Below are 72,089 nucleotides of genomic sequence, written 5' to 3'. Positions count from 1 at the left end.
TTCCCGTAAATCCCGGACTTGGCCCGTATAGTCAAAAGTATACAAAGAAAGTACCCGGGGTGTAAACTCATTTCCCGAACGATTTTTTAAATTATTATTTCACCACTAAAGCCCATGAGACTTGTAGTATTTAAAAATATTTTCATTTTTGATGAGACGCTGAATAAAAGAAGTTTAATCGCCGGTAAACGAAAACCCGCGACTTCCCGTAAATCCCGGACTCGGCCCGTATAGTCAAAAGTATACAAAGAAAGTACCCAGGGAGTAAACTCATTTCCGAACGATTTTTTAAATTAATTTTTCACCACTAAAACGCATGAGACTTGTAGTTTTCAAAAATGTTTTCATTTTTGATGAGACGCTGAATAAAAGAAGTTTAATCGCCGGCAAACGAAAACCTGCGATTTCCCGCAAATCCCGGACTCGGCCCGTATAGTCAAAAGTATACAAAGAAAGCACCCAGGGAGTAAACTCATTTCCCAAACGATTATTTAAATTATTATTTCACCACTAAAACGCATGAGACTTGTAGTTTTCAAAAATGTTTTCATTTTTGATGAGACGCTGAATAAAAGAAGTTTAATCGCGGGCAAACGAAAACCTGCGATTTCCAGTAAATCCCGGACTCGGCCCGTATGGTCAAAAGTATACAAAGAAAGTACCCAGGATGTAAACTCATTTCCCGAACGATTTTTTAAATTATTATTTCACCACTAAAGCCCATGAGACTTGTAGTATTTAAAAATATATTCATTTTTGATGAGACGCTGAATAAAAGAAGTTTAATCGCCGGCAAACGAAAACCCGCGACTTCCCGTAAATCCCCGACTCGGCCCGTATAGTCAAAAGTATACAAAGAAAGTACCCAGGGAGTAAACTCATTTCCCGAACGATTTTATAAATTATTTTTTCACCACTAAAACGCATGAGACTTGTAGTTTTCAAAAATGTTTTCATTTTTGATGAGACGCTGAATAAAAGAAGTTTAATTGCCGGCAAACGAAAACCTGCGATTTCCCGTAAATCCCGGACTCGGCCCGTATAGTCAAAAGTATACAAGGAAAGTACCCAGTGAGTAAACTCTTTTCCCGAACGAATTTTTAAATTATTTTTTCACCACTAAAACGCATGAGACTTGTAGTTTTCAAAAATGTTTTCATTTTTGATGAGACGCTGACTAAAAGAAGTTTAATCGCGGGCAAACGAAAACCTGCGATTTCCAGTAAATCCCGGACTCGGCCCGTATAGTCAAAAGTATACAAAGAAAGTACCCAGGGTGTAAACTCATTTCCCGAACGATTTTTTAAATTATCATTTCACCACTAAAGCCCATGAGACTTGTAGTATTTAAAGATATTTTCATTTTTGATGAGAGGCTGAATAAAAGAAGTTTAATCGCCGGCAAACGAAAACCCGCAACTTCCCGTAAATCCCGGACTCGGCCCGTATAGTCAAAAGTATACAAAGAAAGTACCCAGGGAGTAAACTCATTTCCCGAACGATTTTACAAATTATTTTTTCACCACTAAAACGCATGAGACTTGTAGTTTTCAAAAATGTTTTCATTTTTGATGAGACGCTGAATAAAAGAAGTTTAATTGCCGGCAAACGAAAACCTGCGATTTCCCGTAAATCCCGGACTTGGCCCGTATAGTCAAAAGTATACAAAGAAAGTACCCGGGGTGTAAACTCATTTCCGAACGATTTTTTAAATTATTATTTCACCACTAAAGCCCATGAGACTTGTAGTATTTAAAAATATTTTCATTTTTGATGAGACGCTGAATAAAAGAAGTGTAATCGCCGGTAAACGAAAACCCGCGACTTCCCGTAAATCCCGGACTCGGCCCGTATAGTCAAAAGTATACAAAGAAAGTACCCAGGGAGTAAACTCATTTCCGAACGATTTTATAAATTAATTTTTCACCACTAAAACGCATGAGACTTGTAGTTTTCAAAAATGTTTTCATTTTTGATGAGACGCTGAATAAAAGAAGTTTAATCGCCGGCAAACGAAAACCTGCGATTTCCCGCAAATCCCGGACTCGGCCCGTATAGTCAAAAGTATACAAAGAAAGCACCCAGGGAGTAAACACATTTCCCAAACGATTATTTAAATTATTATTTCACCACTAAAGCCCATGAGACTTGTAGTTTTTAAAAATGTTTTCATTTTTGATGAGACGCTGAATAAAAGAAGTTTAATCGCCGGCAAACGAAAACCCGCGATTTCCCGTAAATCCCGGACTCGGCCCGTATAGTCAAAAGTATACAAGGAAAGTACCCAGTGAGTAAACTCTTTTCCCGAACGAATTTTTAAATTATTTTTTCACCACTAAAACGCATGAGACTTGTAGTTTTTAAAAATGTTTTCATTTTTGATGAGACGCTGAATAAAAGAAGTTTAATCGCCGGCAAACGAAAACCCGCGATTTCCCGTAAATCCCGGACTCGGCCCGTATAGTCAAAAGTATACAAGGAAAGTACCCAGTGAGTAAACTCTTTTCCCGAACGAATTTTTAAATTATTTTTTCACCACTAAAACGCATGAGACTTGTAGTTTTCAAAAATGTTTTCATTTTTGATGAGACGCTGAATAAAAGAAGTTTAATCGCCGGCAAACGAAAACCCGCCATTTCCCGTAAACCCCGGACTCGGCCCGCATAGTCAAAAGTTTACAAAGAAAGTACCCAGGGAGTAAACTCATTTCCGAACGATTTTTTAAATTATTTTTTCACCACTAAAACGCATGAGACTTGTAGTTTTCAAAAATGTTTTCATTTTTGATGAGACGCTGACTAAAAGAAGTTTAATCGCGGGCAAACGAAAACCTGCGATTTCCAGTAAATCCCGGACTCGGCCCGTATAGTCAAAAGTATACAAAGAAAGTACCCAGGGTGTAAACTCATTTCCCGAACGATTTTTTAAATTATCATTTCACCACTAAAGCCCATGAGACTTGTAGTATTTAAAAATATTTTCATTTTTGATGAGACGCTGAATAAAAAAAGTTTAATCGCCGGTAAACGAAAACCCGCGACTTCCCGTAAATCCCGGACTCGGCCCGTATAGTCAAAAGTATACAAAGAAAGTACCCAGGGAGTAAACTCATTTCCGAACGATTTTATAAATTAATTTTTCACCACTAAAACGCATGAGACTTGTAGTTTTCAAAAATGTTTTCATTTTTGATGAGACGCTGAATAAAAGAAGTTTAATCGCCGGCAAACGAAAACCTGCGATTTCCCGCAAATCCCGGACTCGGCCCGTATAGTCAAAAGTATACAAAGAAAGCACCCAGGGAGTAAACTCATTTCCCAAACGATTATTTAAATTATTATTTCACCACTAAAGCCCATGAGACTTGTAGTTTTTAAAAATGTTTTCATTTTTGATGAGACGCTGAATAAAAGAAGTTTAATCGCCGGCAAACGAAAACCCGCGATTTCCCGTAAATCCCGGACTCGGCCCGTATAGTCAAAAGTATACAAGGAAAGTACCCAGTGAGTAAACTCTTTTCCCGAACGAATTTTTAAATTATTTTTTCACTACTAAAACGCATGAGACTTGTAGTTTTTAAAAATGTTTTCATTTTTGATGAGACGCTTAATGAAAGTGGTTTAATTGCCGGCAAACGAAAACCTGCGATTTCCCGTAAATCCCGGACTCGGCCCGTATAGTCAAAAGTATACACAGAAAGTACCCGGGGTGTAAACTCATTTCCCGAACGATTTTTTAAATTATTATTTCACCACTAAATCCCATGAGACTTGTAGTTTTCAAAAATGTTTTCATTTTTGATAACACGCTTAATAAAAGAGGTTTCGTCGCCGGGAAACGAAATCCCGCGATTTCCCGTAAATCCCGGGCTTGGCCCGTATAGTCGAATGTATACAAAGAAAGTACCCAGGGAGTAAACTCATTTCCCGAACGATTTTTTAAATTTTTTTCTCACCACTAAAACGAATGAGACTTGTAGTTTTCAAAAATGTTTTCATTGTTGATGAGACGCTGAATGAAAGAGGTTTAATCGCCGGCAAACGAAAACCCGCGATTTCCCGTAAATCCCGGGCTTGGCCCGTATAGTCAAATGTATACAAAGAAAGTACCCTGTGTGTAAACTCATTTCCAGAACGATTTTTTAAATTATTTTTTCACCACTAAAACGCATAAGACTTGTAGTTTTCAAAAATGTTTTCATTTCTGATGAGACGCTGAATAAAAGAAGTTTAATCGCCGGCAAACGAAAACCCGAGATTTCCCGTAAATCCCGGGCTTGGCCCGTATAGTCAAAAGCATACAAAGATAGTACCCAGGGAGTAAACTCATTTCCCGAACGATTTTTTAATTTATATTTTCACCACTAAAACGCATGAGACTTGTAGTTTTCAAAAATGTTTTCATTTTTGATGAGACGCTGAATAAAAGAAGTTTAATCGCCGGCAAACGAAAACCTGCGATTTTCCGTAAATCCCAGATTCGGCCCGTATAGTCAAAAATATACAAAAAAAGTACCCAGGGAGTAAACTAATTTCCCAAACGATTTTTTTAATTATTATTTCACCACTAAATCCCATGAGACTTGTAGTTTTCAAAAATGTTTGCATTTTTGATGACACGCTTAATAAAAGTGGTTTAATCGCCGGCAAACGAAATCCCGCGATTTCCCGTAAATCCCGGGCTTGGCCCGTATAGTCGAATGTATACAAAGAAAGTACCCTGTGAGTAAACTCATTTCCAAAACGATTTTTTAAATTATCTTTTCACCACTAAAACGCTTGAGACTTGTAGTTTTCAAAAATGTTTTCATTTTTGATGAGACGCTGAATAAAAGAAGTTTAATCGCCGGCAAACGAAAACCCGCCATTTCCAACAAACCCCGGACTCGGCCCGCATAGTCAAAAGTATACAAAGAAAGTACCCAGGGAGTAAACTCATTTCCGAACGATTTTTTAAATTATTTTTTCACCACTAAAACGCATGAGACTTGTAGTTTTCAAAAATGTTTTCATTTTTGATGAGACGCTGAATAAAAAAAGTTTAATCGCGGGCAAACAAAAACCCGTGACTTCCCGTAAATCCCGGACTCGGCCCGTATAGTCAAAAGTATACAAAGAAAGTACCCAGGGAGTAAACTCATTTCCCGAACGATTTTACAAATTATTTTTTCACCACTAAAACGCATGAGACTTGTAGTTTTCAAAAATGTTTTTATTTTTGATGAGACGCTGAATAAAAGAAGTTTAATTGCCGGCAAACGAAAACTTGCGATTTCCCGTAAATCCCGGACTTGGTCCGTATAGTCAAAAGTATACAAAGAAAGTACCCGCGTTGTAAACTCGTTTCCCGAACGATTTTTTAAATTATTATTTCACCACTAAAGCCCATGAGACTTGTAGTATTTAAAAATATTTTCATTTTTGATGAGACGCTGAATAAAAGAAGTTTAATCGCCGGCAAACGAAAACCCGCGACTTCCCGTAAATCCCGGACTCGGCGCGTATAGTCAAAAGTATACAAAGAAAGTACCCAGGGAGTAAACTCATTTCCCGAACGATTTTATAAATTATTTTTTCACCACTAAAACGCATGAGACTTGTAGTTTTCAAAAATGTTTTCATTTTTGATGAGACGCTGAATAAAAGAAGTTTAATCGCCGGCAAACGAAAACCTGCGATTTCCCGTAAATCCCGGACTCGGCCCGTATAGTCAAAAGTATACAAAGAAAGCACCCAGTGAGTAAACTCATTTCCCGAACGAATTTTTAAATTATTTTTTCACCACTAAAACGCATGAGACTTGTAGTTTTAAGAAATGTTTTCATTTTTGATGAGACGCTTAATGAAAGTGGTTTAATCGCCAGCAAACGAAAACCCGCCATTTCCCGTAAACCCCGGACTCGGCCCGCCTAGTAAAAAGTATACAAAGAAAGTACCCAGGGAGTAAACTCATTTCCGAACGATTTTTTAAATTATTTTTTCACCACTAAAACGCATGAGACTTGTACTTTTCAAAAATGTTTTCATTTTTGATGAGACGCTGAATAAAAGAAGTTTAATCGCGGGCAAACGAAAACCTGCGATTTCCAGTAAATCCCGGACTCGGCCCGTATAGTCAAAAGTATACAAAGAAAGTACCCAGGATGTAAACTCATTTCCCGAACGATTTTTTAAATTATTATTTCACCACTAAAGCCCATGAGACTTGTAGTATTTAAAAATATTTTCTTTTTTGATGAGACGCTGAATAAAAGAAGTTTAATCGCCGGCAAACGAAAACCCGCGACTTCCCGTAAATCCCGGACTCGGCCCGTATAGTCAAAAGTATACAAAGAAAGTACCCAGGGAGTAAACTCATTTCCCGAACGATTTCATAAATTATTTTTTCACCACTAAAACGCATGAGACTTGTAGTTTTCAAAAATGTTTTCATTTTTGATGAGACGCTGAATAAAAGAATTTTAATTGCCGGCAAACGAAAACCTGCGATTTCCCGTAAATCCCGGACTCGGCCCGTATAGTCAAAAGTATACAAAGAAAGTACCCGGGGTGTAAACTCATTTCCCGAACGATTTTTTAAATTATTATTTCACCACTAAATCCCATGAGACTTGTAGTTTTCAAAAATGTTTTCATTTTTGATGACACGCTTAATAAAAGAGGTTTCATCGCCGGCAACTGAAATCCCGCGATTTCCCGTAAATCCCGGGCTTGGCCCGTATAGCCGAATGTATACAAAGAAAGCACCCAGGGAGTAAACTCATTTCCTGAACGATTTTTTAAATTTTTTTCTCACCACTAAAACGAAGGAGACTTGTAGTTTTCAAAAATGTTTTCATTTTTGATGAGACGCTTAATGAAAGAGGTTTAATCGCCGGCAAACGAAAACCCGCGATTTCCCGTAAATCCCGGGCTTGGCCCGTATAGTCGAATGTATACAAAGAAAGTACCCTGTGAGTAAACTCATTTCCAGAACGATTTTTTAAATTATTTTTTCACCACTAAAACGCATAAGACTTGTAGTTTTCAAAAATGTTTTCATTTCTGATGAGACGCTGAATAAAAGAAGTTTAATCGCCGGCAAACGAAAACCCGAGATTTCCCGTAAATCCCGGGCTTGGCCAGTATAGTCAAAAGCGCACAAAGATAGTACCCAGGGAGTAAACTCATTTCCCGAACGATATTTTAATTTATTTTTTCACCACTAAAACGCATGAGACTTGTAGTTTTCAAAAATGTTTTCATTTTTGATGAGACGCTGAATAAAAGAAGTTTAATCGCCGGCAAACGAAAACCTGCGATTTTCCGTAAATCCCGGATTCGGCCCGTATAGTCAAAAGTATACAAAGAAAGTACCCAGGGAGTAAACTGATTTCCCAAACGATTTTTTAAATTATTATTTCACCACTAAAGCCCATGAGACTTGTAGTTTTTAAAAATGTTTTCATTTTTGATGAGACGCTGAATAAAAGAAGTTTAATCGCCGGCAAACGAAAACCTGCGATTTCCCGTAAATCCCGGACTCGGCCCGTATAGTCAAAAGTATACAAAGAAAGTACCCAGGGAGTAAACTCATTTCCCAAACGATTATTTAAATTATTATTTCACCACTAAAGCCCATGAGACTTGTAGTTTTTAAAAATGTTTTCATTTTTGATGAGACGCTGAATAAAAGAAGTTTAATCGCCGGCAAACGAAAACCCGCGATTTCCCGTAAATCCCGGACTCGGCCCGTATAGTCAAAAGTATACAAGGAAAGTACCCAGGGAGTAAACTCATTTCCGAACGAATTTTTAAATTATTTTTTCACCACTAAAACGCATGAGACTTGTACTTTTCAAAAATATTTTCTTTTTTGATGAGACGCTGAATAAAAGAAGTTTAATCGCCGGCAAACGAAAACCCGCGACTTCCCGAAAATCCCGGACTCGGCCCGTATAGTCAAAAGTATACAAAGAAAGTACCCAGGGAGTGAAGTCATTTCCCGAACGATTTTATAAATTATTTTTTCACCACTAAAATGCATGAGACTTGTAGTTTTCAAAAATGTTTTCATTTTTGATGAGACGCTTAATAAAAGAAGTTTAATCGCCGGCAAACGAAAACCTGCGATTTCCCGTAAATCCCGGACTCGGCCCGTATAGTCAAAAGTATACAAATAAAGTACCCGGGGTGTAAACTCATTTCCCGAACGATTTTTTTAATTATTATTTCACCACTAAATCCCATGAGACTTGTAGTTTTCAAAAATGTTTTCATTTTTGATGAGACGCTTAATAAAAGAAGTTTCATCGCCGGCAAACGAAATCCCGCGATTTCCCGTAAATCCCGGGCTTGGCCCGTATAGTCGAATGTATACAAAGAAAGTACCCAGGGAGTAAACTCATTTCCTGAACGATTTTTTAAATTTTTTTCTCACCACTAAAACGAAGGAGACTTGTAGTTTTTAAAAATGTTTTCATTTTTGATGAGACGCTTAATGAAAGAGGTTTAATCGCCGGCAAACGAAAACCCGCGATTTCCCGTAAATCCCGGGCTTGGCCCGTATAGTTGAATGTATACAAAGAAAGTACCCTGTGAGTAAACTCATTTCCAGAACGATTTTTTAAATTATTTTTTCACCACTAAAACGCATAAGACTTGTAGTTTTAAAAAATGTTTTCATTTCTGATGAGACGCTGAATAAAAGAAGTTTAATCGCCGGCAAACGAAAACCCGAGATTTCCCGTAAATCCCGGGCTTGGCCAGTATAGTCAAAAGCATACAAAGATAGTACCCAGGGAGTAAACTCATTTCCCGAACGATTTTTTAATTTATTTTTTCACCACTAAAACGCATGAGACTTGTAGTTTTCAAAAATGTTTTCATTTTTGATGAGACGCTGAATAAAAGAAGTTTAATTGCCGGCAAACGAAAACCTGCGATTTCCCGTAAATCCCGGACTCGGCCCGTATAGTCAAAAGTATACAAAGAAAGTACCCGGGGTGTAAACTCATTTCCCGAACGATTTTTTAAATTATTATTTCACCACTAAATCCCATGAGACTTGTAGTTTTCAAAAATGTTTTCATTTTTGATGACACGCTTAATAAAAGAGGTTTCATCGCCGGCAAACGAAATCCCGCGATTTCCCGTAAATCCCGGGCTTGGCCCGTATAGTCAAAAGCATACAAATATAGTACCCGGGGAGTAAACTCATTTCCCGAACGATTTTTTAATTTATTTTTTCACCACTAAAACGCATGAGACTTGTAGTTTTCAAAAATGTTTTCATTTTTGATGAGACGCTGAATAAAAGAAGTTTAATCGCCGGCAAACGAAAACCTGCGATTTTCCGTAAATCCCGGATTCGGCCCGTATAGTCAAAAGTATACAAAGAAAGTACCCAGGGAGTAAACTGATTTCCCAAACGATTTTTTAAATTATTTTTTCACCACTAAAACGCATGAGACTTGTAGTTCTCAAAAATGTTTTCATTTTTGATGAGACGCTTAATAAAAGAAGTTTAAACGCCGGCAAACGAAAACCTGCGATTTCCCGTAAATCCCGGACTCGGCCCGTATAGTCAAAAGTATACAAAGAAAGTACCCGGGGTGTAAACTCATTTCCCGAACGATTTTTTTAATTATTATTTCACCACTAAATCCCATGAGACTTGTAGTTTTCAAAAATGTTTTCATTTTTAATGAGACGCTGAATAAAAGAAGTTTAATCGCCGGCAAACGAAAACCTGCGATTTCCCGTAAATCCCGGACTCGGCCCGTATAGTCAACAGTATACAAAGAAAGTACCCAGGGAGTAAACTCATTTCCCGAACGATTTTATAAATTATTTTTTCACCACTAAAACGCATGAGACTTGTAGTTTTCAAAAATGTTTTTATTTTTGATGAGACGCTGAATAAAAGAAGTTTAATTGCCGGCAAACGAAAACTTGCGATTTCCCGTAAATCCCGGACTTGGTCCGTATAGTCAAAAGTATACAAAGAAAGTACCCGGGTTGTAAACTCGTTTCCCGAACGATTTTTTAAATTATTATTTCACCACTAAAGCCCATGAGACTTGTAGTATTTAAAAATATTTTCATTTTTGATGAGACGCTGAATAAAAGAAGTTTAATCGCCGGCAAACGAAAACCCGCGAATTCCCGTAAATCCTGGACTCGGCGCGTATAGTCAAAAGTATACAAAGAAAGCACCCAGTGAGTAAACTCATTTCCCGAACGAATTTTTAAATTATTTTTTCACCACTAAAACGCATGAGACTTGTAGTTTTAAGAAATGTTTTCATTTTTGATGAGACGCTTAATGAAAGTGGTTTAATCGCCAGCAAACGAAAACCCGCCATTTCCCGTAAACCCCGGACTCGGCCCGCCTAGTCAAAAGTATACAAAGAAAGTACCCAGGGAGTAAACTCATTTCCGAACGATTTTTTAAATTATTTTTTCACCACTAAAACGCATGAGACTTGTACTTTTCAAAAATGTTTTCATTTTTGATGAGACGCTGAATAAAAGAAGTTTAATCGCGGGCAAACGAAAACCTGCGATTTCCAGTAAATCCCGGACTCGGCCCGTATAGTCAAAAGTATACAAAGAAAGTACCCAGGATGTAAACTCATTTCCCGAACGATTTTTTAAATTATTATTTCACCACTAAAGCCCATGAGACTTGTAGTATTTAAAAATATTTTCTTTTTTGATGAGACGCTGAATAAAAGAAGTTTAATCGCCGGCAAACGAAAACCCGCGACTTCCCGTAAATCCCGGACTCGGCCCGTATAGTCAAAAGTATACAAAGAAAGTACCCAGGGAGTAAACTCATTTCCCGAACGATTTTATAAATTATTTTTTCACCACTAAAACGCATGAGACTTGTAGTTTTCAAAAATGTTTTCATTTTTGATGAGACGCTGAATAAAAGAATTTTAATTGCCGGCAAACGAAAACCTGCGATTTCCCGTAAATCCCGGACTCGGCCCGTATAGTCAAAAGTATACAAAGAAAGTACCCGGGGTGTAAACTCATTTCCCGAACGATTTTTTAAATTATTATTTCACCACTAAATCCCATGAGACTTGTAGTTTTCAAAAATGTTTTCATTTTTGATGACACGCTTAATAAAAGAGTTTTCATCGCCGGCAAACGAAATCCCGCGATTTCCCGTAAATCCCGGGCTTGGCCCGTATAGCCGAATGTATACAAAGAAAGTACCCAGGGAGTAAACTCATTTCCTGAACGATTTTTTAAATTTTTTTCTCACCACTAAAACGAAGGAGACTTGTAGTTTTCAAAAATGTTTTCATTTTTGATGAGACGCTTAATGAAAGAGGTTTAATCGCCGGCAAACGAAAACCCGCGATTTCCCGTAAATCCCGGGCTTGGCCCGTATAGTCGAATGTATACAAAGAAAGTACCCTGTGAGTAAACTCATTTCCAGAACGATTTTTTAAATTATTTTTTCACCACTAAAACGCATAAGACTTGTAGTTTTCAAAAATGTTTTCATTTCTGATGAGACGCTGAATAAAAGAAGTTTAATCGCCGGCAAACGAAAACCCGAGATTTCCCGTAAATCCCGGGCTTGGCCAGTATAGTCAAAAGCGCACAAAGATAGTACCCAGGGAGTAAACTCATTTCCCGAACGATATTTTAATTTATTTTTTCACCACTAAAACGCATGAGACTTGTAGTTTTCAAAAATGTTTTCATTTTTGATGAGACGCTGAATAAAAGAAGTTTAATCGCCGGCAAACGAAAACCTGCGATTTTCCGTAAATCCCGGATTCGGCCCGTATAGTCAAAAGTATACAAAGAAAGTACCCAGGGAGTAAACTCATTTCCAGAACGATTTTTTAAATTATTTTTTCACCACTAAAACGCATAAGACTTGTAGTTTTCAAAAATGTTTTCATTTCTGATGAGACGCTGAATAAAAGAAGTTTAATCGCCGGCAAACGAAAACCCGAGATTTCCCGTAAATCCCGGGCTTGGCCAGTATAGTCAAAAGCGCACAAAGATAGTACCCAGGGAGTAAACTCATTTCCCGAACGATATTTTAATTTATTTTTTCACCACTAAAACGCATGAGACTTGTAGTTTTCAAAAATGTTTTCATTTTTGATGAGACGCTGAATAAAAGAAGTTTAATCGCCGGCAAACGAAAACCTGCGATTTTCCGTAAATCCCGGATTCGGCCCGTATAGTCAAAAGTATACAAAGAAAGTACCCAGGGAGTAAACTGATTTCCCAAACGATTTTATAAATTATTATTTCACCACTAAAGCCCATGAGACTTGTAGTTTTTAAAAATGTTTTCATTTTTGATGAGACGCTGAATAAAAGAAGTTTAATCGCCGGCAAACGAAAACCTGCGATTTCCCGTAAATCCCGGACTCGGCCCGTATAGTCAAAAGTATACAAAGAAAGTACCCAGGGAGTAAACTGATTTCCCAAACGATTTTTTAAATTATTTTTTCACCACTAAAACGCATGAGACTTGTAGTTCTCAAAAATGTTTTCATTTTTGATGAGACGCTTAATAAAAGAAGTTTAAACGCCGGCAAACGAAAACCTGCGATTTCCCGTAAATCCCGGACTCGGCCCGTATAGTCAAAAGTATACAAAGAAAGTACCCGGGGTGTAAACTCATTTCCCGAACGATTTTTTTAATTATTATTTCACCACTAAATCCCATGAGACTTGTAGTTTTCAAAAATGTTTTCATTTTTAATGAGACGCTGCATAAAAGAAGTTTAATCGCCGGCAAACGAAAACCTGCGATTTCCCGTAAATCCCAGACTCGGCCCGTATAGTCAACAGTATACAAAGAAAGTACCCAGGGAGTAAACTCATTTCCCGAACGATTTTATAAATTATTTTTTCACCACTAAAACGCATGAGACTTGTAGTTTTCAAAAATGTTTTTATTTTTGATGAGACGCTGAATAAAAGAAGTTTAATTGCCGGCAAACGAAAACTTGCGATTTCCCGTAAATCCCGGACTTGGTCCGTATAGTCAAAAGTATACAAAGAAAGTACCCGGGTTGTAAACTCGTTTCCCGAACGATTTTTTAAATTATTATTTCACCACTAAAGCCCATGAGACTTGTAGTATTTAAAAATATTTTCATTTTTGATGAGACGCTGAATAAAAGAAGTTTAATCGCCGGCAAACGAAAACCCGCGACTTCCCGTAAATCCCGGACTCGGCGCGTATAGTCAAAAGTATACAAAGAAAGTACCCAGGGAGTAAACTCATTTCCCGAACGATTTTATAAATTATTTTTTCACCACTAAAACGCATGAGACTTGTAGTTTTCAAAAATGTTTTCATTTTTGATGAGACGCTGAATAAAAGAAGTTTAATCGCCGGCAAACGAAAACCTGCGATTTCCCGTAAATCCCGGACTCGGCCCGTATAGTCAAAAGTATACAAAGAAAGCACCCAGTGAGTAAACTCATTTCCCGAACGAATTTTTAAATTATTTTTTCACCACTAAAACGCATGAGACTTGTAGTTTTAAGAAATGTTTTCATTTTTGATGAGACGCTTAATGAAAGTGGTTTAATCGCCAGCAAACGAAAACCCGCCATTTCCCGTAAACCCCGGACTCGGCCCGCCTAGTCAAAAGTATACAAAGAAAGTACCCAGGGAGTAAACTCATTTCCGAGTGATTTTTTAAATTATTTTTTCACCACTAAAACGCATGAGACTTGTACTTTTCAAAAATGTTTTCATTTTTCATGAGACGCTGAATAAAAGAAGTTTAATCGCGGGCAAACGAAAACCTGCGATTTCCAGTAAATCCCGGACTCGGCCCGTATAGTCAAAAGTATACAGAGAAAGTACCCAGGATGTAAACTCATTTCCCGAACGATTTTTTAAATTATTATTTCACCACTAAAGCCCATGAGACTTGTAGTATTTAAAAATATTTTCTTTTTTGATGAGACGCTGAATAAAAGAAGTTTAATCGCCCGCAAACGAAAACCCGCGACTTCCCGTAAATCCCGGACTCGGCCCGTATAGTCAAAAGTATACAAAGAAAGTACCCAGGGAGTAAACTCATTTCCCGAACGATTTTATAAATTATTTTTTCACCACTAAAACGCATGAGACTTGTAGTTTTCAAAAATGTTTTCATTTTTGATGAGACGCTGAATAAAAGAATTTTAATTGCCGGCAAACGAAAACCTGCGATTTCCCGTAAATCCCGGACTCGGCCCGTATAGTCAAAAGTATACAAAGAAAGTACCCGGGGTGTAAACTCATTTCCCGAACGATTTTTTAAATTATTATTTCACCACTAAATCCCATGAGACTTGTAGTTTTCAAAAATGTTTTCATTTTTGATGACACGCTTAATAAAAGAGGTTTCATCGCCGGCAAACGAAATCCCGCGATTTCCCGTAAATCCCGGGCTTGGCCCGTATAGCCGAATGTATACAAAGAAAGTACCCAGGGAGTAAACTCATTTCCTGAACGATTTTTTAAATTTTCTTCTCACCACTAAAACGCATGAGACTTGTAGTTTTAAGAAATGTTTTCATTTTTGATGAGACGCTTAATGAAAGTGGTTTAATCGCCAGCAAACGAAAACCCGCCATTTCCCGTAAATCCCGGGCTTGGCCCGTATAGTCAAAAGTATACAAAGAAAGCACCCAGTGAGTAAACTCATTTCCCGAACGAATTTTTAAATTATTTTTTCACCACTAAAACGCATGAGACTTGTAGTTTTAAGAAATGTTTTCATTTTTGATGAGACGCTTAATGAAAGTGGTTTAATCGCCAGCAAACGAAAACCCGCCATTTCCCGTAAACCCCGGACTCGGCCCGCCTAGTCAAGAGTATACAAAGAAAGTACCCAGGGAGTAAACTCATTTCCGAACGATTTTTTAAATTATTTTTTCACCACTAAAACGCATGAGACTTGTACTTTTCAAAAATGTTTTCATTTTTGATGAGACGCTGAATAAAAGAAGTTTAATCGCGGGCAAACGAAAACCTGCGATTTCCAGTAAATCCCGGACTCGGCCCGTATAGTCAAAAGTATACAAAGAAAGTACCCAGGATGTAAACTCATTTCCCGAACGATTTTTTAAATTATTATTTCACCACTAAAGCCCATGAGACTTGTAGTATTTAAAAATATTTTCTTTTTTGATGAGACGCTGAATAAAAGAAGTTTAATCGCCGGCAAACGAAAACCCGCGACTTCCCGTAAATCCCGGACTCGGCCCGTATAGTCAAAAGTATACAAAGAAAGTACCCAGGGAGTAAACTCATTTCCCGAACGATTTTATAAATTATTTTTTCACCACTAAAACGCATGAGACTTGTAGTTTTCAAAAATGTTTTCATTTTTGATGAGACGCTGAATAAAAGAATTTTAATTGCCGGCAAACGAAAACCTGCGATTTCCCGTAAATCCCGGACTCGGCCCGTATAGTCAAAAGTATACAAAGAAAGTACCCGGGGTGTAAACTCATTTCCCGAACGATTTTTTAAATTATTATTTCACCACTAAATCCCATGAGACTTGTAGTTTTCAAAAATGTTTTCATTTTTGATGACACGCTTAATAAAAGAGGTTTCATCGCCGGCAAACGAAATCCCGCGATTTCCCGTAAATCCCGGGCTTGGCCCGTATAGCCGAATGTATACAAAGAAAGTACCCAGGGAGTAAACTCATTTCCTGAACGATTTTTTAAATTTTTTTCTCACCACTAAAACGAAGGAGACTTGTAGTTTTCAAAAATGTTTTCATTTTTGATGAGACGCTTAATGAAAGAGGTTTAATCGCCGGCAAACGAAAACCCGCGATTTCCCGTAAATCCCGGGCTTGGCCCGTATAGTCGAATGTATACAAAGAAAGTACCCTGTGAGTAAACTCATTTCCAGAACGATTTTTTAAATTATTTTTTCACCACTAAAACGCATAAGACTTGTAGTTTTCAAAAATGTTTTCATTTCTGATGAGACGCTGAATAAAAGAAGTTTAATCGCCGGCAAACGAAAACCCGAGATTTCCCGTAAATCCCGGGCTTGGCCAGTATAGTCAAAAGCGCACAAAGATAGTACCCAGGGAGTAAACTCATTTCCCGAACGATATTTTAATTTATTTTTTCACCACTAAAACGCATGAGACTTGTAGTTTTCAAAAATGTTTTCATTTTTGATGAGACGCTGAATAAAAGAAGTTTAATCGCCGGCAAACGAAAACCTGCGATTTTCCGTAAATCCCGGATTCGGCCCGTATAGTCAAAAGTATACAAAGAAAGTACCCAGGGAGTAAACTGATTTCCCAAACGATTTTTTAAATTATTATTTCACCACTAAAGCCCATGAGACTTGTAGTTTTTAAAAATGTTTTCATTTTTGATGAGACGCTGAATAAAAGAAGTTTAATCGCCGGCAAACGAAAACCTGTGATTTCCCGTAAATCCCGGACTCGGCCCGTATAGTCAAAAGTATACAAAGAAAGTACCCAGGGAGTAAACTCATTTCCGAACGAATTTTTAAATTATTTTTTCACCACTAAAACGCATGAGACTTGTACTTTTCAAAAATGTTTTCATTTTTGATGAGACGCTGAATAAAAGAAGTTTAATCGCGGGCAAACGAAAACCTGCGATTTCCAGTAAATCCCGTACTCGGCCCGTATAGTCAAAAGTATACAAAGAAAGTACCCAGGATGTAAACTCATTTCCCGAACGATTTTTTAAATTATTATTTCACCACTAAAGCCCATGAGACTTGTAGTATTTAAAAATATTTTCTTTTTTGATGAGACGCTGAATAAAAGAAGTTTAATCGCCGGCAAACGAAAACCCGCGACTTCCCGAAAATCCCGGACTCGGCCCGTATAGTCAAAAGTATACAAAGAAAGTACCCAGGGAGTAAACTCATTTCCCGAACGATTTTATAAATTATTTTTTCACCACTAAAATGCATGAGACTTGTAGTTTTCAAAAATGTTTTCATTTTTGATGAGACGCTTAATAAAAGAAGTTTAATCGTCGGCAAACGAAAACCTGCGATTTCCCGTAAATCCCGGACTCGGCCCGTATAGTCAAAAGTATACAAATAAAGTACCCGGGGTGTAAACTCATTTCCCGAACGATTTTTTTAATTATTATTTCACCACTAAATCCCATGAGACTTGTAGTTTTTAAAAATGTTTTCATTTTTGATGAGACGCTGAATAAAAGAAGTTTAATCGCCGGCAAACGAAAACCTGTGATTTCCCGTAAATCCCGGACTCGGCCCGTATAGTCAAAAGTATACAAAGAAAGTACCCAGGGAGTAAACTCATTTCCGAACGAATTTTTAAATTATTTTTTCACCACTAAAACGCATGAGACTTGTACTTTTCAAAAATGTTTTCATTTTTGATGAGACGCTGAATAAAAGAAGTTTAATCGCGGGCAAACGAAAACCTGCGATTTCCAGTAAATCCCGGACTCGGCCCGTATAGTCAAAAGTATACAAAGAAAGTACCCAGGATGTAAACTCATTTCCCGAACGATTTTTTAAATTATTATTTCACCACTAAAGCCCATGAGACTTGTAGTATTTAAAAATATTTTCTTTTTTGATGAGACGCTGAATAAAAGAAGTTTAATCGCCGGCAAACGAAAACCCGCGACTTCCCGAAAATCCCGGACTCGGCCCGTATAGTCAAAAGTATACAAAGAAAGTACCCAGGGAGTAAACTCATTTCCCGAACGATTTTATAAATTATTTTTTCACCACTAAAATGCATGAGACTTGTAGTTTTCAAAAATGTTTTCATTTTTGATGAGACGCTTAATAAAAGAAGTTTAATCGCCGGCAAACGAAAACCTGCGATTTCCCGTAAATCCCGGACTCGGCCCGTATAGTCAAAAGTATACAAATAAAGTACCCGGGGTGTAAACTCATTTCCCGAACGATTTTTTTAATTATTATTTCACCACTAAATCCCATGAGACTTGTAGTTTTCAAAAATGTTTGCATTTTTGATGACACGCTTAATAAAAGAGGTTTAATCGCCGGCAAACGAAATCCCGCGATTTCCCGTAAATCCCGGGCTTGGCCCGTACGGTCAAAAGTATACAAAGAAAGTACCCAGGGAGTAAACTCATTTCCCGAACGATTTTATAAATTATTTTTTCACCACTAAAACGCATGAGACTTGTAGTTTTCAAAAATGTTTTCATTTTTGATGAGACGCTGAATAAAAGAATTTTAATTGCCGGCAAACGAAAACCTGCGATTTCCCGTAAATCCCGGACTCGGCCCGTATAGTCAAAAGTATACAAAGAAAGTACCCGGGGTGTAAACTCATTTCCCGAACGATTTTTTAAATTATTATTTCACCACTAAATCCCATGAGACTTGTAGTTTTCAAAAATGTTTTCATTTTTGATGACACGCTTAATAAAAGAGGTTTCATCGCCGGCAAACGAAATCCCGCGATTTCCCGTAAATCCCGGGCTTGGCCCGTATAGTCGAATGTATACAAAGAAAGTACCCAGGGAGTAAACTCATTTCCTGAACGATTTTTTAAATTTTTTTCTCACCACTAAAACGAAGGAGACTTGTAGTTTTTAAAAATGTTTTCATTTTTGATGAGACGCTTAATGAAAAAGGTTTAATCGCCGGCAAACGAAAACCCGCGATTTTCCGTAAATCCAGGGCTTGGCCGGTATAGTTGAATGTATACAAAGAAAGTACCCTGTGAGTAAACTCATTTCCAGAACGATTTTTTAAATTATTTTTTCACCACTAAAACGCATAAGACTTGTAGTTTTAAAAAATGTTTTCATTTCTGATGAGACGCTGAATAAAAGAAGTTTAATCGCCGGCAAACGAAAACCCGAGATTTCCCGTAAATCCCGGGCTTGGCCAGTATAGTCAAAAGCATACAAAGATAGTACCCAGGGAGTAAACTCATTTCCCGAACGATTTTTTAATTTATTTTTTCACCACTAAAACGCATGAGACTTGTAGTTTTCAAAAATGTTTTCATTTTTGATGAGACGCTGAATAAAAGAAGTTTAATCGCCGGCAAACGAAAACTTGTGATTTTCCGTAAATCCCGGATTCGGCCCGTATAGTCAAAAGTATACAAAGGAAGTACCCAGGGAGTAAACTGATTTCCCAAACGATTTTTTAAATTATTATTTCACCACTAAAGCCCATGAGACTTGTAGTATTTAAAAATATTTTCTTTTTTGATGAGACGCTGAATAAAAGAAGTTTAATCGCCGGCAAACGAAAACCCGCGACTTCCCGAAAATCCCGGACTCGGCCCGTATAGTCAAAAGTATACAAAGAAAGTACCCAGGGAGTAAAGTCATTTCCCGAACGATTTTATAAATTATTTTTTCACCACTAAAACGCATGAGACTTGTAGTTTTCAAAAATGTTTTCATTTTTGATGAGACGCTGAATAAAAGAAGTTTAATTGCCGGCAAACGAAAACCTGCGATTTCCGGTAAATCCCGGACTCGGCCCGTATAGTCAAAAGTATAGAAAGAAAGTACCCGGGGTGTAAACTCATTTCCCGAACGATTTTTTAAATTATTATTTCACCACTAAATCCCATGAGACTTGTAGTTTTCAAAAATGTTTTCATTTTTGATGACACGCTTAATAAAAGAGGTTTCATCGCCGGCAAACGAAATCCCGCGATTTCCCGTAAATCCCGGGCTTGGCCCGTATAGTCAAAAGCATACAAATATAGTACCCAGGGAGTAAACTCATTTCCCGAACGATTTTTTAATTTATTTTTTCACCACTAAAACGCATGAGACTTGTAGTTTTCAAAAATGTTTTCATTTTTGATGAGACGCTGAATAAAAGAAGTTTAATCGCCGGCAAACGAAAACCTGCGATTTTCCGTAAATCCCGGATTCGGCCCGTATAGTCAAAAGTATACAAAGAAAGTACCCAGGGAGTAAACTGATTTCCCAAACGATTTTTTAAATTATTTTTTCACCACTAAATCGCATGAGACTTGTAGTTCTCAAAAATGTTTTCATTTTTGATGAGACGCTTAATAAAAGAAGTTTAAACGCCGGCAAACGAAAACCTGCGATTTCCCGTAAATCCCGGACTCGGCCCGTATAGTCAAAAGTATACAAAGAAAGTACCCGGGGTGTAAACTCATTTCCCGAACGATTTTTTTAATTATTATTTCACCACTAAATCCCATGAGACTTGTAGTTTTCAAAAATGTTTTCATTTTTAATGAGACGCTGAATAAAAGAAGTTTAATCGCCGGCAAACGAAAACCTGCGATTTCCCGTAAATCCCGGACTCGGCCCGTATAGTCAAAAGTATACAAAGAAAGTACCCAGGGAGTAAACTCATTTCCCGAACGATTTTATAAATTATTTTTTCACCACTAAAACGCATGAGACTTGTAGTTTTCAAAAATGTTTTCATTTTTGATGAGACGCTTAATAAAAGAAGTTTAATCGCCGGAAACGAAAACCCGAGATTTCCCGTAAATCCCGGGCTTGGCCCATATAGTCAAAAGCATACAAAGATAGTACCCAGGGAGTAAACTCATTTCCCGAACGATTTTTTAATTTATTTTTTCACCACTAAAACGCATGAGACTTGTAGTTTTCAAAAATGTTTTCATTTTTGATGAGACGCTAAATAAAAGAAGTTTAATCGCCGGCAAACGAAAACCTGCGATTTTCCGTAAATCCCGGATTCGGCCCGTATAGTCAAAAGTATACAAAGAAAGTACCCAGGGAGTAAACTTATTTCCCAAACGATTTTTTAAATTATTTTTTCACCACTAAAACGCATGAGACTTGTAGTTTTCAAAAATGTTTTCATTTTTGATGAGACGCTTAATAAAAGAAGTTTAATCGCCGGCAAACGAAAACCTGCGATTTCCCGTAAATCCCGGACTCGGCCCGTATAGTCAAAAGTATACAAAGAAAGTACCCGGGGTGTAAACTCATTTCCCGAACGATTTTTTTAATTATTATTTCACCACTAAATCCCATGAGACTTGTAGTTTTCAAAAATGTTTTCATTTTTAATGAGACGCTGAATAAAAGAAGTTTAATCGCCGGCAAACGAAAACCTGCGATTTCCCGTAAATCCCGGACTCGGCCCGTATAGTCAAAAGTATACAAAGAAAGTACCCAGGGAGTAAACTCATTTCCCGAACGATTTTATAAATTAGTTTTTCACCACTAAAACGCATGAGACTTGTAGTTTTCAAAAATGTTTTCATTTTTGATGAGACGCTTAATAAAAGAAGTTTAATCGCCGGCAAACGAAAACCTGCGATTTCCCGTAAATCCCGGACTCGGCCCGTATAGTCAAAAGTATACAAAGAAAGTACCCGGGGTGTAAACTCATTTCCCGAACGATTTTTTTAATTATTATTTCACCACTAAATCCCATGAGACTTGTAGTTTTCAAAAATGTTTTCATTTTTGATGACACGCTTAATAAAAGAAGTTTAATCGCCGGCAAACGAAATTCCGCAATTTCCCGTAAATCCCGGGCTTGGCCCGTATAGTCGAATGTATACAAAGAAAGTACCCTGTGAGTAAACTCATTTCCAAAACGATTTTTTAAATTATCTTTTCACCACTAAAACGCTTGAGACTTGTAGTTTTCAAAAATGTTTTAATTTTTGATGAGACGCTGAATAAAAGAAGTTTAATCCCCGGCAAACGAAAACCTGCCATTTCCCGTAAACCCCGGACTCGGCACGCATAGTCAAAAGTATACAAAGAAAGTACCCAGGGAGTAAACTCATTTCCGAACGATTTTTTAAATTATTTTTTCACCACTAAAACGCATGAGACTTGTAGTTTTCAAAAATGTTTTCATTTTTGATGAGACGCTGAATAAAAGAAGTTTAATCGCGGGCAAACGAAAACCTGCGATTTCCAGTAAATCCCGGACTCGGCCCGTATAGTCAAAAGTATACAAAGAAAGTACCCAAGGTGTAAACTCATTTCCCGAGCGATTTTTTAAATTATCATTTCACCACTAAAGCCCATGAGACTTGTAGTATTTAAAAATATTTTCATTTTTGATGAGACGCTGAATAAAAGAAGTTTAATCGCCGGCAAACGAAAACCCGCGACTTCCCGTAAATCCCGGACTCGGCCCGTATAGTCAAAAGTATACAAAGAAAGTACCCAGGGAGTAAACTCATTTCCCAAACGATTATTTAAATTATCGTTGTTACAGACTTTTTAATGACGAACATTTTAAACATGACCTTGAGTCACTTATTGCATCAAACAATGACTTAAATTACAACGACTTTGACGAACAATTCAGTCAGTTGGTCAGCAAACACGCCCCTATAAAATACAAAGTTGTTAGAAATAATAACTCTCCATTTATAACAAAAGCAGTACGAAAGGAGATAATGATTCGATCGAGATTTAAAAATATCTACAATAAGCACCCTTCTATTAAAAACTGGGAAAATTTTAAAAGGCAAAGAAACAAATGTGTCACTGTTTGTAGAGACGCGAAAAGAATTTATTACACATCACTAAATATGAAAAACATTTTTGATAACAAAAAGTTCTGGAAAACTGTAAAGCCGATATTTTCCAACAAATGTGTAAAAGATACAGTCCAAGTAATAGTTGAAAATGATCAAATAATTCGTGAAAAAGAACATATAGCAAATATAATAAATGATCATTTTGTTAATGTCACGAATTCTTTGAATATTGATGGAATTCCGCACGAAAACTATAACGATAATAAAAACGATATTGAAAACGTCATCAAGAATTACGAACAGCATCCAAGTATAATATGGATAAAGAAACATGTTACCACTACCAACAAAATCAGCTTCAAATCAATTGAAATTGACATCATGAAAAAGTATATTGGTAACCTAAAAGAAAACAAATCTGGTCCCAAAGGAGCAATTCCACCATGTTTCCTCAAATATTACGTCGATGTATACGGAGAACATATCAACAAGCTGTTTGAGAAATCTATTGTCGATGAAGTTTTCCCTGGAGCAATGAAATTGGCTGATATTTGTCCACTATTTAAAAACGGAGATCGTTCATCAAAATTGAATTATCGTCCTGTTAGTAAACTGAGCAGTGCGTCAAAAATTTTTGAACGTATTATGTTTGATCAGATTTATGAATTTATTAATAGTAAATTATCACCTCTTTTGTCAGGTTTTCGAAAGGGTTTTAGCAGCCAGCATGTTTTGCTTCACATGACAGTGCAAACTGCTCATTCTGGGAAAATCAAAAAACGAAAACTTTGTTACTTTAAATTTGAAAAATAATATATTACAAGAGTCTCCATACGTAAATTTGTTGGGTATAATTCTGGACAATCAGCTTTCTTTCCGGCAACATGTTCTTCCATTATGTAAGAAGGCAAATGCCAAGATCAATGCCCTAAAACGTATATCACCATATATGTCTAATTATAAGCGAAATGTTATTGCTAATTCATTTATTTCTAGCATATTTAATTACTGCCCTCTTATATGGGGATTTTCACGTAGTGATCTACTACATAAAGTTAATAGCATTCATAGTAGAGCAAATAGACTTTTATGCGACAGAATTGAAAATGAATGCAGAATCAGTATTCATGAAAAGTTCTGCCGAAAATTGTTAAAGGAGGTTTTTAAAACAAAAATGAAACAGAATCCATCCTACATGAATGATGTTTTTGTATTCAAAAACACAGCATATAGTTTCCGTGCATCAAGTTCTCTTGAAAGGTGCAGAACTCGCACCACAAAGCATGGTCTATTAAGCGTATCTTATATTGCTTCTAAATTATGGGAGAAGCTTCCAAACTCTGTCCGAAATGCCCCTTCGTTGTCTTTATTCCATCACGGGCTAAACACCATTCCGTTTATTCAGTGCAGTTGTCGTCTCTGTGCCACATATATTTGTAACGTAGGATATAAGAATTAGCTTCTTATTATTATAATATAAATCTCCTATTTTTTTAAAAACTTTATTTTAGGACAGTCGATTTTAATTAGCCCAAGGCTAACAAATTTTTTTTTTTTTTTTTTTTTTTTTAATTAATGTATCTAGCATGTTTTATTGTATATTGTGTATCGACTTTAAAGAAAGAATAAATAAATAAAATAAAAAAAATAAAAAGAGGTTTCATCGCCGGCAAACGAAATCCCGCGATTTCCCGTAAATCCCGGGCTTGGCCCGTATAGTCAAAAGTATACAAAGAAAGTACCCGGGGTGTAAACTCATTTCCCGAACGATTTTTTAAATTATTATTTCACCACTAAATCCCATGAGACTTGTAGTTTTCAAAAATGTTTTCATTTTTAATGAGACGCTGAATAAAAGAAGTTTAATCGCCGGCAAACGAAAACCTGCGATTTTCCGTAAATCCCGGATTCGGCCCGTATAGTCAAAAGTATACAAAGAAAGTACCCAGGGAGTAAACTCATTCCCCGAACGATTTTATAAATTATTTTTTCACCACTAAAACGCATGAGACTTGTAGTTTTCAAAAATGTTTTCATTTTTGATGAGACGCTTAATAAAAGAAGTTTAATCGCCGGCAAACGAAAACCCGAGATTTCCCGTAAATCCCGGGCTTGGCCCATATAGTCAAAAGCATACAAAGATAGTACCCAGGGAGTAAACTCATTTCCCGAACGATTTTTTAATTTATTTTTTCACCACTAAAACGCATGAGACTTGTAGTTTTCAAAAATGTTTTCATTTTTGATGAGACGCTGAATAAAAGAAGTTTAATCGCCGGCAAACGAAATCCTGCGATTTTCCGTAAATCCCGGATTCGGCCCGTATAGTCAAAAGTATACAAAGAAAGTACCCAGGGAGTAAACTTATTTCCCAAACGATTTTTTAAATTATTTTTTCACCACTAAAACGCATGAGACTTGTAGTTTTCAAAAATGTTTTCATTTTTGATGAGACGCTTAATAAAAGAAGTTTAATCGCCGGCAAACGAAAACCTGCGATTTCCCGTAAATCCCGGACTCGGCCCGTATAGTCAAAAGTATACAAAGAAAGTACCCGGGGTGTAAACTCATTTCCCGAACGATTTTTTTAATTATTATTTCACCACTAAATCCCATGAGACTTGTAGTTTTCAAAAATGTTTTCATTTTTAATGAGACGCTGAATAAAATAAGTTTAATCGCCGGCAAACGAAAACCTGCGATTTCCCGTAAATCCCGGACTCGGCCCGTATAGTCAAAAGTATACAAAGAAAGTACCCAGGGAGTAAACTCATTTCCCGAACGATTTTATAAATTATTTTTTCACCACTAAAACGCATGAGACTTGTAGTTTTCAAAAATGTTTTCATTTTTGATGAGACGCTTAATAAAAGAAGTTTAATCGCCGGCAAACGAAAACCTGCGATTTCCCGTAAATCCCGGACTCGGCCCGTATAGTCAAAAGTATACAAAGAAAGTACCCGGGGTGTAAACTCATTTCCCGAACGATTTTTTTAATTATTATTTCACCACTAAATCCCATGAGACTTGTAGTTTTCAAAAATGTTTTCATTTTTGATGACACGCTTAATAAAAGAAGTTTAATCGCCGGCAAACGAAATTCCGCAATTTCCCGTAAATCCCGGGCTTGGCCCGTATAGTCGAATGTATACAAAGAAAGTACCCTGTGAGTAAACTCATTTCCAAAACGATTTTTTAAATTATCTTTTCACCACTAAAACGCTTGAGACTTGTAGTTTTCAAAAATGTTTTCATTTTTGATGAGACGCTGAATAAAAGAAGTTTAATCCCCGGCAAACGAAAACCTGCCATTTCCCGTAAACCCCGGACTCGGCACGCATAGTCAAAAGTATACAAAGAAAGTACCCAGGGAGTAAACTCATTTCCGAACGATTTTTTAAATTATTTTTTCACCACTAAAACGCATGAGACTTGTAGTTTTCAAAAATGTTTTCATTTTTGATGAGACGCTGAATAAAAGAAGTTTAATCGCGGGCAAACGAAAACCAGCGATTTCCAGTAAATCCCGGACTCGGCCCGTATAGTCAAAAGTATACAAAGAAAGTACCCAAGGTGTAAACTCATTTCCCGAGCGATTTTTTAAATTATCATTTCACCACTAAAGCCCATGAGACTTGTAGTATTTAAAAATATTTTCATTTTTGATGAGACGCTGAATAAAAGAAGTTTAATCGCCGGCAAACGAAAACCCGCGACTTCCCGTAAATCCCGGACTCGGCCCGTATAGTCAAAAGTATACAAAGAAAGTACCCAGGGAGTAAACTCATTTCCCGAACGATTTTACAAATTATTTTTTCACCACTAAAACGCATGAGACTTGTAGTTTTCAAAAATGTTTTCATTTTTGATGACACGCTGAATAAAAGAAGTTTAATCGCCGGCAAACGAAAACCTGCGATTTCCCGTAAATCCCGGACTCGGCCCGTATAGTCAAAAGTATACAAAGAAAGCACCCAGGGAGTAAACTCATCTCCCAAACGATTATTTAAATTATCGTCGTTACAGACTTTTTAATGACGAACATTTTAAACATGACCTTGAGTCACTTATTGCATCAAACAATGACTTAAATTACAACGACTTTGACGAACAATTCAGTCAGTTGGTCAGCAAACACGCCCCTATAAAATACAAAGTTGTTAGAAATAATAACTCTCCATTTATAACAAAAGCAGTACGAAAGTAGATAATGATTCGATCGAGATTTAAAAATATCTACAATAAGCACCCTTCTATTAAAAACTGGGAAAATTTTAAAAGGCAAAAAAACAAATGTGTCACTGTTTGTAGAGACGCGAAAAGAATTTATTATACATCACTAAATATGAAAAACATTTTTGATAACAAAAAGTTCTGGAAAACTGTAAAGCCGATATTTTCCAACAAATGTGTAAAAGATACAGTCCAAGTAATAGTTGAAAATGATCAAATAATTCGTGAAAAAGAACATATAGCAAATATAATAAATGATCATTTTGTTAATGTCACGAATTCTTTGAATATTGATGGAATTCCGCACGAAAACTATAACGATAATAAAAACGATATTGAAAACGTCATCAAGAATTACGAACAGCATCCAAGTATAATATGGATAAAGAAACATGTTACCACTACCAACAAAATGAGCTTCAAATCAATTGAAATTGACATCATGAAAAAGTATATTGGTAACCTAAAAGAAAACAAATCTGGTCCCAAAGGAGCAATTCCACCATGTTTCCTCAAATATTACGTCGATGTATACGGAGAACATATCAACAAGCTGTTTGAGAAATCTATTGTCGATGAAGTTTTCCCTGGAGCAATGAAATTGGCTGATATTTGTCCACTATTTAAAAACGGAGATCGTTCATCAAAATTGAATTATCGTCCTGTTAGTAAACTGAGCAGTGCGTCAAAAATTTTTGAACGTATTATGTTTGATCAGATTTATGAATTTATTGATAGTAAATTATCACCTCTTTTGTCAGGTTTTCGAAAGGGTTTTAGCAGCCAGCATGTTTTGCTTCACATGACAGTGCAAACTGCTCATTCTGGGAAAATCAAAAAACGAAAACTTTGTTACTTTAAATTTGAAAAATACTATATTACAAGAGTCTCCATACGTAAATTTGTTGGGTATAATTCTGGACAATCAGCTTTCTTTCCGGCAACATGTTCTTCCATTATGTAAGAAGGCAAATGCCAAGATCAATGCCCTAAAACGTATATCACCATATATGTCTAATTATAAGCGAAATGTTATTGCTAATTCATTTATTTCTAGCATATTTAATTACTGCCCTCTTATATGGGGATTTTCAAGTAGAGATCTACTACATAAAGTTAATAGCATTCATAGTAGAGCAAATAGACTTTTATGCGACAGAATTGAAAATGAATGCAGAATCAGTATTCATGAAAAGTTCTGCCGAAAATTGTTAAAGGATGTTTTTAAAACAAAAATGAAACAGAATCCATCCTACATGAATGATGTTTTTGTATTCAAAAACACAGCATATAGTTTCCGTGCATCAAGTTCTCTTGAAAGGTGCAGAACTCGCACCACAAAGCATGGTCTATTAAGCGTATCTTATATTGCTTCTAAATTATGGGAGAAGCTTCCAAACTCTGTCCGAAATGCCCCTTCGTTGTCTTTATTCCATCACGGGCTAAACACCATTCCGTTTATTCAGTGCAGTTGTCGTCTCTGTGCCACATATATTTGTAACGTAGGATATAAGAATTAGCTTCTTATTATTATAATATAAATCTCCTATTTTTTTAAAAACTTTATTTTAGGACAGTCGATTTTAATTAGCCCAAGGCTAACAAATTTTTTTTTTTTTTTTTTTTTTTTTTTTTTTTTTTAATTAATGTATCTAGCATGTTTTATTGTATATTGTATATCGACTTTAAAGAAAGAATTAATAAATAAAATAAAAAAAATAAAAAGAGGTTTCATCGCCGGCAAACGAAATCCCGCGATTTCCCGTAAATCCCGGGCTTGGCCCGTATAGTCAAAAGCATACAAAGATAGTACCCAGGGAGTAAACTCATTTCCCGAACGATTTTTTAATTTATTTTTTCACCACTAAAACGCATGAGACTTGTAGTTTTCAAAAATGTTTTCATTTTTGATGAGACGCTGAATAAAAGAAGTTTAATCGCCGGCAAACGAAAACCTGCGATTTTCCGTAAATCCCGGATTCGGCCCGTATAGTCAAAAGTATACAAAGAAAGTACCCAGGGAGTAAACTGATTTCCCAAACGATTTTTTAAATTATTTTTTCACCACTAAAACGCATGAGACTTGTAGTTCTCAAAAATGTTTTCATTTTTGATGAGACGCTTAATAAAAGAAGTTTAAACGCCGGCAAACGAAAACCTGCGATTTCCCGTAAATCCCGGACTCGGCCCGTATAGTCAAAAGTATACAAAGAAAGTACCCGGGGTGTAAACTCATTTCCCGAACGATTTTTTTAATTATTATTTCACCACTAAATCCCATGAGACTTGTAGTTTTCAAAAATGTTTTCATTTTTAATGAGACGCTGAATAAAAGAAGTTTAATCGCCGGCAAACGAAAACCTGCGATTTCCCGTAAATCCCGGACTCGGCCCGTATAGTCAAAAGTATACAAAGAAAGTACCCAGGGAGTAAACTCATTTCCCGAACGATTTTATAAATTATTTTTTCACCACTAAAACGCATGAGACTTGTAGTTTTCAAAAATGTTTTCATTTTTGATGAGACGCTTAATAAAAGAAGTTTAATCGCCGGCAAACGAAAACCTGCGATTTCCCGTAAATCCCGGACTCGGCCCGTATAGTCAAAAGTATACAAAGAAAGTACCCGGGGTGTAAACTCATTTCCCGAACGATTTTTTTAATTATTATTTCACCACTAAATCCCATGAGACTTGTAGTTTTCAAAAATGTTTTCATTTTTGATGACACGCTTAATAAAAGAAGTTTAATCGCCGGCAAACGAAATTCCGCAATTTCCCGTAAATCCCGGGCTTGGCCCGTATAGTCGAATGTATACAAAGAAAGTACCCTGTGAGTAAACTCATTTCCAAAACGATTTTTTAAATTATCTTTTCACCACTAAAACGCTTGAGACTTGTAGTTTTCAAAAATGTTTTCATTTTTGATGAGACGCTGAATAAAAGAAGTTTAATCCCCGGCAAACGAAAACCTGCCATTTCCCGTAAACCCCGGACTCGGCACGCATAGTCAAAAGTATACAAAGAAAGTACCCAGGGAGTAAACTCATTTCCGAACGATTTTTTAAATTATTTTTTCACCACTAAAACGCATGAGACTTGTAGTTTTCAAAAATGTTTTCATTTTTGATGAGACGCTGAATAAAAGAAGTTTAATCGCGGGCAAACGAAAACCAGCGATTTCCAGTAAATCCCGGACTCGGCCCGTATAGTCAAAAGTATACAAAGAAAGTACCCAAGGTGTAAACTCATTTCCCGAGCGATTTTTTAAATTATCATTTCACCACTAAAGCCCATGAGACTTGTAGTATTTAAAAATATTTTCATTTTTGATGAGACGCTGAATAAAAGAAGTTTAATCGCCGGCAAACGAAAACCCGCGACTTCCCGTAAATCCCGGACTCGGCCCGTATAGTCAAAAGTATACAAAGAAAGTACCCAGGGAGTAAACTCATTTCCCGAACGATTTTACAAATTATTTTTTCACCACTAAAACGCATGAGACTTGTAGTTTTCAAAAATGTTTTCATTTTTGATGACACGCTGAATAAAAGAAGTTTAATCGCCGGCAAACGAAAACCTGCGATTTCCCGTAAATCCCGGACTCGGCCCGTATAGTCAAAAGTATACAAAGAAAGCACCCAGGGAGTAAACTCATCTCCCAAACGATTATTTAAATTATCGTCGTTACAGACTTTTTAATGACGAACATTTTAAACATGACCTTGAGTCACTTATTGCATCAAACAATGACTTAAATTACAACGACTTTGACGAACAATTCAGTCAGTTGGTCAGCAAACACGCCCCTATAAAATACAAAGTTGTTAGAAATAATAACTCTCCATTTATAACAAAAGCAGTACGAAAGTAGATAATGATTCGATCGAGATTTAAAAATATCTACAATAAGCACCCTTCTATTAAAAACTGGGAAAATTTTAAAAGGCAAAAAAACAAATGTGTCACTGTTTGTAGAGACGCGAAAAGAATTTATTATACATCACTAAATATGAAAAACATTTTTGATAACAAAAAGTTCTGGAAAACTGTAAAGCCGATATTTTCCAACAAATGTGTAAAAGATACAGTCCAAGTAATAGTTGAAAATGATCAAATAATTCGTGAAAAAGAACATATAGCAAATATAATAAATGATCATTTTGTTAATGTCACGAATTCTTTGAATATTGATGGAATTCCGCACGAAAACTATAACGATAATAAAAACGATATTGAAAACGTCATCAAGAATTACGAACAGCATCCAAGTATAATATGGATAAAGAAACATGTTACCACTACCAACAAAATGAGCTTCAAATCAATTGAAATTGACATCATGAAAAAGTATATTGGTAACCTAAAAGAAAACAAATCTGGTCCCAAAGGAGCAATTCCACCATGTTTCCTCAAATATTACGTCGATGTATACGGAGAACATATCAACAAGCTGTTTGAGAAATCTATTGTCGATGAAGTTTTCCCTGGAGCAATGAAATTGGCTGATATTTGTCCACTATTTAAAAACGGAGATCGTTCATCAAAATTGAATTATCGTCCTGTTAGTAAACTGAGCAGTGCGTCAAAAATTTTTGAACGTATTATGTTTGATCAGATTTATGAATTTATTGATAGTAAATTATCACCTCTTTTGTCAGGTTTTCGAAAGGGTTTTAGCAGCCAGCATGTTTTGCTTCACATGACAGTGCAAACTGCTCATTCTGGGAAAATCAAAAAACGAAAACTTTGTTACTTTAAATTTGAAAAATACTATATTACAAGAGTCTCCATACGTAAATTTGTTGGGTATAATTCTGGACAATCAGCTTTCTTTCCGGCAACATGTTCTTCCATTATGTAAGAAGGCAAATGCCAAGATCAATGCCCTAAAACGTATATCACCATATATGTCTAATTATAAGCGAAATGTTATTGCTAATTCATTTATTTCTAGCATATTTAATTACTGCCCTCTTATATGGGGATTTTCAAGTAGAGATCTACTACATAAAGTTAATAGCATTCATAGTAGAGCAAATAGACTTTTATGCGACAGAATTGAAAATGAATGCAGAATCAGTATTCATGAAAAGTTCTGCCGAAAATTGTTAAAGGATGTTTTTAAAACAAAAATGAAACAGAATCCATCCTACATGAATGATGTTTTTGTATTCAAAAACACAGCATATAGTTTCCGTGCATCAAGTTCTCTTGAAAGGTGCAGAACTCGCACCACAAAGCATGGTCTATTAAGCGTATCTTATATTGCTTCTAAATTATGGGAGAAGCTTCCAAACTCTGTCCGAAATGCCCCTTCGTTGTCTTTATTCCATCACGGGCTAAACACCATTCCGTTTATTCAGTGCAGTTGTCGTCTCTGTGCCACATATATTTGTAACGTAGGATATAAGAATTAGCTTCTTATTATTATAATATAAATCTCCTATTTTTTTAAAAACTTTATTTTAGGACAGTCGATTTTAATTAGCCCAAGGCTAACAAATTTTTTTTTTTTTTTTTTTTTTTTTTTTTTTTTTTAATTAATGTATCTAGCATGTTTTATTGTATATTGTATATCGACTTTAAAGAAAGAATTAATAAATAAAATAAAAAAAATAAAAAGAGGTTTCATCGCCGGCAAACGAAATCCCGCGATTTCCCGTAAATCCCGGGCTTGGCCCGTATAGTCAAAAGCATACAAAGATAGTACCCAGGGAGTAAACTCATTTCCCGAACGATTTTTTAATTTATTTTTTCACCACTAAAACGCATGAGACTTGTAGTTTTCAAAAATGTTTTCATTTTTGATGAGACGCTGAATAAAAGAAGTTTAATCGCCGGCAAACGAAAACCTGCGATTTTCCGTAAATCCCGGATTCGGCCCGTATAGTCAAAAGTATACAAAGAAAGTACCCAGGGAGTAAACTGATTTCCCAAACGATTTTTTAAATTATTTTTTCACCACTAAAACGCATGAGACTTGTAGTTCTCAAAAATGTTTTCATTTTTGATGAGACGCTTAATAAAAGAAGTTTAAACGCCGGCAAACGAAAACCTGCGATTTCCCGTAAATCCCGGACTCGGCCCGTATAGTCAAAAGTATACAAAGAAAGTACCCGGGGTGTAAACTCATTTCCCGAACGATTTTTTTAATTATTATTTCACCACTAAATCCCATGAGACTTGTAGTTTTCAAAAATGTTTTCATTTTTAATGAGACGCTGAATAAAAGAAGTTTAATCGCCGGCAAACGAAAACCTGCGATTTCCCGTAAATCCCGGACTCGGCCCGTATAGTCAAAAGTATACAAAGAAAGTACCCAGGGAGTAAACTCATTTCCCGAACGATTTTATAAATTATTTTTTCACCACTAAAACGCATGAGACTTGTAGTTTTCAAAAATGTTTTCATTTTTGATGAGACGCTTAATAAAAGAAGTTTAATCGCCGGCAAACGAAAACCCGAGATTTCCCGTAAATCCCGGGCTTGGCCCATATAGTCAAAAGCATACAAAGATAGTACCCAGGAAGTAAACTCATTTCCCAAACGATTTTTTAATTTATTTTTTCACCACTAAAACGCATGAGACTTGTAGTTTTCAAAAATGTTTTCATTTTTGATGAGACGCTGAATAAAAGAAGTTTAATCGCCGGCAAACGAAAACCTGCGATTTTCCGTAAATCCCGGATTCGGCCCGTATTGTCAAAAGTATACAAAGAAAGTACCCAGGGAGTAAACTGATTTCCCAAACGATTTTTTAAATTATTTTTTCACCACTAAAACGCATGAGACTTGTAGTTTTCAAAAATGTTTTCATTTTTGATGAGACGCTTAATAAAAGAAGTTTAATCGCCGGCAAACGAAAACCTGCGATTTCCCGTAAATCCCGGACTCGCCCGTATAGTCAAAAGTATACAAAGAAAGTACCCGGGGTGTAAACTCATTTCCCGAACGATTTTTTTAATTATTATTTCACCACTAAATCCCATGAGACTTGTAGTTTTCAAAAATGTTTTCATTTTTGATGACACGCTTAATAAAAGAAGTTTAATCGCCGGCAAACAAAATTCCGCAATTTCCCGTAAATCCCGGGCTTGGCCCGTATAGTCGAATGTATACAAAGAAAGTACCCTGTGAGTAAACTCATTTCCAAAACGATTTTTTAAATTATCTTTTCACCACTAAAACGCTTGAGACTTGTAGTTTTCAAAAATGTTTTCATTTTTGATGAGACGCTGAATAAAAGAAGTTTAATCCCCGGCAAACGAAAACCTGCCATTTCCCGTAAACCCCGGACTCGGCACGCATAGTCAAAAGTATACAAAGAAAGTACCCAGGGAGTAAACTCATTTCCGAACGATTTTTTAAATTATTTTTTCACCACTAAAACGCATGAGACTTGTAGTTTTCAAAAATGTTTTCATTTTTGATGAGACGCTGAATAAAAGAAGTTTAATCGCGGGCAAACGAAAACCTGCGATTTCCAGTAAATCCCGGACTCGGCCCGTATAGTCAAAAGTATACAAAGAAAGTACCCAAGGTGTAAACTCATTTCCCGAGCGATTTTTTAAATTATCATTTCACCACTAAAACCCATGAGACTTGTAGTATTTAAAAATATTTTCATTTTTGATGAGACGCTGAATAAAAGAAGTTTAATCGCCGGCAAACGAAAACCCGCGACTTCCCGTAAATCCCGGACTCGGCCCGTATAGTCAAAAGTATACAAAGAAAGTACCCAGGGAGTAAACTCATTTCCCGAACGATTTTACAAATTATTTTTTCACCACTAAAACGCATGAGACTTGTAGTTTTCAAAAATTTTTTCATTTTTAATGACACGCTGAATAAAAGAAGTTTAATCGCCGGCAAATGAAAACTTGCGATTTCCCGTAAATCCCGGACTCGGCCCGTATAGTCAAAAGTATACAAAGAAAGCACCCAGGGAGTAAACTCATTTCCCAAACGATTATTTAAATTATTATTTCACCACTAAAGCCCATGAGACTTGTAGTTTTTAAGAATGTTTTCATTTTTGATGAGACGCTGAATAAAAGAAGTTTAATCGCCGGCAAACGAAAACCTGCGATTTCCCGTAAATCCCGGACTCGGCCCGTATAGTCAAAAGTATACAAGGAAAGTACCCAGTAAGTAAACTCATTTCCCGAACGAATTTTTAAATTATTTTTTCACCACTAAAACGCATCAGACTTGTAGTTTTCAAAAATGTTTTCATTTTTGATGAGACGCTGAATAAAAGAAGTTTAATTGCCGGCAAACGAAAACCTGCGATTTCCCGTAAATCCCGGACTCGCCCGTATAGTCAAAAGTATACAAAGAAAGTACCCAGGGTTTAAACCCATTTCCCGAACGATTTTTTAAATTATTATTTCACCACTAAAGCCCATGAGACTTGTAGTTTTTAAAAATTTTTGATGAGACGCTTAATGAAAGTGGTTTACTCGCCGGCAAACGAAAACCCGCGATTTCCCGTAAATCACGGGCTTGGCCCGTATAGTCGAATGTATACAAAGAAAGTACCCAGGGAGTAAACTCATTTCCCGAACGATTTTACAAATTATTTTTTCACCACTAAAACGCATGAGACTTGTAGTTTTCAAAAATGTTTTCATTTTTGATGAGACGCTGAATAAAAGAAGTTTAATTGCCGGCAAACGAAAACCTGCGATTTCCCGTAAATCCCGGACTTGGCCCGTATAGTCAAAAGTATACAAAGAAAGTACCCGGGGTGTAAACTCATTTCCCGAACGATTTTTTAAATTATTATTTCACCACTAAAGCCCATGAGACTTGTAGTATTTAAAAATATTTTCATTTTTGATGAGACGCTGAATAAAAGAAGTTTAATCGCCGGTAAACGAAAACCCGCGACTTCCCGTAAATCCCGGAGTCGGCCCGTATAGTCAAAAGTATACAAAGAAAGTACCAAGGGAGTAAAACTCATTTCCGAACGATTTTATAAATTAATTTTTCACCACTAAAACGCATGAGACTTGTAGTTTTCAAAAATGTTTTCATTTTTGATGAGACGCTGAATAAAAGAAGTTTAATCGCCGGCAAACGAAAACCTGCGATTTCCCGCAAATCCCGGACTCGGCCCGTATAGTCAAAAGTATACAAAGAAAGCACCCAGGGAGTAAACTCATTTCCCAAACGATTATTTAAATTATTATTTCACCACTAAAGCCCATGAGACTTGTAGTTTTTAAAAATGTTTTCATTTTTGATGAGACGCTGAATAAAAGAAGTTTAATCGCCGGCAAACGAAAACCCGCGATTTCCCGTAAATCCCGGACTCGGCCCGTATAGTCAAAAGTATACAAGGAAAGTACCCAGTGAGTAAACTCATTTCCCGAACGAATTTTTAAACTATTTTTTCACCACTAAAACGCATGAGACTTGTAGTTTTTAAAAATGTTTTCATTTTTGATGAGACGCTTAATGAAAGTGGTTTAATCGCCGGCAAACGAAAACCCGCGATTTCCCGTAAATCCCGGGCTTGGCCCGTATAGTCGAATGTATACAAAGAAAGTACCCTGTGAGTAAACTCATTTCCAAAACGATTTTTTAAATTATCTTTTCACCACTAAAACGCTTCAGACTTGTAGTTTTCAAAAATGTTTTCATTTTTGATGAGACGCTGAATAAAAGAAGTTTAATCGCCGGCAAACGAAAACCCGCCATTTCCCGTAAACCCCGGACTCGGCCCGCATAGTCAAAAGTATACAAAGAAAGTACCCAGGGAGTAAACTCATTTCCGAACGATTTTTTAAATTATTTTTTCACCACTAAAACGCATGAGACTTGTAGTTTTCAAAAATGTTTTCATTGTTGATGAGACGCTTAATGAAAGAGGTTTAATCGCCGGCAAACGAAAACCCGCGATTTCCCGTAAATCCCGGGCTTGGCCCGTATAGTCGAATGTATACAAAGAAAGTACCCTGTGAGTAAACTCATTTCCAGAACGATTTTTTAAATAATTTTTTCACCACTAAAACGCATAAGACTTGTAGTTTTCAAAAATGTTTTCATTTCTGATGAGACGCTGAATAAAAGAAGTTTAATCGCCGGCAAACGAAAACCCGAGATTTCCCGTAAATCCCGGGCTTGGCCCGTATAGTCAAAAGCATACAAAGATAGTACCCAGGGAGTAAACTCATTTCCCGAACGATTTTTTAATTTATATTTTCACCACTAAAACGCATGAGACTTGTAGTTTTCAAAAATGTTTTCATTTTTGATGAGACGCTGAATAAAAGAAGTTTAATCGCCGGCAAACGAAAGCCTGCGATTTTCCGTAAATCCCAGATTCGGCCCGTATAGTCAAAAATATACAAAAAAAGTACCCAGGGAGTAAATTGATTTCCCAAACGATTTTTTAAATTATTATTTCACCACTAAAGCCCATGAGACTTGTAGTTTTTAAAAATATTTTCATTTTTGATGAGACGCTGAATAAAAGAAGTTTAATCGCCGGCAAACGAAAATCTGCGATTTACCGTAAATCCCGGACTCGGCCCGTATAGTCAAAAGTATACAAAGAAAGTACCCAGGGAGTAAACTCATTTTCCGAACGATTTTATAAATTATTTTTTCACCACTAAAATGCATGAGTCTTGTAGATTTCAAAAATGTTTTCATTTTTGATGAGACGCTTAATAAAAGAAGTTTAATCGCCGACAAACGAAAACCTGCGATTTCCCGTAAATCCCGGACTCGGCCCGTATAGTCAAAAGTATACAAAGAAAGTACCCGGGGTGTAAACTCATTTCCCGAACGATTTTTTTAATTATTATTTCACCACTAAATCCCATGAGACTTGTAGTTTTCAAAAATGTTTGCATTTTTGATGACACGCTGAATAAAAGAAGTTTAATCGCCGGCAAACGAAAACCCGCCATTTCCCACAAACCCCGGACTCGGCCCGCATAGTCAAAAGTATACAAAGAAAGTACCCAGGGAGTAAACTCATTTCCGAACGATTTTTTAAATTATTTTTTCACCACTAAAACGCATGAGACTTGTAGTTTTCAAAAATGTTTTCATTTTTGATGAGACGCTGAATAAAAAAAGTTTAATCGCGGGCAAACGAAAACCTGCGATTTCCAGTAAATCCCGGACTCGGCCCGTATAGTCAAAAGTATACAAAGAAAGTACCCAAGGTGTAAACTCATTTCCCGAACGATTTTTTAAATTATCATTTCACCACTAAAGCCCATGAGACTTGTAGTATTTAAAAATATTTTCATTTTTGATGAGACGCTGAATAAAAGACGTTTAATCGCCGGCAAACAAAAACCCGCAGCTTCCCGTGAATTCCGGACTCGACCCGTATAGTCAAAAGTATACAAAGAAAGTACCCAGGGAGTAAACTCATTTCCCGAACGATTTTACAAATTATTTTTTCACCACTAAAACGCATGAGACTTGTAGTTTTTAAAAATGTTTTCATTTTTGATGAGACGCTTAATGAAAGTGGTTTAATCGCCGGCAAACGAAAACCCGCGATTTCCCGTAAATCCCGGGCTTGGCCCGTATAGTCGAATGTATACAAAGAAAGTACCCTGTGAGTAAACTCATTTCCAAAACGATTTTTTAAATTATCTTTTCACCACTAAAACGCTTCAGACTTGTAGTTTTCAAAAATGTTTTCATTTTTGATGAGACGCTGAATAAAAGAAGTTTAATCGCCGGCAAACGAAAACCCGCCATTTCCCGTAAACCCCGGACTCGGCCCGCATAGTCAAAAGTATACAAAGAAAGTACCCAGGGAGTAAACTCATTTCCGAACGATTTTTTAAATTATTTTTTCACCACTAAAACGCATGAGACTTGTAGTTTTCAAAAATGTTTTCATTGTTGATGAGACGCTTAATGAAAGAGGTTTAATCGCCGGCAAACGAAAACCCGCGATTTCCCGTAAATCCCGGGCTTGGCCCGTATAGTCGAATGTATACAAAGAAAGTACCCTGTGAGTAAACTCATTTCCAGAACGATTTTTTAAATAATTTTTTCACCACTAAAACGCATAAGACTTGTAGTTTTCAAAAATGTTTTCATTTCTGATGAGACGCTGAATAAAAGAAGTTTAATCGCCGGCAAACGAAAACCCGAGATTTCCCGTAAATCCCGGGCTTGGCCCGTATAGTCAAAAGCATACAAAGATAGTACCCAGGGAGTAAACTCATTTCCCGAACGATTTTTTAATTTATATTTTCACCACTAAAACGCATGAGACTTGTAGTTTTCAAAAATGTTTTCATTTTTGATGAGACGCTGAATAAAAGAAGTTTAATCGCCGGCAAACGAAAGCCTGCGATTTTCCGTAAATCCCAGATTCGGCCCGTATAGTCAAAAATATACAAAAAAAGTACCCAGGGAGTAAATTGATTTCCCAAACGATTTTTTAAATTATTATTTCACCACTAAAGCCCATGAGACTTGTAGTTTTTAAAAATATTTTCATTTTTGATGAGACGCTGAATAAAAGAAGTTTAATCGCCGGCAAACGAAAATCTGCGATTTACCGTAAATCCCGGACTCGGCCCGTATAGTCAAAAGTATACAAAGAAAGTACCCAGGGAGTAAACTCATTTTCCGAACGATTTTATAAATTATTTTTTCACCACTAAAATGCATGAGTCTTGTAGATTTCAAAAATGTTTTCATTTTTGATGAGACGCTTAATAAAAGAAGTTTAATCGCCGACAAACGAAAACCTGCGATTTCCCGTAAATCCCGGACTCGGCCCGTATAGTCAAAAGTATACAAAGAAAGTACCCGGGGTGTAAACTCATTTCCCGAACGATTTTTTTAATTATTATTTCACCACTAAATCCCATGAGACTTGTAGTTTTCAAAAATGTTTGCATTTTTGATGACACGCTGAATAAAAGAAGTTTAATCGCCGGCAAACGAAAACCCGCCATTTCCCACAAACCCCGGACTCGGCCCGCATAGTCAAAAGTATACAAAGAAAGTACCCAGGGAGTAAACTCATTTCCGAACGATTTTTTAAATTATTTTTTCACCACTAAAACGCATGAGACTTGTAGTTTTCAAAAATGTTTTCATTTTTGATGAGACGCTGAATAAAAAAAGTTTAATCGCGGGCAAACGAAAACCTGCGATTTCCAGTAAATCCCGGACTCGGCCCGTATAGTCAAAAGTATACAAAGAAAGTACCCAAGGTGTAAACTCATTTCCCGAACGATTTTTTAAATTATCATTTCACCACTAAAGCCCATGAGACTTGTAGTATTTAAAAATATTTTCATTTTTGATGAGACGCTGAATAAAAGACGTTTAATCGCCGGCAAACAAAAACCCGCAGCTTCCCGTGAATTCCGGACTCGACCCGTATAGTCAAAAGTATACAAAGAAAGTACCCAGGGAGTAAACTCATTTCCCGAACGATTTTACAAATTATTTTTTCACCACTAAAACGCATGAGACTTGTAGTTTTTAAAAATGTTTTTATTTTTGATGAGACGCTGAATAAAAGAAGTTTAATTGCCGGCAAACGAAAACTTGCGATTTCCCGTAAATCCCGGACTTGGTCCGTATAGTCAAAAGTATACAAAGAAAGTACCCGGGTTGTAAACTCATTTCCCGAACGATTTTTTAAATTATTATTTCACCACTAAAGCCCATGAGACTTGTAGTATTTAAAAATATTTTCATTTTTGATGAGACGCTGAATAAAAGAAGTTTAATCGCCGGCAAACGAAAACCCGCGACTTCCCGTAAATCCCGGACTCGGCCCGTATAGTCAAAAGTATACAAAGAAAGTACCCAGGGAGTAAACTCATTTCCCGAACGATTTTATAAATTATTTTTTCACCACTAAAACGCATGAGACTTGTAGTTTTCAAAAATGTTTTCATTTTTGATGAGACGCTGAATAAAAGAAGTTTAATCGCCGGCAAACGAAAACCTGCGATTTCCCGTAAATCCCGGACTCGGCCCGTATAGTCAAAAGTATACAAAGAAAGCACCCAGTGAGTAAACTCATTTCCCGAACGAATTTTTAAATTATTTTTTCACCACTAAAACGCATGAGACTTGTAGTTTTAAGAAATGTTTTCATTCTTGATGAGACGCTTAATGAAAGTGGTTTAATCGCCGGCAAACGAAAACCCGCCATTTCCCGTAAACCCCGGACTCGGCCCGCATAGTCAAAAGTATACAAAGAAAGTACCCAGGGAGTAAACTCATTTCCGAACGATTTTTTAAATTATTTTTTCACCACTAAAACGCATGAGACTTGTACTTTTCAAAAATGTTTTCATTTTTGATGAGACGCTGAATAAAAGAAGTTTAATCGCGGGCAAACGAAAACCTGCGATTTCCAGTAAATCCCGGACTCGGCCCGTATAGTCAAAAGTATACAAAGAAAGTACCCAGGATGTAAACTCATTTCCCGAACGATTTTTTAAATTATTATTTCACCACTAAAACGCATGAGACTTGTAGTTTTCAAAAATGTTTTCATTTTTGATGAGACGCTGAATAAAAAAAGTTTAATCGCGGGAAAACGAAAACCTGCGATTTCCAGTAAATCCCGGACTCGGCCCGTATAGTCAAAAGTATACAAAAAAAGTACCCAAGGTGTAAACTCATTTCCCGAACGATTTTTTAAATTATCATTTCACCACTAAAGCCCATGAGACTTGTAGTATTTAAAAATATTTTCATTTTTGATGAGACGCTGAATAAAAGACGTTTAATCGCCGGCAAATAAAAACCCGCGACTTCCCGTAAATTCCGGACTCGGCCCGTATAGTCAAGAGTATACAAAGAAAGTACCCAGGGAGTAAACTCATTTCCCGAACGATTTTATAAATTATTTTTTCACCACTAAAACGCATGAGACTTGTAGTTTTCAAAAATGTTTTCATTTTTGATGAGACGCCGAATAAAAGAAGTTTAATTGCCGGCAAACGAAAACCTGCGATTTCCCGTAAATCCCGGACTCGGCCCGTATAGTCAAAAGTATACAAAGAAAGTACCCGGGGTGTAAACTCATTTCCCGAACGATTTTTTAAATTATTATTTCACCACTAAATCCCATGAGACTTGTAGTTTTCAAAAATGTTTTCATTTTTGATGACACGCTTAATAAAAGAGGTTTCATCGCCGGCAAACGAAATCCCGCGATTTCCCGTAAATCCCGGATTCGGCCCGTATAGTCAAAAGTATACAAAGAAAGTACCCAGGGAGTAAACTGATTTCCCAAACGATTTTTTAAATTATTATTTCACCACTAAAGTGCATGAGACTTGTAGTTTTTAAAAATGTTTTCATTTTTGATGAGACGCTGAATAAAAGAAGTTTAATCGCCGGCAAACGAAAACCTGCGATTTCCCGTAAATCCCAGACTCGGCCCATATAGTCAAAAGTATACAAAGAAAGTACCCAGGGAGTAAACTCATTTCCCAAACGATTATTTAAATTATTATTTCACCACTAAAGCCCATGAGACTTGTAGTTTTTAAAAATGTTTTCATTTTTGATGAGACGCTGAATAAAAGAAGTTTAATCGCCGGCAAACGAAAACCCGCGATTTCCCGTAAATCCCGGACTCGGCCCGTATAGTCAAAAGTATACAAGGAAAGTACCCAGGGAGTAAACTCATTTCCGAACAAATTTTTAAATTATTTTTTCACCACTAAAACGCATGAGACTTGTACTTTTCAAAAATGTTTTCATTTTTGATGAGACGCTGAATAAAAGAAGTTTAATCGCGGGCAAACGAAAACCTGCGATTTCCAGTAAATCCCGGACTCGGCCCGTATAGTCAAAAGTATACAAAGAAAGTACCCAGGATGTAAACTCATTTCCCGAACGATTTTTTAAATTATTATTTCACCACTAAAGCCCATGAGACTTGTAGTATTTAAAAATATTTTCTTTTTTGATGAGACGCTGAATAAAAGAAGTTTAATCGCCGGCAAACGAAAACCCGCGACTTCCCGAAAATCTCGGACTCGGCCCGTATAGTCAAAAGTATACAAAGAAAGTACCCAGGGAGTAAAGTCATTTCCCGAACGATTTTATAAATTATTTTTTCACCACTAAAACGCATGAGACTTGTAGTTTTCAAAAATGTTTTCATTTTTGATGAGACGCTGAATAAAAGAAGTTTAATTGCCGGCAAACGAAAACCTGCGATTTCCCGTAAATCCCGGACTCGGCCCGTATAGTCAAAAGTATACAAAGAAAGTACCCGGGGTGTAAACTCATTTCCCGAACGATTTTTTAAATTATTATTTCACCACTAAATTCCATGAGACTTGTAGTTTTCAAAAATGTTTTCATTTTTGATGACACGCTTAATAAAAGAGGTTTCATCGCCGGCAAACAAAATCCCGCGATTTCCCGTAAATCCCGGGCTTGGCCCGTATATTCGAATGTATACAAAGAAAGTACCCAGGGAGTAAACTCATTTCCTGAACGATTTCTTAAATTTTTTTCTCACCACTAAAACGAATGAGACTTGTAGTTTTCAAAAATGTTTTCATTTTTGATGAGACGCTTAATGAAAGAGGTTTAATTGCCGGCAAACGAAAACCTGCGATTTCCCGTAAATCCCGGACTCGGCCCGTATAGTCAAAAGTATACAAAGAAAGTACCCGGGGTGTAAACTCATTTCCCAAACGATTATTTAAATTATTATTTCACCACTAAAGCCCATGAGACTTGTAGTTTTTAAAAATGTTTTCATTTTTGATGAGACGCTGAATAAAAGAAGTTTAATCGCCGGCAAACGAAAACCCGCGATTTCCCGTAAATCCCGGACTCGGCCCGTATAGTCAAAAGTATACAAGGAAAGTACCCAGGGAGTAAACTCATTTCCGAACAAATTTTTAAATTATTTTTTCACCACTAAAACGCATGAGACTTGTACTTTTCAAAAATGTTTTCATTTTTGATGAGACGCTGAATAAAAGAAGTTTAATCGCGGGCAAACGAAAACCTGCGATTTCCAGTAAATCCCGGACTCGGCCCGTATAGTCAAAAGTATACAAAGAAAGTACCCAGGATGTAAACTCATTTCCCGAACGATTTTTTAAATTATTATTTCACCACTAAAGCCCATGAGACTTGTAGTATTTAAAAATATTTTCTTTTTTGATGAGACGCTGAATAAAAGAAGTTTAATCGCCGGCAAACGAAAACCCGCGACTTCCCGAAAATCTCGGACTCGGCCCGTATAGTCAAAAGTATACAAAGAAAGTACCCAGGGAGTAAAGTCATTTCCCGAACGATTTTATAAATTATTTTTTCACCACTAAAACGCATGAGACTTGTAGTTTTCAAAAATGTTTTCATTTTTGATGAGACGCTGAATAAAAGAAGTTTAATTGCCGGCAAACGAAAACCTGCGATTTCCCGTAAATCCCGGACTCGGCCCGTATAGTCAAAAGTATACAAAGAAAGTACCCGGGGTGTAAACTCATTTCCCGAACGATTTTTTAAATTATTATTTCACCACTAAATTCCATGAGACTTGTAGTTTTCAAAAATGTTTTCATTTTTGATGACACGCTTAATAAAAGAGGTTTCATCGCCGGCAAACAAAATCCCGCGATTTCCCGTAAATCCCGGGCTTGGCCCGTATATTCGAATGTATACAAAGAAAGTACCCAGGGAGTAAACTCATTTCCTGAACGATTTCTTAAATTTTTTTCTCACCACTAAAACGAATGAGACTTGTAGTTTTCAAAAATGTTTTCATTTTTGATGAGACGCTTAATGAAAGAGGTTTAATTGCCGGCAAACGAAAACCTGCGATTTCCCGTAAATCCCGGACTCGGCCCGTATAGTCAAAAGTATACAAAGAAAGTACCCGTGGTGTAAACTCATTTCCCGAACGATTTTTTTAATTATTATTTCACCACTAAATTCCATGAGACTTGTAGTTTTCAAAAATGTTTTCATTTTTGATGACACGCTTAATAAAAGAGGTTTCATCGCCGGCAAACGAAATCCCGCGATTTCCCGTAAATCCCGGGCTTGGCCCGTATATTCGAATGTATACAAAGAAAGTACCCAGGGAGTAAACTCATTTCCTGAACGATTTCTTAATTTTTTTTCTCACCACTAAAACGAATGAGACTTGTAGTTTTCAAAAATGTTTTCATTTTTGATGAGACGCTTAATGAAAGAGGTTTAATCGCCGGCAAACGAAAACCCGCGATTTCCCGTAAATCCCGGGCTTGGCCCGTATAGTCGAATGTATACATGGAAAGTACCCTGTGAGTAAACTCATTTCCAGAACGATTTTTTAAATTATTTTTTCACCACTAAAACGCATAAGACTTGTAGTTTTCAAAAATGTTTCATTTCTGATGAGACGCTGAATAAAAGAAGTTTAATCGCCGGCAAACGAAAACCCGAGATTTCCCGTAAATCCCGGGCTTGGCCCGTATAGTCAAAAGCATACAAAGATAGTACCCAGGGAGTAAACTCATTTCCCGAACGATTTTTTAATTTATTTTTTCACCACTAAAACGCATGAGACTTGTAGTTTTCAAAAATGTTTTCATTTTTGATGAGACGCTGAATAAAAGAAGTTTAATCGCCGGCAAACGAAAACCTGCGATTTTCCGTAAATCCCGGATTCGGCCCGTATAGTCAAAAGTATACAAAGAAAGTGCCCAGGGAGTAAACTGATTTCCCAAGCGATTTTTTAAATTATTTTTTCACCACTAAAACGCATGAGACTTGTAGTTTTCAAAAATGTTTTCATTTTTGATGAGACGCTTAATAAAAGAAGTTTAATCGCCGGCAAACGAAAACCTGCGATTTCCCGTAAATCCCGGACTCGGCCCGTATAGTCAAAAGTATACAAAGAAAGTACCCGGGGTGTAAACTCATTTCTCGAACGATTTTTTTATTTATTATTTCACCACTAAATCCCATGAGACTTGTAGTTTTCAAAAATGTTTTCATTTTTAATGAGACGCTGAATAAAAGAAGTTTAATCGCCGGCAAACGAAAACCTGCGATTTCCCGTAAATCCCGGACTCGGCCCGTATAGTCAAAAGTATACAAAGAAAGTACCCTGTGAGTAAACTCATTTCCAAAACGATTTTTTAAATTTTCTTTTCACCACTAAAACGCTTGAGACTTGTAGTTTTCAAAAATGTTTTCATTTTTGATGAGACGCTGAATAAAAGAAGTTTAATCCCCGGCAAACGAAAACCTGCCATTTCCCGTAAACCCCGGACTCGGCCCGCATAGTCAAAAGTATACAAAGAAAGTACCCAGGGAGTAAACTCATTTCCGAACGATTTTTTAAATTATTTTTTCACCACTAAAACGCATGAGACTTGTAGTTTTCAAAAATGTTTTCATTTTTGATGAGACGCTGAATAAAAGAAGTTTAATCCCGGGCAAACGAAAACCTGCGATTTCCAGTAAATCCCGGACTCGGCCCGTATAGTCAAAAGTATACAAAGAAAGTACCCAAGGTGTAAACTCATTTCCCGAACGATTTTTTAAATTATCATTTCACCACTAAAGCCCATGAGACTTGTAGTATTTAAAAATATTTTCATTTTTGATGAGACGCTGAATAAAAGAAGTTTAATCGCCGGCAAACGAAAACCTGCGACTTCCCGTAAATCCCGGACTCGGCCCGTATAGTCAAAAGTATACAAAGAAAGTACCCAGGGAGTAAACTCATTTTCCGAAAGATTTTACAAATTATTTTTTCACCACTAAAACGCATGAGACTTGTAGTATTTAAAAATATTTTCATTTTTGATGAGACGCTGAATAAAAGAAATTTAATCGCCGGCAAACGAAAACCTGCGATTTCCCGTAAATCCCGGACTCGGCCCGTATAGTCAAAAGTATACAAAGAAAGCACCCAGGGAGTAAACTCATTTCCCAAACGATTATTTAAATTATTATTTCACCACTAAAGCCCATGAGACTTGTAGTTTTTAAGAATGTTTTCATTTTTGATGAGACGCTGAATAAAAGAAGTTTAATTGCCGGCAAACGAAAACCTGCGATTTCCCGTAAATCCCGGACTCGGCCCGTATAGTCAAAAGTATACAAGGAAAGTACCCAGTGAGTAAACTCATTTCCCGAACGAATTTTTAAATTATTTTTTCACCACTAAAACGCATCAGACTTGTAGTTTTCAGAAATGTTTTCATTTTTGATGAGACGCTTAATGAAAGTGGTTTAATCGCCGGCAAACAAAAAACCGCGATTTCCCGTAAATCCCGGGCTTGGCCCGTATAGTCGAATGTATACAAAGAAAGTACCCAGGGAGTAAACTCATTTCCTGAACGATTTTATAAATTATTTTTTCACCACTAAAACGCATGAGACTTGTAGTTTTCAAAAATGTTTTCATTTTTGATGACACGCTGAATAAAAGAAGTTTAATCGCCGGCAAACGAAAACCTGTGATTTCCCGTAAATCCCGGACTCGGCCCGTATAGTCAAAAGTATACAAAGAAAGCACCCAGGGAGTAAACTCATTTCCCAAACGATTATTTAAATTATTATTTCACCACTAAAGCCCATGAGACTTGTAGTTTTTAAGAATGTTTTCATTTTTATGAGACGCTGAATAAAAGAAGTTTAATCGCCGGCAAACGAAAACCTGCGATTTCCCGTAAATCCCGGACTCGGCCCGTATAGTCAAAAGTATACAAGGAAAGTACCCAGTGAGTAAACTCATTTCCCGAACGAATTTTTAAATTATTTTTTCACCACTAAAACGCATCAGACTTGTAGTTTTCAGAAATGTTTTCATTTTTGATGAGACGCTTAATGAAAGTGGTTTAATTGCCGGCAAACAAAAACCCGCGATTTCCCGTAAATCCCGGGCTTGGCCCGTATAGTCGAATGTATACAAAGAAAGTACCCTGTGAGTAAACTCATTTCCAAAACGATTTTTTAAATTATCTTTTCACCACTAAAACGCTTGAGACTTGTAGTTTTCAAAAATGTTTTCATTTTTGATGAGACGCTGAATAAAAGAAGTTTAATCGCCGGCAAACGAAAACCCGCCATTTCCCGTAAACCCCGGACTCGGCCCGCATAGTCAAAAGAATACAAAGAAAGTACCCGGGGAGTAAACTCATTTCCGAACGATTTTTTAAATTATTTTTTCACCACTAAAACGCATGAGACTTGTAGTTTTCTGAAATGTTTTCATTTTTGATGAGACGCTGAATAAAAGAAGTTTAATCGCGGGCAAACGAAAACCTGCGATTTCCCGTAAATCCCGGACTCGGCCCGTATAGTCAAAAGTATACAAGGAAAGTACCCAGTGAGTAAACTCATTTCCCGAACGAATTTTTAAATTATTTTTTCACCACTAAAACGCATCAGACTTGTAGTTTTCAGAAATGTTTTCATTTTTGATGAGACGCTTAATGAAAGTGGTTTAATTGCCGGCAAACAAAAACCCGCGATTTCCCGTAAATCCCGGGCTTGGCCCGTATAGTCGAATGTATACAAAGAAAGTACCCTGTGAGTAAACTCATTTCCAAAACGATTTTTTAAATTATCTTTTCACCACTAAAACGCTTGAGACTTGTAGTTTTCAAAAATGTTTTCATTTTTGATGAGACGCTGAATAAAAGAAGTTTAATCGCCGGCAAACGAAAACCCGCCATTTCCCGTAAACCCCGGACTCGGCCCGCATAGTCAAAAGAATACAAAGAAAGTACCCGGGGAGTAAACTCATTTCCGAACGATTTTTTAAATTATTTTTTCACCACTAAAACGCATGAGACTTGTACTTTTCAAAAATGTTTTCATTTTTGATGAGACGCTTAATAAAAGAAGTTTAATCGCGGGCAAACGAAAACCTGCGATTTCCAGTAAATCCTGGACTCGGCCCGTATAGTCAAAAGTATACAAAGAAAGTACCCAGGATGTAAACTAATTTCTCGAACGATTTTTTAAATTATTATTTCACCACTAAAGCCCATGAGACTTGTAGTATTTAAAAATATTTTCATTTTTGATGAGACGCTGAATAAAAGAAGTTTAATCGCCGGCAAACGAAAACCCGCGACTTCCCGTAAATCCCGGACTCGGTCCGTATAGTCAAAAGTATACAAAGAAAGTACCCAGGGAGTAAACTCATTTCCCGAACGATTTTAAAAATTATTTTTTCACCACTAAAACGCATGAGACTTGTAGTTTTCAAAAATGTTTTCATTTTTGATGAGACGCTGAATAAAAGAAGTTTAATTGCCGGCAAACGAAAACCTGCGATTTCCCGTAAATCCCGGACTCGGCCCGTATAGTCAAAAGTATACAAAGAAAGTACCCGGGTGTAAACTCATTTCCCGAACGATTTTTTAAATTATTATTTCACCACTAAATCCCATGAGACTTGTAGTTTTCAAAAATGTTTTCATTTTTGATGACACGCTTAATAAAAGAGGTTTCATCGCCGGCAAACGAAATCCCGCGATTTCCCGTAAATCCCGGGCTTGGCCCGTATAGTCGAATGTATACAAAGAAAGTACCCAGGGAGTAAACTCATTTCCCGAACGATTTTTTAAATTTTTTTCTCACCACTAAAACGAATGAGACTTGTAGTTTTCAAAAATGTTTTCATTTTTGATGAGACGCTTAATGAAAGAGGTTTAATCGCCGGCAAACGAAAACCCGCGATTTCCCGTAAATCCCGGGCTTGGCCCGTATAGTCGAATGTATACAAAGAAAGTACCCTGTGAGTAAACTCATTTCCAGAACGATTTTTTAAATTATTTTTTCACCACTAAAACGCATAAGACTTGTAGTTTTCAAAAATGTTTTCATTTCTGATGAGACGCTGAATAAAAGAAGTTTAATCGCCGGCAAACGAAAACCTGCGATTTTCCGTAAATCCCGGATTTTTTTTTTTGATTTTTGATTTTCTCTTTATTTAACGTCGATAGATACAATAGAATTTAAATAACTAATTTAAATCGACAACAAAACGTAAAACAAGGCAAACAGCGATAAAAAATAAGAAAAATAAATAAATAAATAAGTGAAGTTAAAGTATGTATTGTATATCCATGCATATTTTACAGGTGCAAACATCACCTTCCCAAAATTTTATTGAGCTACGGAAGGCTTCGAGAGAAGGAGCATTCTTTGTAGCGTCAGGCACAGATATCCATAGCTTCCCTGCAATATTTGATAAAGTATTTAAGCCATAGTACGTTGTCCTACAAGTTGGTCGCCTGATCAAATTAAAGCAACGAAGGTTGTACTTGTTTTCCCTAACAGAAAATATCTCGTTCATATATAGAGGTGACAATCCATTTAAAAATTTGTAAACCTCTTTCATTAAATTCTGTAAATTGATGATGTGAATATTTTTAACATTACATAAAGATAAAAGTTCATCGTAACTGCCATTTATATCGTCCTGTATGATTCTTAGACAACGTTCATGAATACGATTGATTCGATTATTCGCAACTTTTCCACAAAACATCCATACTAAGGGACAGTAAGAAAACTGAGACAAAATAAATGAATTGAAGAGAAAACGCTTCATCTTGGGTGTCAAAAAGGAAGATATCCTTTGAAGCACGTTGAGTTTCCTACTAGCCTTATTACAGATGTTTTTGACATGCGAATGAAAGTTTAGTCTCGAGTCAATCGTAACACCAAGAAGCACTACAGACGATTTACACGCAATTTTCAAATGGTTAAATATCAAACTTTCATCGTGATGACCTAATACAATATATTGATACTTTTTCAAATTTATTGCTAAGTAATTTTCATAAAACCAATTATTAACTATGACCAAATTAGTAAGCAGTGTTTGTTTTACATCTTCTAATGAATTTTCACAAGCATATAAGGTGTTATCATCTGCAAAGTTACAAAGGGATGATTGAATAATGAACCAGAATAAATCGTTTATAGAATAATTGAAGAAAGGAGGTCCTAAGATTGATCCTTGTGGAACTCCAACTTGAAGAGGAAGCCATTCGCTAAAAGAAGAATTTATTCTGGTTCTCTGAAAACGATTTTTCAAGTATGAGTGAATAAATAATAAAGAAGATTCAGAAAAACCATAGGCATGCAGCTTTGCAATAAGCAAATCATGGTTGATAGTATCAAAAGCTTTTGAAAGGTCCATTAGCACTGCTCCAACTACACCCTTATTATCAAGTGTGCTTTTCCATTGTTCAATCATTCGAATGAGAGCATATTGTGTATTATAACCCTCTCTGAAGCCTGATAGATGAGGGCTGAGTTTGTCATGCATAAAAGTGTGCATTTGATTAAGAATAATTCTTTCAAAAACCTTTGATAAACAGGGAAGCAAGCTAACAGGTCTATAGTTCTCCTTATCATTACAGTCATCCTTCTTAAAAACAGGTATAACCTCTGCAAGTTTTAAATCATCAGGAAAAATATTAGACTGTAAACAAAAATTTATAATATTAGTGAGGATAGGAACAAAGATATGAATAAACTTTTTCAACATAAAAACTGGAAAATCACCACTAACAGAAGATTTCTTTGCATCCATGTCTTTGATGACTTTGAGAACATCAGGCTGTTCAACCAGCGAAAAATAGAACTTTTCATCATAACCCACATTTTCACGAATTTTCAAAATACTGATGTGATTAGTATACGAGTGGATTGCATCGTGAATGGTTGCTGTATGTGTATCATCGTTTGGTTTGATTGGTAAATTTTTCGTGATGTTGGTGTAATATTCATTGAAGATTTTGCATAATTTTTGTTCGTCGGTGACTATCTTTTCTTTCTCGATTAAGATAATTTTGTTGGTGTTATAACTAACGTTTGAAAACAATGGCTTGACAGACTTCCAGAACTTTTTATTATCAGTAATGCTTGTCATACGTAAACCCTTGAAATACGAACGTCTGGTTTTTCGTAATAAGGAAACACAGTAGTTTCTCTGTCTAGTGAAGTTGGACCAATTTTCTTTTGATCGTGATTTGTTATATATGCGACGAAGTTTGGATCTGTGCATAATAGCTTTGCGAAGCTCCTTGGTGATAAAAGGTGCTTTATTGAATCTTAGTATTTTCTTTTTCAATGGTGCAAAATGGTTTAGCGTAGACGTGATGCATAAATTGAATTGGTTAAAGTCGTAATTGTTCTCAAGTAATTTCAAAAAGTTCATTGATAATGTTCTTTCAAAATCAAAGTAGTCAATTTTGTTGTAATTTCTGTAGTGTTTCACAATTGGGTCGCCTTTAATCACGTTCATTCTCATCACACTTCCAACAAATAAATGCCAATCTGATATGCCAGTTTCGATTGTTACACTATTTTTAAAGAAATTTGGTTGATTTGTTAATATGTGATCAATGCAAGAAGGCGAAGTACTTGACTTAAAGCAGGTTGGTGATTTGATTAGTCTATGGAGGTCGTATGTTGAAATGAAGTTATCGAAATCTGTGTCACTTATTTCCATGTTTAAATCACCCATAATTATGATGTTTTCGTGATAGTTGAGATGTGAAATCAATACATTTGCGATTTGAGTTAAAAAGTAGTAATTTTTTTGTAACGGTGGTTTATATGCACCGATTAAAAGCCATTTGCGTTTTCGAAGATTTATTTCGACAACTAAAACTTCGATATCATCCGGTAAAGTATATTTTCGCAACACTTTGAAGGGAATATTTTCATTTATATAGAGTAAAATACCGCCACCATGTCCATTTCTATCTTTCCTCAGAATTGCGTAATTATCTAACTTAAATTGAGCATCAGTGAACGATTCATCTATTTTCGTTTCAGTTAGAAGCAGAACATCAATATTGTGCTTGAAAGTTAAATCAATTGCTTCGAACTTGTTTCGCAACGAGTTTACGTTCAAATGACCGACTATCAAGTTACACATGTTACTGCGACGTAGAGTGAAAATATCATATGTCGAATCAAAAGTATCTGAGGCAGTGTTCGGTGGATCTGTGTCGTAAATTTCGACAGGTTTTTTGTGTCAATCCTCAATCACCTGTAGAAAGTTCCGAGACAATATTGAAGTCCCTTTCATATTTAGGTGAAGGCGACTTCTATTCAAATGCAAGTCGGGGTTTATATTATCATTATTGATAAAGCCGATGTTTCTTTGTTCGCAAAGATGAGCGAGAGATTTGTTGACTGCCATCACCTTTTCATTTAGTCTGTCTTTTCGTTGAATTATGCCCGATATCATTACATTATTTTCACCAGATTTCAATTTAATAGCCAATTTTACTATGTTTTGAGCAATTTGATCGGTTTCGATTCTATTAAGATCGTTAGTGCCACAATGAATAATAATTTTATCGGGAGACATGTTCGTAGTTGGTATTGCGTAACTTTCCATGCATTTAGTCGTGGCTCCAGAGAAGGATTTCACTATAATCTTGTTCTCGTTTGAAGAAAGTTTCCAGCCCTTCACTTCTTTTACAATCGAGTCTCCAATTATTTGCGTAACTTTAGATTTTTTGTCAGATCTCCTTCGCGGCGTTTTATGCGGCACTTCGTTGGCAACACTATTTACATCATCCATTATTTCTTCAATGGGCAAGTTTTCAAAGCGATTTGCGTGAATAAAGGAACTCTGTTTAATGATTTTTGCCTTAACGGTGTCCTTGGGAATTGTAAAATTCTCGTTTGTTTCGCAAGATTTTAATTTGTTGAAGCTATGAGAGTTATGTAGTATGTCGTCACGCGTTGATGATTTCGTCGCTAATAACATTTGTATCATTTCATTTTTGGCATTTACTTCCTTTTCCAAAAATAAAATCCTTTCCTCCAACACACTAAACATTTTATTACTATCCCATTCGGTAGAAACGTGACGGTTTGACAGAGCAACATTTTTAACACATTCATCAAGGTAGTTTTTAAGATCGTGTATTAGCTCACCTTTCATTTTTTGTAAGTTGATGTTTGAATACATGCGGTCTATAAACGATTCATCACTTTCTTTAACTCCATTTCTTTCAAGAATTATAGGAATATCTGAAGTCGAGCTAATTTTACGAAGTGGTGTATCAATGAATTCTACAATTGGTGTATTAGTTAAATTTTCCATGCTGCTAATGTACGTGACTCTGATACTTCTACTAGCGAAAACTTGGCACATTCGGCCGGTATAGTCAAAAGTATACAAAGAAAGTACCCAGGGAGTAAACTGATTTCCCAAACGATTTTTTAAATTATTATTTCACCACTAAAGCCCATGAGACTTGTAGTTTTTAAAAATGTTTTCATTTTTGATGAGACGCTGAATAAAAGAAGTTTAATCGCCGGCAAACGAAAACCTGCGATTTCCCGTAAATCCCGGACTCGGCCCGTATAGTCAAAAGTATACAAAGAAAGTACCCGGGGTGTAAACTCATTTCCCGAACGATTTTTTTAATTATTGTTTCACCACTAAATCCCATGAGACTTGTAGTTTTCAAAAATGTTTTCATTTTTGATGAGACGCTTAATGAAAGAGGTTTAATCGCCGGCAAATGAACACCCGCCATTTCCCGTAAACCCCGGAGTCGGCCCGCATAGTCAAAAGTATACAAAGAAAGTACCCAGGGAGTAAACTCATTTCCGAACGATTTTTTAAATTATTTTTTCACAACTAAAACGCATGAGACTTGTAGTTTTCAAAAATGTTTTTATTTTTGGTGAGACGCTGAATAAAAGAAGTTTAATTGCGGGCAAACGAAAACCTGCGATTTCCAGTAAATCCCGGACTCGGCCCGTATAGTCAAAAGTATACAAAGAAAGTACCCATGGTGTAAACGCATTTCCCGAACGATTTTTTAAATTATTATTTCACCACTAAAACGCATGAGACTTGTAGTTTTCAAAAATGTTTTCATTTTTGATGAGACGCTGAATAAAAGAAGTTTAATCGCCGGCAAACGAAAACCTGCTATTTTCCGTAAATCCCGGATTCGGCCGGTATAGTCAAAAGTATACAAAGAAAGTACCCAGGGAGTAAACTGATTTCCCAAACGATTTTTTAAATTATTATTTCACCACTAAAGCCCATGAGACTTGTAGTTTTTAAAATCGTTTTCATTTTTGATGAGACGCTGAATAAAAGAAGTTTAATCGCCGGGAAACGAAAACCTGCGATTTCCCGTAAATCCCGGACTCGGCCCGTATAGTCAAAAGTATACAAAGAAAGTACCCAGGGAGTAAACTCATTTCCCGAACGATTTTATAAATTATTTTTTCACCACTAAAACGCATGAGACTTGTAGTTTTCAAAAATGTTTTCATTTTTGATGAGACGCTTAATAAAAGAAGTTTAATCGCCGGCAAACGAAAACCTGCGATTTCCCGTAAATCCCGGACTCGGCCCGTATAGTCAAAAGTATACAAAGAAAGTACCCGGGGTGTAAACTCATTTCCCGAACGATTTTTTTAATTATTATTTCACCACTAAATCCCATGAGACTTGTAGTTTTCAAAAATGTTTTCATTTTTGATGAGACGCTTAATGAAAGAGGTTTAATCGCCGGCAAACAAACACCCGCCATTTCCCGTAAACCCCGGAGTCGGCCCGCATAGTCAAAAGTATACAAAGAAAGTACCCAGGGAGTAAACTCATTTCCGAACGATTTTTTAAATTATTTTTTCACCACTAAAACGCATGAGACTTGTAGTTTTCAAAAATGTTTTTATTTTTGGTGAGACGCTGAATAAAAGAAGTTTAATTGCGGGCAAACGAAAACCTGCGATTTCCAATAAATCCCGGACTCGGCCCGTATAGTCAAAAGTATACAAAGAAAGTACCCAGGGTGTAAACGCATTTCCCGAACGATTTTTTAAATTATTATTTCACCACTAAAGCCCGTGAGACTTGTAGTATTTAAAAATATTTTCATTTTTGATGAGACGCTGAATAAAAGAAGTTTAATCGCCGGCAAACGAAAACCCGCGACTTCCCGTAAATCCCGGACTCCGCCCGTATAGTCAAAAGTATACAAAGAAAGTACCCAGGGAGTAAACTCATTTCTCGAACGATTTTATAAATTATTTTTTCACCACTAAAACGCATGAGACTTGTAGTTTTCAAAAATGTTTTCATTTTTGATGACACGCTTAATAAAAAAGGTTTAATCGCCGGCAAACGAAATCCCGCGATTTCCCGTAAATCCCGGGCTTGGCCCGTATAGTCGAATGTATACAAAGAAAGTACCCAGGGAGTAAACTCATTTCCCGAAGGATTTTTTAAATTTTTTTCTCACCACTAAAACGAATGAGACTTGTAGTTTTCAAAAATGTTTTCATTTTTGATGAGACGCTAAATGAAAGAGGTTTAATCGCCGGCAAACGAAAACCCGCGATTTCCCGTAAATCCCAGGCTTGGCCCGTATAGTCGAATGTATACAAAGAAAGTACCCTGTGAGTAAACTCATTTCCAGAACGATTTTTTAAATTATTTTTTCACCACTAAAACGCATAAGACTTGTAGTTTTCAAAAATGTTTTCATTTCTGATGAGACGCTTAATAAAAGAAGTTTAATCGCCGGCAAACGAAAACCTGCGATTTCCCGTAAATCCCGGACTCGGCCCGTATAGTCAAAAGTATACAAAGAAAGTACCCGGGGTGTAAACTCATTTCCCGAACGATTTTTTTATTATTATTTCACCACTAAATCCCATGAGACTTGTAGTTTTCAAAAATGTTTTCATTTTTGATGAGACGCTTAATGAAAGAGGTTTAATCGCCGGCAAACGAACACCCGCCATTTCCCGTAAACCCCGGAGTCGGCCCGCATAGTCAAAAGTATACAAAGAAAGTACCCAGGGAGTAAACTCATTTCCGAACGATTTTTTAAATTATTTTTTCACCACTAAAACGCATGAGACTTGTAGTTTTCAAAAATGTTTTCATTTTTGGTGAGACGCTGAATAAAAGAAGTTTAATTGCGGGCAAACGAAAACCTGCGATTTCCAGTAAATCCCGGACTCGGCCCGTATAGTCAAAAGTATACAAAGAAAGTACCCAGGGTGTAAACGCATTTCCCGAACGATTTTTTAAATTATTATTTCACCACTAAAGCCCATGAGACTTGTAGTATTTAAAATATTTTCATTTTTGATGAGACGCTGAATAAAAGAAGTTTAATCGCCGGCAAACGAAAACCCGCGACTTCCCGTAAATCCCGGACTCCGCCCGTATAGTCAAAAGTATACAAAGAAAGTACCCAGGGAGTAAACTCATTTCTCGAACGATTTTATAAATTATTTTTTCACCACTAAAACGCATGAGACTTGTAGTTTTCAAAAATGTTTTCATTTTTGATGACACGCTTAATAAAAAAGGTTTAATCGCCGGCAAACGAAATCCCGCGATTTCCCGTAAATCCCGGGCTTGGCCCGTATAGTCGAATGTATACAAAGAAAGTACCCAGGGAGTAAACTCATTTCCCGAACGATTTTTTAAATTTTTTTCTCACCACTAAAACGAATGAGACTTGTAGTTTTCAAAAATGTTTTCATTTTTGATGAGACGCTAAATGAAAGAGGTTTAATCGCCGGCAAACGAAAACCCGCGATTTCCCGTAAATCCCAGGCTTGGCCCGTATAGTCGAATGTATACAAAGAAAGTACCCTGTGAGTAAACTCATTTCCCGAACGATTTTATAAATTATTTTTTCACCACTAAAACGCATGAGACTTGTAGTTTTCAAAAATGTTTTCATTTTTGATGAGACGCTTAATAAAAGAAGTTTAATCGCCGGCAAACGAAAACCTGCGATTTCCCGTAAATCCCGGACTCGGCCCGTATAGTCAAAAGTATACAAAGAAAGTACCCGGGGTGTAAACTCATTTCCCGAACGATTTTTTTAATTATTATTTCACCACTAAATCCCATGAGACTTGTAGTTTTCAAAAATGTTTTCATTTTTGATGAGACGCTTAATGAAAGAGGTTTAATCGCCGGCAAACGAAGACCCGCCATTTCCCGTAAACCCCGGAGTCGGCCCGCATAGTCAAAAGTATACAAAGAAAGTACCCAGGGAGTAAACTCATTTCCGAACGATTTTTTAAATTATTTTTTCACCACTAAAACGCATGAGACTTGTAGTTTTCAAAAATGTTTTCATTTTTGGTGAGACGCTGAATAAAAGAAGTTTAATTGCGGGCAAACGAAAACCTGCGATTTCCAGTAAATCCCGGACTCGGCCCGTATAGTCAAAAGTATACAAAGAAAGTACCCAGGGTGTAAACGCATTTCCCGAACGATTTTTTAAATTATTATTTCACCACTAAAGCCCATGAGACTTGTAGTATTTAAAAATATTTTCATTTTTGATGAGACGCTGAATAAAAGAAGTTTAATCGCCGGCAAACCAAAACCCGCGACTTCCCGTAAATCCCGGACTCCGCCCGTATAGTCAAAAGTATACAAAGAAAGTACCCAGGGAGTAAACTCATTTCTCGAACGATTTTATAAATTATTTTTTCACCACTAAAGCCCATGAGACTTGTAGTTTTCAAAAGTGTTTTCATTTTTGATGACACGCTTAATAAAAAAGGTTTAATCGCCGGCAAACGAAATCCCGCGATTTCCCGTAAATCCCGGGCTTGGCCCGTATAGTCGAATGTATACAAAGAAAGTACCCAGGGAGTAAACTCATTTCCCGAACGATTTTTTAAATTTTTTTCTCACCACTAAAACGAATGAGACTTGTAGTTTTCAAAAATGTTTTCATTTTTGATGAGACGCTAAATGAAAGAGGTTTAATCGCCGGCAAACGAAAACCCGCGATTTCCCGTAAATCCCAGGTTTGGCCCGTATAGTCGAATGTATACAAAGAAAGTACCCTGTGAGTAAACTCATTTCCAGAACGATTTTTTAAATTATTTTTTCACCACTAAAACGCATTAGACTTGTAGTTTTCAAAAATGTTTTCATTTCTGATGACACGCTTAATAAAAAAGGTTTAATCGCCGGCAAACGAAATCCCGCGATTTCCCGTAAATCCCGGGCTTGGCCCGTATAGTCGAATGTATACAAAGAAAGTACCCAGGGAGTAAACTCATTTCCCGAACGATTTTTTAAATTTTTTTCTCACCACTAAAACGAATGAGACTTGTAGTTTTCAAAAATGTTTTCATTTTTGATGAGACGCTAAATGAAAGAGGTTTAATCGCCGGCAAACGAAAACCCGCGATTTCCCGTAAATCCCAGGCTTGGCCCGTATAGTCGAATGTATACAAAGAAAGTACCCTGTGAGTAAACTCATTTCCCGAACGATTTTATAAATTATTTTTTCACCACTAAAACGCATGAGACTTGTAGTTTTCAAAAATGTTTTCATTTTTGATGAGACGCTTAATAAAAGAAGTTTAATCGCCGGCAAACGAAAACCTGCGATTTCCCGTAAATCCCGGACTCGGCCCGTATAGTCAAAAGTATACAAAGAAAGTACCCGGGGTGTAAACTCATTTCCCGAACGATTTTTTTAATTATTATTTCACCACTAAATCCCATGAGACTTGTAGTTTTCAAAAATGTTTTCATTTTTGATGAGACGCTTAATGAAAGAGGTTTAATCGCCGGCAAACGAAGACCCGCCATTTCCCGTAAACCCCGGAGTCGGCCCGCATAGTCAAAAGTATACAAAGAAAGTACCCAGGGAGTAAACTCATTTCCGAACGATTTTTTAAATTATTTTTTCACCACTAAAACGCATGAGACTTGTAGTTTTCAAAAATGTTTTCATTTTTGGTGAGACGCTGAATAAAAGAAGTTTAATTGCGGGCAAACGAAAACCTGCGATTTCCAGTAAATCCCGGACTCGGCCCGTATAGTCAAAAGTATACAAAGAAAGTACCCAGGGTGTAAACGCATTTCCCGAACGATTTTTTAAATTATTATTTCACCACTAAAGCCCATGAGACTTGTAGTATTTAAAAATATTTTCATTTTTGATGAGACGCTGAATAAAAGAAGTTTAATCGCCGGCAAACCAAAACCCGCGACTTCCCGTAAATCCCGGACTCCGCCCGTATAGTCAAAAGTATACAAAGAAAGTACCCAGGGAGTAAACTCATTTCTCGAACGATTTTATAAATTATTTTTTCACCACTAAAGCCCATGAGACTTGTTGTTTTCAAAAGTGTTTTCATTTTTGATGACACGCTTAATAAAAAAGTTTTAATCGCCGGCAAACGAAATCCCGCGATTTCCCGTAAATCCCGGGCTTGGCCCGTATAGTCGAATGTATACAAAGAAAGTACCCAGGGAGTAAACTCATTTCCCGAACGATTTTTTAAATTTTTTTCTCACCACTAAAACGAATGAGACTTGTAGTTTTCAAAAATGTTTTCATTTTTGATGAGACGCTAAATGAAAGAGGTTTAATCGCCGGCAAACGAAAACCCGCGATTTCCCGTAAATCCCAGGTTTGGCCCGTATAGTCGAATGTATACAAAGAAAGTACCCTGTGAGTAAACTCATTTCCAGAACGATTTTTTAAATTATTTTTTCACCACTAAAACGCATTAGACTTGTAGTTTTCAAAAATGTTTTCATTTCTGATGAGACGCTGAATAAAAGAAGTTTAATCGCCGGCAAACGAAAACCCGAGATTTCCCGTAAATCCCGGGCTTGGCCCGTATAGTCAAAAGCATACAAAGATAGTACCCAGGGAGTAAACTCATTTCCCGAACGATTTTTTAATTTATTTTTTCACCACTAAAGCGCATGAGACTTGTAGTTTTCAAAAATGTTTTCATTTTTGATGAGACGCTGAATAAAAGAAGTTTAATCGCCGGCAAACGAAAACCTGCGATTTTCCGTAAATCCCGGATTCGGTCCGTATAGTCAAAAGTATACAAAGAAAGTACCCAGGGAGTAAACTAATTTTCCAAACGATTTTTTAAATTATTATTTCACCACTAAAGCCCATGAGACTTGTAGTTTTTAAAAATGTTTTCATTTTTGATGAGACGCTGAATAAAAGAAGTTTAATCGCCGGCAAACGAAAACCTGCGATTTCCCGTAAATCCCGGACTCGGCCCGTATAGTCAAAAGTATACAAAGAAAGTACCAAGGGAGTAAACTCATTTCCCGAACGATTTTTTATATTATTTTTTCACCACTAAAACGCATGAGACTTGTAGTTTTCAGAAATGTTTTCATTTTTGATGAGACGCTTAATGAAAGTGGTTTAATCGCCGGCAAACGAAAACCCGCGATTTCCCGTAAATCCCGGGCTTGGCCCGTATAGTCGAATGTATACAAAGAAAGTACCCAGGAAGTAAACTTATTTCCTGAACGATTTTTTAAATTATTTTTTCACGACTAAAACGCATAAGACTTGTAGTTTTTAGAAATGTTTTCATTTTTGATGAGACGCTGAATGAAAGAAGTTTAATCGCCGGCAAACGAAAACCTGCAATTTTCCGTAAATCCCGGACTCGGCCCGTATAGTCAAAAGTATACAAAGAAAGTACCTAGAGTGTAAACTCATTTCCCGAACTATTTTTTAAATTATTATTTCACCACTAAAGCCCATGAGACTTGTAGTTTTTAAAAATGTTTCCATTTTTGATGAGACGCTGAATAAAAGAAGTTTAATCGCCGGCAAACGAAAACCCGCGACTTCCCGTAAATCCCGCACTCGGCCCATATAGTCAAAAGTATACAAAGAAAGTACCCAGGGAGTAAACTCATTTCCCGAAGGATTTTTTAAATTATATTTTCACCACTAAAACGCATGAGACTTGTAGTTTTCAAAAATGTTTTCATTTTTGATGAGACACTGAATGAAAGAAGTTTAATCGCCGGCAAACGAAAACCTGCGATTTCCCGTAAATCCCGTACTCGGCCCGTATAGTCAAAGGTATACAAAGAAAGTATAAAGGGTGTAAACTCACTTCCCGAACGATTTTTTAAATTATTATTTCACCACTAAAGCTCATGAGACTTGTAGTTTTCAAAAATGTTTTCATTTTTGAAGAGACGCTGAATAAAAGAAGTTTAATCGCCGGCAAACGAAAACCCGCCATTTCCCGTAAATCCCGGGCTTGGCCCGTATAGTCGAATGTATACAAAGAAAGTACCCTGTGAGTAAACTTATTTCCAAAACGATTTTTTAAATTATCTTTTCACCACTAAAACGCTTGAGACTTGTAGTTTTCAAAAATATTTTCATTTTTGATGAGACGCTGAATAAAAGAAGGTTAATCGCGGGCAAACGAAAACCTGCGATTTCCAGTAAATCCCGGACTCGGCCCGTATAGTCAAAAGTATACAAAGAAAGTACCCAGGGTGTAAACTCATTTCCCGAACGATTTTTTAAATTATTATTTCACCACTAAAGCCCATGAGACTTGTAGTATTTAAAAATATTTTCATTTTTGATGAGACGCTGAATAAAAGAAGTTTAATCGCCGGCAAACGAAAACCCGCGACTTCCCGTAAATCCCGGACTCGGCCCGTATAGTCAAAAGTATACAAAGAAAGTACCCAGGGAGTAAACTCATTTCCCGAACGATTTTATAAATTATTTTTTCACCACTAAAACGCATGAGACTTGTAGTTTTCAAAAATGTTTTCATTTTTAATGAGACGCTGAATAAAAGAAGTTTAATTGCCGGCAAACGAAAACCTGCGATTTCCCGTAAATCCCGGACTCGGCCCGTATAGTCAAAAGTATACAAAGAAAGTACCCGGGGTGTAAACTCATTTCCCGAACGATTTTTTAAATTATTATTTCACCATTAAATCCCATGAGACTTGTAGTATTTAAAAATATTTTCATTTTTGATGAGACGCTGAATAAAAGAAGTTTAATCGCCGGCAAACGAAAACCCGCGACTTCCCGTAAATCCCGGACTCGGCCCGTATAGTCAAAAGTAAACAAAGAAAGTACCCAGGGAGTAAACTCATTTCCCGAACGATTTTATAAATTATTTTTTCACCACTAAAACGCATGAGACTTGTAGTTTTCAAAAATGTTTTCATTTTTGATGACACGCTTAATAAAAGAGGTTTCATCGCCGGCAAACGAAATCCCGCGATTTTCCGTAAATCCCGGGCTTTGCCCGTATAGTCGAATGTAAACAAAGAAAGTACCCAGGGAGTAAACTCATTTCCCGAACGATTTTTTAAATTTTTTTCTCACCACTAAAACGAATGAGACTTGTAGTTTTCAAAAATGTTTTCATTTTTGATGAGACGCTTAATGAAAGAGGTTTAATCGCCGGCAAACGAAAACCCGCGATTTATCGTAAATCCCGGGCTTGGCCCGTATAGTCGAATGTATACAAAGAAAGTACCCTGTGAGTAAACTCATTTCCAGAACGATTTTTTAAATTATTTTTTCACCACTAAAACGCATAAGACTTGTAGTTTTCAAAAATGTTTTCATTTCTGTTGAGACGCTGAATAAAAGAAGTTTAATCGCCGGCAAACGAAAACCCGAGATTTCCCGTAAATCCCGGGCTTGGCCCGTATAGTCAAAAGCATACAAAGATAGTACCCAGGGAGTAAACTCATTTCCCGAACGATTTTTTAATTTATTTTTTCACCACTAAAACGCATGAGACTTGTAGTTTTCAAAAATGTTTTCATTTTTGATGAGACGCTGAATAAAAGAAGTTTAATCGCCAGCAAACGAAAACCTGCGATTTTCCGTAAATCCCGGATTCGGTCCGTATAGTCAAAGGTATACAAAGAAAGTACCCAGGGTGCAAACTCACTTCCCGAACGATTTTTTAAATTATTATTTCACCACTAAAGCTCATGAGACTTGTAGTTTTCAAAAATGTTTTCATTTTTGAAGAGACGCTGAATAAAAGAAGTTTAATCGCCGGCAAAGGAAAACCCGCCATTTCCCGTAAATCCCTGGCTTGGCCCGTATAGTCGAATGTATACAAAGAAAGTACCCTGTGAGTAAACTCATTTCCAAAACGATTTTTCAAATTATCTTTTCACCACTAAAACGCTTGAGACTTGTAGTTTTCAAAAATGTTTTCATTTTTGATGAGACGCTGAATAAAAGAAGGTTAATCGCGGGCAAACGAAAACCTGCGATTTCCAGTAAATCCCGGACTCGGCCCGTATAGTCAAAAGTATACAAAGAAAGTACCCAGGGTGTAAACTCATTTCACGAACGATTTTTTAAATTATTATTTCACCACTAAAGCCCATGAGACTTGTAGTATTTAAAAATATTTTCATTTTTGATGAGACGCTGAATAAAAGAAGTTTAATCGCCGGCAAACGAAAACCCGCGACTTCCCGTAAATCCCGGACTCGGCCCGTATAGTCAAAAGTATACAAAGAAAGTACCCAGGGAGTAAACTCATTTCCCGAACGATTTTATAAATTATTTTTTCACCACTAAAACGCATGAGACTTGTAGTTTTCAAAAATGTTTTCATTTTTAATGAGACGCTGAATAAAAGAAGTTTAATTGCCGGCAAACGAAAACCTGCGATTTCCCGTAAATCCCGGACTCGGCCCGTATAGTCAAAAGTATACAAAGAAAGTACCTGGGGTGTAAACTCATTTCCCGAACGATTTTTTAAATTATTATTTCACCATTAAATCCCATGAGACTTGTAGTATTTAAAAATATTTTCATTTTTGATGAGACGCTGAATAAAAGAAGTTTAATCGCCGGCAAACGAAAACCCGCGACTTCCCGTGAATCCCGGACTCGGCCCGTATAGTCAAAAGTAAACAAAGAAAGTACCCAGGGAGTAAACTCATTTCCCGAACGATTTTATAAATTATTTTTTCACCACTAAAACGCATGAGACTTGTAGTTTTCAAAAATGTTTTCATTTTTAATGAGACGCTGAATAAAAGAAGTTTAATTGCCGGCAAACGAAAACCTGCGATTTCCCGTAAATCCCGGACTCGGCCCGTATAGTCAAAAGTATACAAAGAAAGTACCCGGGGTGTAAACTCATTTCCCGAACGATTTTTTAAATAATTATTTCACCATTAAATCCCATCAGACTTGTAGTTTTCAAAAATGTTTTCATTTTTGATGACACGCTTAATAAAAGAGGTTTCATCGCCGGCAAACGAAATCCCGCGATTTTCCGTAAATCCCGGGCTTTGCCCGTATAGTCGAATGTAAACAAAGAAAGTACCCAGGGAGTAAACTCATTTCCCGAACGATTTTTTAAATTTTTTTCTCACCACTAAAACGAATGAGACTTGTAGTTTTCAAAAATGTTTTCATTTTTGATGAGACGCTTAATGAAAGAGGTTTAATCGCCGGCAAACGAAAACCCGCGATTTATCGTAAATCCCGGGCTTGACCCGTATAGTCGAATGTATACAAAGAAAGTACCCTGTGAGTAAACTCATTTCCAGAACGATTTTGAAATTATTTTTTCACCACTAAAACGCATAAGACTTGTAGTTTTCAAAAATGTTTTCATTTCTGATGAGACGCTGAATAAAAGAAGTTTAATCGCCGGCAAACGAAAACCCGAGATTTCCCGTAAATCCCGGGCTTGGCCCGTATAGTCAAAAGCATACAAAGATAGTACCCAGGGAGTAAACTCATTTTCCGAACGATTTTTTAATTTATTTTTTCACCACTAAAACGCATGAGACTTGTAGTTTTCAAAAATGTTTTCATTTTTGATGAGACGCTGAATAAAAGAAGTTTAATCGCCGGCAAACGAAAACCTGCGATTTTCCGTAAATCCCGGATTCGGTCCGTATAGTCAAAAGTATACAAAGAAAGTACCCAGGGAGTAAACTAATTTTCCAAACGATTTTTTAAATTATTATTTCACCACTAAAGCCCATGAGACTTGTAGTTTTTAAAAATGTTTTCATTTTTGATGAGACGCTGAAAAAAAGAAGTTTAATCGCCGGCAAACGAAAACCTGCGATTTCCCGTAAATCCCGGACTCGGCCCGTATAGTCAAAAGTATACAAAGAAAGTACCCAGGGAGTAAACTCATCTCCCGAACGATTTTTTATATTATTTTTTCACCACTAAAACGCATGAGACTTGTAGTTTTCAGAAATGTTTTCATTTTTGATGAGACGCTTAATGAAAGTGGTTTAATCGCCGGCAAACGAAAACCCGCGATTTCCCGTAAATCCCGGGCTTGGCCCGTATAGTCGAATGTATACAAAGAAAGTACCCAGGGAGTAAACTTATTTCCCGAACGATTTTTTAAATTATTTTTTCACCACTAAAACGCATAAGACTTGTAGTTTTTAAAAATGTTTTCATTTTTCATGAGACGCTGAATGAAAGAAGTTTAATCGCCGGCAAACGAAAACCTGCGATTTCCCGTAAATCCCGGACTCGGCCCGTATAGTCAAAGGTATACAAAGAAAGTACCTAGGGTGTAAACTCATTTCCCGAACTATTTTTTAAATTATTATTTCACCACTAAAGCCCATGAGACTTGTAGTTTTTAAAAATGTTTCCATTTTTGATGAGACGCTGAATAAAAGAAGTTTAATCGCCGGCAAACGAAAACCCGCGATTTCCCGCAAATCCCAGGCTTGGCCCGTATAGTCGAATGTATACAAAGAAAGTACCCTGTGAGTAAACTCATTTCCCGGAGGATTTTTTAAATTATTTTTTCACCACTAAAACGCATTAGACTTGTAGTTTTCAAAAATGTTTTCATTTCTGATGAGACGCTGAATAAAAGAAGTTTAATCGCCGGCAAACGAAAACCCGAGATTTCCCGTAAATCCCGGGCTTGGCCCGTATAGTCAAAAGCATACAAAGATAGTACCCAGGGAGTAACCTCATTTCCCGAACGATTTTTTAATTTATTTTTTCACCACTAAAACGCATGAGACTTGTAGTTTTCAAAAATGTTTTCATTTTTGATGAGACGCTGAATAAAAGAAGTTTAATCGCCGGCAAACGAAAACCTGCGATTTTCCGTAAATCCCGGATTCGGTCCGTATAGTCAAAAGTATACAAAGAAAGTACCCAGGGAGTAAACTAATTTTCCAAACGATTTTTTAAATTATTATTTCACCACTAAAGCCCATGAGACTTGTAGTTTTTAAAAATGTTTTCATTTTTGATGAGACGCTGAATAAAAGAAGTTTAATCGCCGGCAAACGAAACCCTGCGATTTCCCGTAAATCCCGGACTCGGCCCGTATAGTCAAAAGTATACAAAGAAAGTACCAAGGGAGTAAACTCATTTCCCGAACGATTTTTTATATTATTTTTTCACCACTAAAACGCATGAGACTTGTAGTTTTCAGAAATGTTTTCATTTTTGATGAGACGCTTAATGAAAGTGGTTTAATCGCCGGCAAACGAAAACCCGCGATTTCCCGTAAATCCCGGGCTTGGCCCGTATAGTCGAATGTATACAAAGAAAGTACCCAGGGAGTAAACTTATTTCCCGAACGATTTTTTAAATTATTTTTTCACCACTAAAACGCATAAGACTTGTAGTTTTTAGAAATGTTTTCATTTTTGATGAGACGCTGAATGAAAGAGGTTTAATCGCCGGCAAACGAAAACCTGCAATTTTCCGTAAATCCCGGACTCGGCCCGTATAGTCAAAAGTATACAAAGAAAGTACCTAGAGTGTAAACTCATTTCCCGAACTATTTTTTAAATTATTATTTCACCACTAAAGCCCATGAGACTTGTAGTTTTTAAAAATGTTTCCATTTTTGATGAGACGCTGAATAAAAGAAGTTTAATCGCCGGCAAACGAAAACCCGCGACTTCCCGTAAATCCCGGACTCGGCCCATATAGTCAAAAGTATACAAAGAAAGTACCCAGGGAGTAAACTCATTTCCCGAAGGATTTTTTAAATTATATTTTCACCACTAAAACGCATGAGACTTGTAGTTTTCAAAAATGTTTTCATTTTTGATGAGACACTGAATGAAAGAAGTTTAATCGGCGGCAAACGAAAACCTGCGATTTCCCGTAAATCCCGTACTCGGCCCGTATAGTCAAAGGTATACAAAGAAAGTACCCAGGGTGTAAACTCACTTCCCGAACGATTTTTTAAATTATTATTTCACCACTAAAGCTCATGAGACTTGTAGTTTTCAAAAATGTTTTCATTTTTGATGAGACGCTAAATGAAAGAGGTTTAATCGCCGGCAAACGAAAACCCGCGATTTCCCGTAAATCCCAGGCTTGGCCCGTATAGTCGAATGTATACAAAGAAAGTACCCTGTGAGTAAACTCATTTCCAGAACGATTTTTTAAATTATTTTTTCACCACTAAAACGCATAAGACTTGTAGTTTTCAAAAATGTTTTCATTTCTGATGAGACGCTGAATAAAAGAAGTTTAATCGCCGGCAAACGAAAACCTGCGATTTCCCGTAAATCCCGGACTCGGCCCGTATAGTCAAAAGTATACAAAGAAAGTACCCAGGGAGTAAACTCATTTCCCGAACGATTTTATAAATTATTTTTTCACCACTAAAACGCATGAGACTTGTAGTTTTCAAAAATGTTTTCATTTTTGATGAGACGCTTAATAAAAGAAGTTTAATCGCCGGCAAACGAAAACCTGCGATTTCCCGTAAATCCCGGACTCGGACCGTATAGTCAAAAGTATACAAAGAAAGTACCCGGGGTGTAAACTCATTTCCCGAACGATTTTTTTAATTATTATTTCCCCACTAAATCCCATGAGACTTGTAGTTTTCAAAAATGTTTTCATTTTTGATGAGACGCTTAATGAAAGAGGTTTAATCGCCGGCAAACGAACACCCGCCATTTCCCGTAAACCCCGGAGTCGGCCCGCATAGTCAAAAGTATACAAAGAAAGTACCCAGGGAGTAAACTCATTTCCGAACGATTTTTTAAATTATTTTTTCACCACTAAAACTCATGAGACTTGTAGTTTTCAAAAATGTTTTCATTTTTGGTGAGACGCTGAATAAAAGAAGTTTAATTGCGGGCAAACGAAAACCTGCGATTTCCAGTAAATCCCGGACTCGGCCCGTATAGTCAAAAGTATACAAAGAAAGTACCCAGGGTGTAAACGCATTTCCCGAACGATTTTTTAAATTATTATTTCACCACTAAAGCCCATGAGACTTGTAGTATTTAAAAATATTTTCATTTTTGATGAGACGCTAAATGAAAGAAGTTTAATCGCTGGCAAACGAAAACCCGCGATTTCCCGTAAATCCCAGGCTTGGCCCGTATAGTCGAATGTATACAAAGAAAGTACCCTGTGAGTAAACTCATTTCCAGAACGATTTTTTAAATTATTTTTTCACCACTAAAACGCATAAGACTTGTAGTTTTCAAAAATGTTTTCATTTCTGATGAGACGCTGAATAAAAGAAGTTTAATCGCCGGCAAACGAAAACCCGAGATTTCCTGTAAATCCCGGGCTTGGCCCGTATAGTCAAAAGCATACAAAGATAGTACCCAGGGAGTAAACTCATTTCCCGAACGATTTTTTAATTTATTTTTTCACCACTAAAACGCATGAGACTTTAGTTTTCAAAAATGTTTTCATTTTTGATGAGACGCTGAATAAAAGAAGTTTAATCGCCGGCAAACGAAAACCTGCGATTTTCCGTAAATCCCGGATTCGGTCCGTATAGTCAAAAGTATACAAAGAAAGTACCCAGGGAGTAAACTAATTTCCCAAACGATTTTGTAAATTATTATTTCACCACTAAAGCCCATGAGACTTGTAGTTTTTAAAAATGTTTTCATTTTTGATGAGACGCTGAATAAAAGAAGTTTAATCGCCGGCAAACGAAAACCTGCGATTTCCCGTAAATCCCGGACTCGGCCCGTATAGTCAAAAGTATACAAAGAAAGTACCAAGGGAGTAAACTCATTTCCCGAACGATTTTTTATATTATTTTTTCACCACTAAAACGCATGAGACTTGTAGTTTTCAGAAATGTTTTCATTTTTGATGAGACGCTTAATGAAAGTGGTTTAATCGCCGGCAAACGAAAGCCCGCGATTTCCCGTAAATCCCGGGGTTGGCCCGTATAGTCGAATGTATACAAAGAAAGTACCCAGGGAGTAAACTTATTTCCCGAACGATTTTTTAAATTATTTTTTCGCCACTAAAGCCCATGAGACTTGTAGTTTTCAGAAATGTTTTCATTTTTGATGAGACGCTTAATGAAAGTGGTTTAATCGCCGGCAAACGAAAACCCGCGATTTCCCGTAAATCCCGGGCTTGGCCCGTATAGTCGAATGTATACAAAGAAAGTACCCAGGGAGTAAACTTATTTCCCGAACGATTTTTTAAATTATTTTTTCACCACTAAAACGCATAAGACTTGTAGTTTTTAGAAATGTTTTCATTTTTGATGAGACGCTGAATGAAAGAGGTTTAATCGCCGGCAAACGAAAACCTGCAATTTTCCGTAAATCCCGGACTCGGCCCGTATAGTCAAAAGTATACAAAGAAAGTACCTAGAGTGTAAACTCATTTCCCGAACTATTTTTTAAATTATTATTTCACCACTAAAGCCCATGAGACTTGTAGTTTTTAAAAATGTTTCCATTTTTGATGAGACGCTGAATAAAAGAAGTTTAATCGCCGGCAAACGAAAACCCGCGACTTCCCGTAAATCCCGGACTCGGCCCATATAGTCAAAAGTATACAAAGAAAGTACCCAGGGAGTAAACTCATTTCCCGAAGGATTTTTTAAATTATATTTTCACCACTAAAACGCATGAGACTTGTAGTTTTCAAAAATGTTTTCATTTTTGATGAGACACTGAATGAAAGAAGTTTAATCGGCGGCAAACGAAAACCTGCGATTTCCCGTAAATCCCGTACTCGGCCCGTATAGTCAAAGGTATACAAAGAAAGTACCCAGGGTGTAAACTCACTTCCCGAACGATTTTTTAAATTATTATTTCACCACTAAAGCTCATGAGACTTGTAGTTTTCAAAAATGTTTTCATTTTTGATGAGACGCTAAATGAAAGAGGTTTAATCGCCGGCAAACGAAAACCCGCGATTTCCCGTAAATCCCAGGCTTGGCCCGTATAGTCGAATGTATACAAAGAAAGTACCCTGTGAGTAAACTCATTTCCAGAACGATTTTTTAAATTATTTTTTCACCACTAAAACGCATAAGACTTGTAGTTTTCAAAAATGTTTTCATTTCTGATGAGACGCTGAATAAAAGAAGTTTAATCGCCGGCAAACGAAAACCTGCGATTTCCCGTAAATCCCGGACTCGGCCCGTATAGTCAAAAGTATACAAAGAAAGTACCCAGGGAGTAAACTCATTTCCCGAACGATTTTATAAATTATTTTTTCACCACTAAAACGCATGAGACTTGTAGTTTTCAAAAATGTTTTCATTTTTGATGAGACGCTTAATAAAAGAAGTTTAATCGCCGGCAAACGAAAACCTGCGATTTCCCGTAAATCCCGGACTCGGACCGTATAGTCAAAAGTATACAAAGAAAGTACCCGGGGTGTAAACTCATTTCCCGAACGATTTTTTTAATTATTATTTCACCACTAAATCCCATGAGACTTGTAGTTTTCAAAAATGTTTTCATTTTTGATGAGACGCTTAATGAAAGAGGTTTAATCGCCGGCAAACGAACACCCGCCATTTCCCGTAAACCCCGGAGTCGGCCCGCATAGTCAAAAGTATACAAAGAAAGTACCCAGGGAGTAAACTCATTTCCGAACGATTTTTTAAATTATTTTTTCACCACTAAAACTCATGAGACTTGTAGTTTTCAAAAATGTTTTCATTTTTGGTGAGACGCTGAATAAAAGAAGTTTAATTGCGGGCAAACGAAAACCTGCGATTTCCAGTAAATCCCGGACTCGGCCCGTATAGTCAAAAGTATACAAAGAAAGTACCCAGGGTGTAAACGCATTTCCCGAACGATTTTTTAAATTATTATTTCACCACTAAAGCCCATGAGACTTGTAGTATTTAAAAATATTTTCATTTTTGATGAGACGCTAAATGAAAGAAGTTTAATCGCTGGCAAACGAAAACCCGCGATTTCCCGTAAATCCCAGGCTTGGCCCGTATAGTCGAATGTATACAAAGAAAGTACCCTGTGAGTAAACTCATTTCCAGAACGATTTTTTAAATTATTTTTTCACCACTAAAACGCATAAGACTTGTAGTTTTCAAAAATGTTTTCATTTCTGATGAGACGCTGAATAAAAGAAGTTTAATCGCCGGCAAACGAAAACCCGAGATTTCCTGTAAATCCCGGGCTTGGCCCGTATAGTCAAAAGCATACAAAGATAGTACCCAGGGAGTAAACTCATTTCCCGAACGATTTTTTAATTTATTTTTTCACCACTAAAACGCATGAGACTTTAGTTTTCAAAAATGTTTTCATTTTTGATGAGACGCTGAATAAAAGAAGTTTAATCGCCGGCAAACGAAAAC

General features: G+C 36.6%; 1 protein-coding gene across 1 annotated transcript; it reads right to left on the bottom strand.

Annotated features, from left to right (window-relative positions):
• Window positions 1-52,722: 52,722 nt before the first annotated feature.
• On the bottom strand, window positions 52,723-53,805 carry LOC130627141 (uncharacterized). The gene is made up of 2 exons (XM_057441364.1): window positions 53,547-53,805; window positions 52,723-53,456 (listed from the first exon to the last, which is right to left on the bottom strand). Exons 1-2 carry the CDS (start codon window positions 53,803-53,805, stop codon window positions 52,723-52,725), a joined length of 993 nt encoding a protein of 330 aa, XP_057297347.1.
• Between the last annotated feature and the right edge of the window lie 18,284 nt (window positions 53,806-72,089).

Source organism: Hydractinia symbiolongicarpus, chromosome 2, assembly GCF_029227915.1.
Source record: "Hydractinia symbiolongicarpus strain clone_291-10 chromosome 2, HSymV2.1, whole genome shotgun sequence".
In the NCBI taxonomy this organism is placed as follows: Eukaryota; Metazoa; Cnidaria; class Hydrozoa; order Anthoathecata; family Hydractiniidae; genus Hydractinia; species Hydractinia symbiolongicarpus.
The sequence above is the reverse complement of the archived record's forward strand: the minus strand, read 5'-3'. Positions and strand labels throughout refer to the sequence as shown.

Excerpts from the sequence above, each read along its gene's own strand:
- LOC130627141 (XM_057441364.1), bottom strand. The coding sequence starts at position 53,805 with ATGGAAAATTTAACTAATACACCAATTGTAGAATTCATTGATACACCA. Across the intron at positions 53,457-53,546 it reads CGTTTCTACCGAATGGGATA|CGACGAAATCATCAACGCGT; the intron begins GTAATAAAATGT and ends AAATGTTATTAG.